This window comes from Staurois parvus, unplaced genomic scaffold (genome assembly GCF_062004578.1).
Source record: "Staurois parvus isolate SC_StPar_1 unplaced genomic scaffold, SC_StPar_1.0 ptg000704l, whole genome shotgun sequence".
Lineage (NCBI taxonomy): Eukaryota > Metazoa > Chordata > Amphibia > Anura > Ranidae > Staurois > Staurois parvus.
The window spans coordinates 7,162,164-7,234,252 of NW_028318500.1; the positions used below are offsets into that span (position 1 = coordinate 7,162,164).

General features: G+C 45.0%; 1 protein-coding gene and 1 pseudogene across 1 annotated transcript; one reads left to right on the forward strand and one right to left on the reverse strand.

The window, feature by feature from the left end:
• Positions 1-5,950: 5,950 nt before the first annotated feature.
• UNC119B (unc-119 lipid binding chaperone B) lies at positions 5,951-31,000 on the reverse strand. The gene is made up of 5 exons (XM_089653284.1): positions 30,748-31,000; positions 30,565-30,675; positions 21,741-21,849; positions 14,044-14,216; positions 5,951-9,541 (listed from the first exon to the last, which is right to left on the reverse strand). The coding sequence occupies exons 1-5, from the start codon at positions 30,953-30,955 to the stop codon at positions 9,429-9,431; spliced, it is 714 nt and encodes a 237-aa protein (XP_089509410.1). The 5' UTR covers positions 30,956-31,000; the 3' UTR covers positions 5,951-9,428.
• A 36,604-nt stretch (positions 31,001-67,604) lies between these two features.
• On the forward strand, positions 67,605-71,337 carry LOC149445969 (uncharacterized; annotated as a pseudogene).
• The last annotated feature ends 752 nt before the right edge of the window (positions 71,338-72,089 follow it).

Below are 72,089 nucleotides of genomic sequence, written 5' to 3' on the forward strand. Positions count from 1 at the left end.
TATTCCAGGTCACATTCCTGCGCAATGTCCTTTTGTCTCTTTCAGTCAGTTGGCCATGTCGACCGCGCTTATGCTTATCAGATGATATTTTCCTGGAAACTGTATATGCCGCCATAACCTTTGATACTGTACCTCCAGACACGGAAAATAAATTTGCAACGTCAGTCACAGAGGCACCAGTTAGGCGGCACCAACAATTTGCCCTCTTTAAAGCTCAGTAAGCTCTGACTTGACTCCATATTATTCAGTGAATGGCAAAAGTGAGGCTTCCCACCTGTTAGCTAGGTGTCTCATCACACAGTGGAAGCAAAAGAATGTTACATCACTTCCACTTTCAATGCAAAACTTGTCATCCCTTTCACACCTGCAAATCATGTGGTGTTTCCATGTTTTGTCTAGCCCCTGTAATTCTACATTGACATTACCCGTTTTGCTGCTAGAGACGTTTTTGCATTTTTTGCACACATCATTTCAGTTGTGAAGATTACACACCAAACATATTGTTTTCTGAAAGCAGACACCCTAGACAATAAACTAGTTGTGGTTCCAATTTCTTATGTTACACAATATTAGTGCAACAGTTTACGAAACACAAATTTCAGTAAAAAAAAAAAAAAACACTACAGTTAATTTTAGTGCAAACACAAACAATTACCCAATTTGTGGTGAAATATACAAGATGAGGTTGCAGCAAATAGACACCAAACATACACTATATTGCCAAAAGTATTGGGCCAGCCCTCCAAATTATTATTATACAGGATTTATATAGCGCCAACAGTTTGCGCAGCGCTTTACAAGATGAAGGTAGACATTCCAGTTACAATACAGTTTGGTACAAGAGGAAACAGAGGGCCCGGCTCGTTAGAGCTTACAATCTAGGAGGAAGGATTGAGTGATACAAAAGGTAATAGCTGTGGGGGGATGAGCTGATGGAGGAAATGAATGGTGGTTTACTAGGTAGAAGTAGGATAGGATTCTTTAAAGAGAAAGGTTTTCAGGGATCGTCTAAAGGTGGATAGATTAGCAGACAGCCGGACAGATTGGGGTATGGAGTTCCATAGGATGGGAGAAGCTCGGGAGAAGTCCTGGAGGTGAGCATGGGAGGAGGTGACACGGGAACTAGAGAGCAGAAGGTCTTGGGAGGATCCAAGAGAGTGGTAAATCACTGGATTCAGGTGTTCCAGTCACCTCCATGGGCACAGATGTATAAAATCAAGCACCTAGACATGCAGACTGCTTCTACAAACATTTGTGAAAGAATGGGTCGCTCTCAGGAGCTCAGAAAATTCAAGAGTGGTACTGTGATAGGTTGCCACCTGTGCAATAAGTCCATCTGTGAAACTTTCTTGCTAATAAATATTCCACAGTCAACTGTAAGGGCTGGTTCACAAATATGCAGTTTGGATGCGTTTTGAACCGAATCTACTTCGCATGACATGTGAAATAACATTGCTTCCTATGGTGCTTGTTCACATACAGTTGCAAGAAAAAGTATGTGAACCTCTTGGGATTACGTGGAGTTTTGCATGAATTGGGCATAAAATGTGCTCTGAACGTCATCTAAGTCACAACAATAGAAGAACACAGTCTGCTGAACATAATACTACACAAACATTAGATGTTGCCATGGTTTCATTGCACATAACATGTAAACATTCCCAGCGCAGGGAGGAAATAGTATGTGAACCTTTGGACTTAATAACTGGTTGACCCTCCTTTGGCAGCAATAACCTCAACCAAACGTTTCCTGTAGTTGCAGATCAGACCTGCACAATGATCTGGAGTCATTTTGGACCACTCCTCTTCACAAAACTGTTTCAGTGTAGCAATATTCTTGGGATGTCTGGTGTGAATCGATCTCTTAAGGTCATGCCACAGCATTTCAATCGGGTTGAGGTCAGGACTCTGACTGGGCCACTCCAGAAGGCGTATTCTGTGCTGTTGCAGCCATTGTTTTGTTGAATTACTTGTATGCTTTGGGTCATTGTCCTGTTGCATCACCCATCCTCTGCGGAGGTTCAGTTGGCGGACAGATGGTCGTAAGTTTTCCTGCAAAATGACTTGATAAACTCTGGAATTCATTTTTCCATCAATGAGAACAATCCATCCAGGCCCTGAGGCAGCAAAGCAGCCCCAAACCATGATGCTCCCTCCGCCATGTTTTACAGTGGGGATGAGGTTTTGATGTTGGTGTGCTGTGCCTTTTTTTCTCCACACATAGTGTTGTGTGTTCTTCCCAAACAACTCAATCTTGGTTTCATCTGTCCGCAGTATATTTTGCCAGTAGTGCTGTGGAACATCCAGGTGCTCTTTTGCAAACTTCAAACGTGCTGCAATATTCTTTTTGGACAGCAATGGCTTCCTCCGTGGTGTCCTCCCATGTACTCCATTCTTGTTTAATGTTTTCCTTATTGTAGATGCGTCAACAAAAATGTTAGCATGTGCCAGAGATTTCTGTAGGTCTTTAGCTGACACTCTGAGATTCTTCTTTACCTCATGCAGCATTCTGCGCTGTGCTCTTGCAGTCATTTTTACAGGACGACCATGCCTAGGGAGAGTAGCAACAGTGCTAAACTTTCTCCATTTGTAGACAGTCTGTCTTACCGTGGACGCATGAACATCAAGGCTCAAGGAGATACTTTTGTAACCCTTTCCAGCTTCATGCAAGTCAACAATTCTTGATGGTAGGTCTTCTGAGAGCTCTTTTCTGTGAGGCATGGTTCACATCAGACAGTGCTTCTTGAAATCAGTAAACCCAAAACAGATGTGTGTTTTTTAAGGGCAGGACAGCTGTCAGCAACACATCCAATATCATCACACTGATTGGAGTCAAGGTTGGCTCACTCCTGGCTCCAATTAGCTCTGGGAGAATTCATTAAGCTAGGGCCTCACATACTTTTTCCTCCCTGCACTGTGAATGTTTACATGTTATGTGCAATTAAACCATGGCAACATCTAATGTTTGTGTAGTATTATGTTCAGCAGACTGTGTTCTTCTATTGTTGTGACTTAGATGACGTTCAGAGTACATTTTATGCCCAATTTATGCAAAACTCCACGTAATCCCAAGGGGTTCACATACTTGTTCTTGCAACTGTATGTGCAGTGCGGATTGAGTGTGGTTTGAAATAGAGTCCTGTCCGATTTCTGAGCAGTGTGGTTCAGTGCAGGTGCAGATTACAGGCTATTGACGTCTATGGGAACTGTTCCTAAACCGCATATGTCATGACTTGTGAACAGGATTTCACTTCAGGATCAGATTTCAGCACTGTTTGCTCTCCCCTCTCCCTCCTCTTCAGCACCTCCCCTCCTTGCACAGAATCCTGTACCAGCCTTGCAAAACCGCATCCAAACCTGACATAAACCTGTGAACAGTACAATCCACAGCTGTGTCACAAAAAACCTGTCCTGAACCGGCCCTAAACCTGCCCTGAACCACTGAACAAGCTGACTGCAATCCACACTGAAACCGGACCTTCAAATCTGCACTGCGCAAGTGTGAATCAACTCTTAGTGGTATTATAACAAAGTGGAAGCAACTGGGAACAATAGCAACTCAGCCATGAAGTGGTAGGCCACGTAAAATGACAGAGCGGGGTCAGCACATTCTGAAGCGTACAGTGCGCAGAAGTCTCCGTCTGTAGAATCAATAGCTAAAGACCTCCAAACTTCATGTGGCCTTCAGATTAGTACAACAGTGCATAGAGAGCTTCATGGAATGGGTTTCCATGGCCGAGCAGCTTCATCCAAGCCTTACATCACCAAGTACAATGCAAAGCATTAGATGCAGTGGTGTAAAGCACGCTGCCACTGGACTATAGAGCAATGGAGATGTGTTCTCTAGAGTGACCAATCACTCATCTCTGGCAATCCGATGGACATATCTGGGTTTAGCGGTTGCCCAGAAAATGGTACATGCCTGACTGCATTGTGCCAAGTGTAAAGTTTGGTGGAGGGGGGATTATGGTGTGGGGTTGGTTTTCAGGGTTGGGCTTGGCCCTTTATTTCCAGTGAAGGGAACTCGTAAGGAGTCAACATACCAAGACATTTTGGATAATTTCATGCTCCCAGCTTTGTGGGAACAGTTTGGGGATGGCCCCTTCCTGCTCTAACATGACTGCACACCAGTGCACAAAGCAAGGTCCATAAAGACATGGATGAGCGAGTTTGGGGTGGAGGAACTTGACTGGCCTGCACAGAGTCCTGACCTAAACCCGATAGAACACCTTTGGGATGAATTAGAGCAGAGATTGTGAGCTAGGCCTTCTCATCCTACATCAGTGCCTGGCCTCACAAATGTGCTGGAAAATGTTCTGGAAGAATGGTCAAACATTCCCATAGACACACTCCTAAACCTTGTGGAGAGCCAGAAGAGTATAAGCTGTTCTAGCTGCAAAGGGTGGGCCAACTCAATATTGAACCCTGCAGACTAAGACTGGGATGCCATTAATGTTCACGTTCGTGTAAAGGCAGGCGTCCCAATACTTTTGGCAATATAGTGCATCAAACCATAAAACTGCATGCACCTGTAAACTGGCAACAAACTTTAGTACCTTACAGTTGTGCTCTAAAGTTTACATACCCTGTGCAGAAATTGTGAAATTTTGGCATTTATATTGAAAATATGACTAATCACGCCAAAAAATGCTCTTTTATTGAAGGATGATGATCATATGAAGCCATTTATTAAAACACAGTTGTTTGGCTCCTTTTTAAATCATAACAACAGAAATCACTCAAATGGCCATGATCAAAAGTTTACATACCCTGGAATGTTTGGCCTTGGTAGAGACACACAAGGTGACACACACACAGGTTAAAATGCCAGTGATGCCTGCTCTACATCATGAGCCTGTTTGATGTTGCCCCTGCATGGCCAAACCTTGGCTTGTTATAACCTCTAAAAAAACATTGAAACAGAAAAGGAGGAGCAGACAAAAGGAGGAGCAGACAACACTGGTGGGGGACCCGAGAAGAGGAAGTTCAGGGCCACTCTGCAATACCATTGCTCACAGCAGGTAAATAACATGTTTGTTATTTTAATTTTAAAAATAGACTTTAGTAATGCTTTAAAAAGAGGCAGTTAACTCTCATTTTTAACTTGTAGCTACAGTTACGCTTATATTAAGACGTAACTGTAGGTACAGTGATTATCTCCTAAACGTGCACCTTTTAGGAGATATTCACAGCAACACCAAGTGTGGCATCAATGCAGAGTGGAGCGTGCTGTACCACAATCAGGACTCCCTTGCGCATGCATAGGAGAGATGTAATCGCAGCCTGGCCATTCAACAATCGGAGAGCACAAACCCATAAGGAAGACTGGGCACAGATGGAAGCGCCTACAGAAGCAGCAGTTACTTGCTGCAGGTCTCCGTTTGAAAGGTATGTCTGTCATAATGTACTAGTATTTAGTGCATACTAGCACATTATGGAATTAACCTGCAGATACAGTTGTTTGGATGAGGGTGCAAGTTTCTAAAACTGAAAACAAAATGTAATTAGATTGTAAGCTCCAAGGAGCAGGGCCCTCCTAACCCTCTTGTATTGTCTCCCATTATATTGTAAGCACTGAGCAAACTGTTGGCGCTATATAAATCCTGTATAATAATAATATATTACAGTTTACCAGTCCTTATATGTGATGGCTCCATTAGTTTTTTTTTTTTCATCCAGTGATCCTGCCAGTACCACACTTCCTGTCTTCTGATAACATATGCCCTAAGGCACCCTATACAAATTGGCTTGAGGGTATTTTGATCATCCCTGCATGTCCAAATGCTATCCCATGTCCACTGGCTCCCATAAAGCCAGGATTGAGGCTCTGGTAGCTAAAGAAAAAAGTAGTCATAAAGCCTGCTGTGTAAAAGAATCAAGTAACTTCCTTGGAATGGTTGATTGTTGTACCTCTTCTTACAAATATACACTAAAAATAGATAAGCACAAACCACTTATTATAAAGTTTATTATTACAGAAAAATACAAGATCTTATAAACAGCCCATTGTCTATGGGTAAACAAAGACAAAACATTACACGATTGCAAATGCTGTACAGTCTGCTTAGTTGTACCATTCAGTTGAACTAACTTTTCAGTCAGTATGTCAACAGTTAAAAATCAATAGTTCCAAAATTATAATTAAAAGAAAAAAAAAAAATCTACACATTTACACCCTATAAATGAAATCCAGTAGATCCCAGGATAAGCAGCAGATTTTCCTGCATCTACCAAAGTCCCTTTACCAACATTTTTTTTTTTTTTTTAAGAATGTCAACACGTCAGTTTTCATTAGTGAAAACATGGCACATTACAAAGTACACTTGCACGTGGAGGATATGTTTCCAGACGTAAACCTGTCCTCTGTGGACCGTAAATGGAAAGCAAAAGTTTACTTTAAAAATGTACTTGGCAGGCTGCTTTTTAATGTTAGCAGCAAAAACAAACTAGGCAGCATATTATTATAATACAGTTTTAACTTGTATGACCACTATTTGAATTATTTATTTTGCTACAAAGTAACTTACCAAAAACTCGGGTATGTACTGATCTTAACGTGACTCTGTCACTAAGTGTGTGTAGGGGGATGGGACGGGGAGTTTATTTCCTCCTGCAACCCCAAAATCACCACAGGGCCCAAACATGACCTGATGTACTCAGAAGTGACAGCAGCAGTGCACACAGCTCTTGAAGACCATGAGGATTTAACATGCTGCTTGCCAAAAAAAGGCAAGCATAAGGGCAGCTTCACACTACTCTCCTGCACTTTGGCTGAAGAACGGCTAACCCACGGCTGCGCTTTCCCATAGACTTCAATTATGTCCTGCTGTTTCAGTAAGCTTTCAGATACACAAGTCTATGGGAAAGCACAACACACACAAAACCCGTAGGTTACCTGTGCTTAAGCCAAAGTGCAGCAGGGCAGTGTGAAGCCACCCTAAAGCTTCTCTTTGTGCAGCCTGGCTTGCTTTCACACCCTCCCCCTATGACAGGGTCACTTTAAGCAATCCCAACAAATCTTTGGAAGTGGAAGACATTTAAGTGATCTGGCCTTAACCCATTCTCCAGTCTACGGTTGGACACCACAGCTGGCATTTGAGTAGCAAAGTTATTGCTTGTAACTTTAATGGAAGTTAAAAGGAGGTTAATTTAAAGCTTTATGACGACTTTAGGTTAAATTCTTAAAGCTAAAACTCCAGGATAAAGTGTTTTTTTTTAATAAAAAAAAAAAAAAAAAAGTGACAATTATTTTCAACTCTGAAAAGATTTCCGAGTCAGATACATTTTTAATGATCATTATCCTTGTTTAAAGCTTGATGAATTAAACCATATTACGCTAAGATGATATATTACCACTGGAAGATGACTTTTTTTGGAAAAAATAGGCACACTTTATCCAACAGTAGGTAACAAATGGTAACAATAAGCCATTGTGACACAAAGTACAACCTTAATAACAAAACTAATTGTTACAAAAATAGTATACAGAAACTCTATTAGAAATTGTTAAAAGAACCTGCTGTTAATTCAGACTGAGTGTAACTTCACCTTACCTTGCTCCATACATTCCTGTCATTCTATGCCCCACCAGGGGCGGACTGATCATTTGGAAACTCGGGCACTGCCCAAGGGCCCGGGGTCAGTAGGGGGCCCCATGAGATGCCCCTGGTACCTTTTCATAGGCTTTTTTGAGTTTGGGCAAGGACACAGGGGCCCCATGATCCCCTATTGCCCGGGGGCCCCATGAGTTGTCAGTCCGCCTCTGTGCCCCACTGTATCTGAACATCTCTACTATCATATAGGGGGGGGTCAATTTACCTCATGATGGAGTTTCAGAAATGTGTGCATTTCAATTTAGCACAACTTACAAAATATTTTCCAATAAAACAATATTTTCCACTATAAATAGTGGAAACTGCTGTGATTTCCTTGCACACATAGTTTTGACCCCTTTTACATTCTATGGAAGTGAATAATAGGACCATACAAGCATCATCTTGCAGAACAGGTCAAATTACAGATCATATTGCAAAGAGACCTGTAACATGCCTAACTACATAGATCAAATCTAAATGAAATCTCTCAAAAATATTATACATCACTGTATGTTCAAGGGATACTATACTTTACAGCTCATGTGTTCCCAAGCCATCTCCGCATTTTCAGTGCACCTCTTTTAGGTCCCTTGGACACGGGCATCATAAGTTACTAATATTTACTCAGGAACTTGACGCCCATGTGCAAGGGGCCAAAAACTGTGTGTAAAGACCCGAGTAATGTCAAGTACAGGCGAGTAAAGGTGTGTAAGTGTACGGATGAGTATAGACGAGTAAAAATTCTTCTTCCTTGCCAGTATGTCTCAGACAACAAAGCATCTCATTTCAGATCTGTAAAAGACTCTGTAAATCTGTAAAAGAGCATTTTTTACTCGTGTGCAACAGGCCTTACTGTTATTTCAAACTGTTAAGGTTTTATTTACCATGGCTGATCAGGCATAAAATATTTCAGTAGGTGTCAAACCCCATGTGACATCAGAACAACTACCTGCCACAGTTTGAAGGTTTAAAAAAAAAAATTGCAGGAAGCCAAAAGCAGATTGGTGGAGAATAGGATCTGATTATTTTAGTGAAACTCCCTTGTAAAGGCAATTTGCATTATTAAAAGTAAGGCCTCATTATGCACATGGGCGGTCTGGCCTGTACAACTGAAAAACAAAACATGTTTTTGGGTGCCCAGTGACTGTATGCTGTTCTGAGGGGTAGTTGTGTAGAGGGCCTTATGCCCCCAACCCACACTTGCAGCCCGGTACATAACTATCACTCAGATCAGTGTCCAGGCACTGTTTTTCAGCCTCTCATAGATTTTAACAGGCTGATGACGGGGCTGTACACTGCACATTGCCGCTACCCAAAAATGCCTGGTTTTCACACTGTACGGGCCAAACAGCCTGTGTGCATGAGGCCAAACAATGTATTTTTATAAGGGACAAGGGACATTTTATGTATTTTTGGGGTTAACTCAATACCATACAGTAAACATATAGCAATTGGTGCTGTGCAATGTCTATGGAAAGGACAAAAGTTAAATTATATTGCACAGAACATGTCAAGTTACCATTTATGCCAAGTATAGCTGGATGCTTTCATGATATAAAATATAATTTACTGTAACAGCAAATCAGCAATTCTAGCTTTCTTCAAAGCTCCGAAGGCTGTTTAACTGCTATAGCAGGACCAAAAGATCAGTGTATATTACAAAAAAATAAATATTTTTTCCTTTGTACAAAGTCTTCATATGTAATTACAGCGTTTTTATAAAAAGACGCTGCTTCTTGATCTGTCGAGTAAAGGACTGGCCACCACAAAGAGATGCAACAACCCTCAGCTCCTGTCAGGGAACGTCAGTTTTCAGTCTGAGGAAACTGATCCTCATTGTCCTCCATTGTAGGCATAGTCTGCTTTATTATGCATGATAAGCTTGTTGTCCACAAAGTAAAAGCTATCAGATCTTGTTTCATATGGGTTATCAATCATCATCCGGACTGTAGAAACAAAAAAATGTATACATACAAAATATTAAGAGGTACAAGATATAAAAAAGTAGTTATATTGTACAAACATAACCATATAGAGCACAGTATTAAATAAAGAGATTTGCAGACTAGCCATTCTAGAGAGCTTTCTGTTCATAGGGGAAACTATTCAAACACTCTCAAAGTGCAAGTAAACCTAATTTGGTCTCTTTTAATTTGTTAAACATCCAATTGAGTTTTGTTATATCTGTTCAATGAGTGCAATACCTGTTGATTTTACACAATACTTGTTCTTTACTGCTCCTCCTCTCTAAAAGTTAAGAATGTTGTCAGCTTAAAAACTTGCTGACCTCGCTATAGCCAAAATGACAGCTACAGCGTGATCGTCCAGTTCTGGGAGAGCGGCATATCACATCCTCCCCGAACCGTGCCCCTGACGCTCTCTGTGATTGCTGTATCCTATGGACACAGCTGATCACATGTCACGGTAAAGGGCTAATCACAGCGGCCCTTTACCACGTGATCAATCACAGCTGATCACGATGTGGACACACTTGCCTGTTATTGGCAGTACTTTCCTCGTTGTCCCAGCATGAGGAAAGTACTGCCGATAACCAGCAAATGTGAAAGGAGACATCTACACTGATAATCAGGGCACAGATTATCAGTGCAGCCCCAACAGTGCTGCCAATTAATGCCAATCAGGGTCCATCAGCGCTGCCAATCAGGACCACCTATCAGTGCCCTTCAGTACTGGCTATAACTGCCCTTCAGTGCCGAATATGAGTGCAGCCTTATCAGTGCCTCCTCATCAATGCTTGTCAGTGCAGCCTCATCAACGCACATCAGTGAAAGAGAAAAATTACCTGTTTGCAAATTTGTATAATAGAAACGAAGAAAAACTTTTTTCCCCCCAAATTTTCAGTCTTTTTTAATTTGTTTAGCAAAAAATAAAAGCACCCAGTAGTGATTAAATACCACCAAAATAAGCTCTATTTGTGTGAAAAAGATAAAACTTTTTTATGGGTACAGTGCTGAATGCTGAAAATTGGCCTGGGCAGGAAGGGGGTAAAAGTGCAAGGTAGGCAGCTGGTTAGGGGCTTGTTCACACCATGGCACAGTAGTAACACGCCACATTACATGTGTTGGTGTGGTGCCATTTATCTGTACACCTAACATGAGTTGCCACTGCCAAAAAATGAAGTATTGGCAGTAGTGGCATGATGTTATCACAATCCAAACAGCAGGTGCTGATGGTAAATGAACCCTAAATCAAGCTGGTCATAAACCCAGACAAATTATGCATATGATGACAATATGCAAAAAGGAGGTTTTGCCTTCAGAGAAAACCACAAGTAAAAAAAAAAAAAAAAAACACATGCAGATTCAATGATATTAAGACAGCTGTGGTTGAAAGCAAATGTTGACATTTCCTGTAAAAGACTTATCATTCTGACATTTGGTTTTGCACTGAAATTAACTTCTGCTCAAGCATTTTTCCTCTTATGTTTAAAGGTTATGTCCATCCTTTAAAAAAATAAATAAATAAATAAAAAAAAAAATCAAATTTTTGCAGGTAAAGAAAACGTGCATTTATTTATTTTTTCACTAGGAGCCTGGAAAGCATTACACCCACCATCAGCAGATTGCAGGGGCCATGCAGGACTCCTGCAGATTTGTCAGGGTATCTGTCTGCTCATACCTTATAGGGGCAAGAAGATACACACTGACAGGAAGAGACAATGAACGAAGACAATGAGATGCAAAGGATGTCGGGACATTTATTTTCCCATTCACGAAACTCTGAAGGAATGATGCGGCTGGACGGGCGGAGCCCCACACGGCCACGTATTTTAACAAATAGTGACAGCTAGTGAGGGAAGAAGATCGCCTGCTAACTGTCACTAGATGCTCAGAGGAAGAAACTGCAGGAGTGGGAACAATTTACATGTTCCCAAAGGTGAACTTTTCCCTTCATTTGAATCTACCAGGTTGTACGGGTTGTACTTTTATGTTATACAAACCCTTTATTATTAAAAAATGTAAATATGGACAGCCATACTTGACAATTAAATATATTTGCTCTGTATTTTGATTATTACACACTACATCTATGCAATACATGCACATTTCCTCATGTTTTTCCTCTTTAAAAAGATGCAAGTACAGCAAAATACCAGAATCCAGATGTCAACCATACCCAGTTTTTCACTAGAGATGAGGGGGGATGTTCTGTAGTCCATCAGTGCAGAACTCAGGGCTGACAACAATTTTTGGGATTTCAGTGTAGCACAGGCAAGTTGCAACTTCAAACAGATTACAGGAAAGCTCTATATGTGCTTTTTGTACGTGCAGCCTTTTTAAAGGTTGTAAAGCATGGGGAAAGTACATATATTGCAAAAGTTCCATATATATTTTTTAAATTTTGCCCAGATATACACTTCCTTCAGTGAATCCAAACTGAACAAATTAAAAACCAAGTCACTTATCCTTCAACCTAGCAACTGTGCAGCACAGTGGCTAAATGGTTAGCACTTCCGCTTGGCAGTACTAGGGTCGTTGGTTCAAATCCCAACCATGGCACCACCTGCCTGGAGTTTGCATGTTCTCCCTGTGCTTTCGTGGGTTTCCTCCGGGTACTCCGGTTTCCTCCCACACTCCAAAGACATACTGGTAGGTTAATTGGCTCCTGTCTAAATTGTGCCTAGTATGTGTATGTATGAATGAATGCAAGTTAGGGACCTTAGATTCTACGAGGGCTAGGGACTGATGTGAATGTACAATAAATATGTAAATTGATGGCGCTATATAAGTACCTATAATAAATAAATAAAATAAATAAATGCATGCTTGAGGGAGAAATAATGGTGCCAAACAAATGACCCATGAGCTCCAAGCACCTAGGCAGCTCTCAGAATGTATCCTGCTGTGCCCCAGACCTGTATGAAGCACAACAGGCTGCACTCAGATTGACAATAGCTCTGGTGGGACTTAGCTCAGTTAGCACTAGCTGTTTGTGGCACTAAGCCCAGGAGCGGAACTATCAGCTCCTGGGTTTCTGCTTCAGCTACAAAGAACTCCGCAGGATCACACTGTAAACACAATGCTGAACAATCCATCAGCATTTGGTTTACAAAGGAAGAGATCAGGTTTGTGAGGGGTGCCCAATTCTGGTTGTCACTGTGGCAGAAGCTCTAGATGTGGGCGAGCTGTGATTTGATCTGTGCAGCATTTGGGGAATCTGAGCACTGGGAGGCAGTGTGCAGCTGTACTTCTTGCCTCTGAAACTCTTCTCTCTCACTGGCTGGAACAGTGCTATGCAGCAACACCTATTCCTTTATTGTGATATGTGCTCTGCTTGATGGTGGCTCCTGACTGACAATAGTATTATCCAATCAGAAGCAATCATCATGCAGATCTCAACCCACAATGGAAGAAGAGTTATTATTGAATTCCACTGACTCCGGGTTGTGAGAGAGAGGACTTCATACCAGAAAGATTAAAAATTCAAAGACAAAGAATGCTTATCCCTGCCCAACAGGCAATGTGGTCCCTACATCCCACAAGTAACATGCATTACTATGTTAAGCACACTGGAACACATGACAGTGTGTTGCATTGCCATAATGAAGTACAGTGCCCTTTGAAATTTTCCACATTTTGTCATGTTACAACTGAAAACGTAAATGTATTTTATCGGGATTTTATGTGATAGACCAACACAAAGTGGCACATAATTGTGAAGTGGAAGGAAAATGATAAATGGTTTTCCAAATTTTTTTACAAATAAAAGTTATGAAAAGTGTTCTACTCTGTAGAACCTGTAATAGCTCAAGCTCTGTCAGATTGGATGCAGAGCGTCTGTGAACAGCAATTTTCAAGTCATATATCCCTGAAGGCACGCAAAATGGCATTGAGAGAGGTGCATTACCAGAGGTCGTGCTGCCATTCCTTATTGGTCTGGTGGCCCCCTGTGTAAGTTCTGTACAGCGGCATTTATAGTCACACATTTTATACCGTTTTTCTATTGAGATGTACTCATCTTTTTATATTAAAATCATTACACTATGAGGAACATTTTTGTCTAAATCGGTGAATCCTTGCTGGTGTAAGTGCAATTGATCTCTGGAAGCTGGAGAGATGTATTGATGCCCCATTCCTGGCTGCAGAGAGGATTTCATTTGCAACCTTGGAAAAGTGAGAGAGCTACTATGTACGTTTCTGGTTGTAACATGACAAATTGTGGAAAATTTCAAGGGTTTTTTTTTTTTTTTTTTTTTTTTTTATAAAAACACAGCACAAGGCACAGTATGTTCACTGTGGTGCTTTGCAGTATGGGTCTGACTGCTACTGTTACAAATCATTTGGATATCATTCAAAATTAATAGCACCACAACATCCATAGCAGGGGCTGAACATCTATATTCACCATTTTGAGCATCACTGGTTTAGACGCAGATATACACAACATACTGGCAACATTTAGTTTTCCCCACATATATATTACTTACTTATATCCTCTGACAGTTGTGGGAATTCGTACATGTGTTCACAGGTATTGCAGCTGTTTGGAATGCAAAATCCAAAGTCAAAGTCAAAAGTTTTAAGGATCCGATCACGGAAGAAGTGTCTCTCAATCATTCGGAAACTATTCACGGGCTTATCACCCACTGTGAACTCTACCCTAAAAACAATTTAAAATAAAAAAAATATTAAATGAAATAAAAGGGTTAAGTCATATCCCATGTTCTTCCACAATTCTATTTTTTTCTAGAAATTTTCTTATAAATGTCAATCTTTAATGTCAATATAGACTGGTAGTACAAACTACTCACAAGGCCATTGATTGCATCATTCTTTCTCAAGAATATGTATTCCAGTTAGTGCTGGGCTTTAAATAGAAGGGTTCGTCGGTTTCTCACTCTTAATCAGTTACTTAAAACCCAGCACATAATTTAGTAAAAAAATGGCACTCCTACTATAATAAAAGTTTTACATAAATTACCTGTAATTTATGTATGGTTGTAAAGGCTCAAGGATTTTTACCTTCATGCATTCCATGCATGAAGGGAAAAAAAAAAAAAAACCCATTCTGTGTGCAGCAGTGCCCCCAGTCCCCTCAATACTTACCTGAGCCCCATCACGATCCAGCGATGTAAACAACAACTTCGGCTGTCGTGTGTGTGTGTGTGTGTGTACGTATGTGTACATGGAGCAGCAGCTCGGGAACATGCCTGCTCAGGTGCCCCCATGGCAAGCTGTTTGATATGGAGGCACCCGACAGAGAGGAACCAGGTGCGCTGGTGAGGGACCTGAGAAGAGGAGGATCCAGGCTGCTCTGTGCAAAACCACTGCATAGAGCAAGTACGTATAACATGTTTGTTATTTTACAAAAAAAAAAAAAAAATTAACCTTTAAAATCGCTTTAATAAAGATTTCTAAGTGATAATTCTTAAGTTCAGGAACCGGTTAGTAACAGCATTCATACCGTACTGGTCTGACCTAAACATAATAAATTGTAGTAAAGAACAAAAAACAGAGCGCACCAACCTTGTGCATTTTATATATCTAATGGTTGTACTCCTTTTTTACATTTATTTTTACTAAATTCAGGATTAAGGGTTGTCCATACTCTAAATATCCCCAATATCTGCTTCATATCTGTCTCATAATTTGTTTTAATTTATTCCTCTTTTGTATAAAATTATGTGCAGCGCAAATTAACAAATTAAAATAAAGTATATGTGAGAAATGTCCCCAATATTAAGAACATAAATCAGTGACAGTCTCTACGATGAACATAGCGTGATATACAGCTTCAATCCAGTGGTGGTGCTCCCAGTGGTAAGTTAAGAATTACGTTCTCACCAGAAGCGTAATTTAATTACGCAGTATGTAAATCAACAGGGATCCACTTCACAGGTATTCTCCGCCTCTGAAGTGCGTGCACACGAAACGAGTTAGTAGGAGCCTAGGACGTTGTGACGTCACGCCGCCGGTTCCACGTGGAGGCCCAGCGGCCATCTTAGTTCCTGGATGGTCAGTCGTCTTTGCATACCCGACGCTGCTGTAATTGTTTTACTTGCTTATATTGAATCCTTTTGCTACTGAATAAATGTTGACAATAATTACTACACTATGGGCACACTCCTTGGTCTCCCTTGAGGAGCTATATTATTTATAGAGCCCTGCTGTGATTCAGTTACCAGTCCACCAGACCCAGAGAGGGAAGCACCTGTAAGCAGGCATCTCTACCCACCTATCCCTTAAAGGGACCTTTGGCCAGCTGGATCTACCTACATCCACTGAGGGCTCATACCCATATCATCTTGAAGGAGAACCTACCCCGAGTTCCAGTCCGGACCTATACCTGTGAAGTGGATCCCTGTTGATTTACATACTGCGTAATTAAATTACGCTTCTGGTGAGTGCGTAATTCTTACCTTACCACTGGGAGCACCACCACTGGATTGAAGCTGTATATCACGCTATGTTCATCACAGAGACTGTCACTGATTTATGTTCTTAATATTGGGAGACATTTCTCACATATACTTTATTTTAACTTGTTGATTAGCGCTGCACATAATTTTATACATTTATGACAAGGTTTTGTTTGGTTTCCTTGAGTGTTCAGCTGCTTACCTTAAAGAGCGCTCACTTTTATTGCTATTTTATTCTATTCCTCTTTTGCGTTGGACCTAGAAGGGCACTGATGACTTTTACGGAGCGTTCGATCCAATCGTTCATACATCAATATACACATATCACTGATTCAACTTAATAATATCATGATTAATCTGGTAGTATTACAGATCAATCTCAACCATTATCATTTTATGACCTTTTTTCTCTTTGTAATTTGCTTATTATAGATTCACAGGGTCAATGTTGTGCCCCTCTCCCCTTTCAGGGTTTTCTTTATTTACATCTCTATTTTGATGTCCCCTCTTCTTTTGAAAATTTAACAGAGACATGATCTCGGTGGTCTCCAGCCCCATAAATGTCAGCTCGTTCTGAATAATATGAGACTGTGCGCAGCTACAGCTTTCCCTCTCCTCTTGGATCCACCTAGGAGCGGTACTGAACGGCATTCAGAGCGCAGTGCGCAGGCGCGGTACTTGGCCATTTCCCCTGCGATGTTTACTTCACCATAATGGCGGCTGGAATGCATCGTGCATGGCCGATAGTTGCCGGCAATTCCACAGCCACCTGAACAAGCTCGGTAGTTCAAGTTCCTTCTTCCACTGCCATTTTGCAAATCTGACATACTGATTAGCACATACCACTAGAACGGCTCCTAAAAAAGTGGACTAATTTAAAATAAAGTGAATAGAGAAAAGTCATTGCGGAGACCATCCTAAGACCATTTTACCAGAACATATACCACTATACAAGAGATTCTGCGATTTTATTCAAATTTTCAAAAAGGTAATGCTGTATTTTGGTCATTTATCTACTTAATTTCTTATGATCCACTTTTAATTGTGATGATAATCTTTGACTGGGCACTACTGTTCCATTTATGTCTCTGGGTGTACGTACACTTTTTTATATTGAATAATGGTTATGTTTTCACTAATCAATGAATCTACTAGCTACTGTTCAAGTATACAAACAGAATGTCATCTTCTTTATAGCATGTTTTTATCTGTATGCACATATCTACAGTGAATTTCTTTATATACGTGTTTATTGCGACACGCTGGCCCCACCTCCTATGGGCAGTGTGTTCCGCCCATGTGGGAAGGCTCACACATAGATGTGGACTATTTATTGAGGTGGGTTCTCTCAGTCTAGTTGGCTCTGATAAAGAAGGGACCCCCCCCTTGAAACACGTCAGCTTCATCCTGAGAGTCTCCCCTCCTGATGGGATTCACACGTGTCTCCTTACCCTGGGACTCCGTTTTGGGTTTTGTTTTATTGCTACTCTTGTGAGTATATTTCCTATATCAATAAATCTACTAATTGCTTATGGAGGTAATGCACAAGGTTGGTGCGCTGTTTTTTGTTCTTTACTACAGTTTATATCAAGTTTCCCCAGCTTCGTACAACCTTTGATCGGTCCTGGAGGAACTTCTATATATCATACTTTACATTGGTCCATCGGTCCTCTACTGATCTGGGTCCCCCAGCACAGGAGGTGTTGTATCTCGGTCTACTGATCTAAACATGATACACATTCTGGTTAGTTGCAACAGATTACTCACTGTACTGCAACTATGGAGGAGCAGTGGTATCACCCTAGGTCAGTGATGGCGAACCTTTTTGAGCCCGAGTGCCCAAACTGCAACCCAAAACCAACTTATTTCTTTCAAAGTGCCAACACTGCAATGAAACCTGAATATCGAGCTTTTGGTTTAGAAAAAACAACTCGTACACTAGTGCAAACTAATTAACAGTACAGGGATGACCAGAGACTGCGGACACAGTACAGGGATGACCAGAGACTGCGGACACAGTACAGGGATGACCAGAGACTGCGGACACAGTACAGGGATGACCAGAGACTGCGGACACAGTACAGGGATGACCAGAGACTGCGGACACAGTACAGGGATGACCAGAGACTGCGGACACAGTACAGGGATGACCAGAGACTGCGGACACAGTACAGGGATGACCAGAGACTGCGGACACAGTACAGGGATGACCAGAGACTGCGGACACAGTACAGGGATGCCCAGAGACTGCGGACACAGTACAGGGATGCCCAGAGACTGCGGACACAGTACAGGGATGCCCAGAGACTGCGGACACATTACAGGGATGCCCAGAGACTGCGGACACAGTACAGGGATGCCCAGAGACTGCGGACACAGTACAGGGATGCCCAGAGACTGCGGACACAGTACAGGGATGCCCAGAGACTGCGGACACAGTACAGGGATGACCAGAGACTGCGGACAGCACAGGGATGACCAGAGACTGCGGACAGCACAGGGATGACCAGAGACTGCGGACAGCACAGGGATGACCAGAGACTGCGGACAGCACAGGGATGACCAGAGACTGCGGACAGCACAGGGATGACCAGAGACTGCGGACAGCACAGGGATGACCAGAGACTGCGGACAGCACAGGGATGACCAGAGACTGCGGACAGCACAGGGATGACCAGAGACTGCGGACAGCACAGGGATGACCAGAGACTGCGGACAGCACAGGGATGACCAGAGACTGCGGACAGCACAGGGATGACCAGAGACTGCGGACAGCACAGGGATGACCAGAGACTGCGGACAGCACAGGGATGACCAGAGACTGCGGACAGCACAGGGATGACCAGAGACTGCGGACAGCACAGGGATGACTGCTGACCTTTGGGGAGGGAGGGGGAGCGGGTACCTGAATTTGACAGGTACCCGCTCTTACTTCCGCAGAGTTTTTTTTTTTATCTTACCTGTTCCTTTATCCAGCCGCGCATTGTCTTCCCGGCTTCTGTAGTGTGGGCGCTCGTCGGACAGCCGGATGCCCAGTGCGCATGCGCGAGAAGCGCTGCGCTTTGTGATTGGTCCGGCGGCTTCTGGGATCTGTCATGTGTCCCAGGTACCGCCTTACCATTCACAAAGAGCACTGCTTCTTGTGCATGCGCACTGGGGACCCGGCTGTCACGCACACTACAGCCGGGAAGACAGCGCGCCGCTGGATTCTCCTGGCGTGCCCACAGATAAGGCTCGGCGTGCCGGCTGTGGCACGCGTGCCACGGGTTCGCCATCACTGCCCTAGGTCAAAAAGTGTTAGGACTAAAGAACACCTCCGCATTTCTGTAAGATAGGGGGGTAATATTCTGTTGTTTACAGAGAGAACATTGTTTGAGATTTTAGTTTAACACTTTCAAATCACTACAAGTCATAAAAGCTCACCTCATTTTTGGCAGGACCAACAAATATTTCTTCATTTATCAAGCAGATAAGATCAAAATTATTGCAGTGATATATATTTAACAAATCAAAATGGAGCAAATAAGAGAAGATAGTTGTTAGGGTTTACTTTACACTTTAAGAATCACCACTATATATTAAGTTTATTTTATTTTTTTTAAATACTACCCTCATCACATAATTAATATCAACTAAATGATAAGAAATACCTCACTATGTGATGCAGGTTATACAGTAAGTGATGAGCTGAACCAGTAATGCGCATGAGAAAGCTGATAAAAGAGAAATCTTTGAGCAATGGCTTAAGGAAGCAAAAACATTGACGAGTGAAGGTTTTAGGACCTGTCCACACCAGCAGCTGCTTTATGACACAGTCGATGGTGTATTCTGTGAAGTAGACAGTGCTGAACCACTGATTACAATGCATTTTTAACTTTAATAAAATGTCGAAATTATATTTCATTCATTAGCTTTTATACTCAGCAAAAGAAAGAAAGGAGAGTATCTTATGGTAGGATTTTAACATAATGCTAAATAATGCACACCAATATACCACAGCTCACCAGTTTAACCTCTTGACGCCGACGTCACACAAATATGCGGCCTCACGGAACTGGGCTTTTTTTCCGTGGGGCCGCATATTTGCGTACTTGTCTTTGTGCTGGGAGCGCGCCGCTCCCAGCACAAAGACCGCCGTGCCACAGAGCCCTGGGTCCCGTTCTAACGATCAGGACCCGGGACTCCCAATTCCAGGTCACATGATCGCTGTGATAGCCTCTGATTGGCTAATCACAGTGATCAGTCACTGTACAGCCCGGCCCCCTTGCTTTTTTTTCCCTCTCTCTATGAATGGAGAAAAGAGATACATTGTATCTCCCTAACTCCTGGCATAGAGAGAAAAAAAAAAAAAAAAGAAGAAAAAGATAAATATTAAAATATAAAAGAAAAAAATAAATAAAAATACCTAGATCTAGTTCAGTGCCAGGGTTAGTGTTTGGGTCAAAGGTCAGGATTTATAAATAAAAAAAAAAAAAAAAAAAAGGGACAAAAAACAAAATGCGCACTATTGTTTCTGGGCTGTACTACGGGTACAAACAACAAATAACATACACATATATGGTATCGCTGTGATTGTCAAGAGCTGAAGAATTTATTTTGGGTTGTTCTTTGGTGGTAGGTTATGGCAGTAACAAGAAACACACAGCTAAATAAATAAATAAAAAAATTTTTACTATTTTGGGCCAGTTTTCCTTTGATAATAACAAAAAATCAGGAGCTATCCATTACCATTTACCACCAAATGAAAGCCCAATTTGTCCTGAAAAACGCAGTATAATTCACCTGGATGTACAAAGTAGTTGTGGTGATATGTACAGATTTACTAACATGTCAACGTTGCAGAATAGTGCTTAGACATTTAGATTTGTTTTACCCTTAGGTGTGAAGGGGTTAAACTAAAAGTGATATTAAACCAAAAATGTATTATATTGTAGCTTACCAATGTGGTGGCTGTATTTGTTTTCTTTTCTTAAGTCTTTTTTCCCCTGTGTTCTGGTCAGTAACACACCTCCTGTATTAGAGGACCCCTACTCTAGATGAATGAGCACAGGGAACGTTTGGACAGCAGCACTGTCATGGAAGTGTTAGATGTATTAGCAGATTTAAATACACTAACAAACTGAAGCCAAACTCCAGGTAAGACTTTATAAGCAGTTACAACAGTTTTTTTTTTCCTTTTGGGATAAAGGTTTTACATGAATAAATAAAAGCTGATCATTGTAAGCTCCCCTGCCAGTGTTAAATAGTTTGTCTTATCTCTGTAACTGATATATTATGCTGGAGAGCATGTTCTTCTGAAAAACAACAGGCTTACTAGCTGGATCACCAGGTGAATATAGAAGAAAGTCTTAAAAAAAAAAAAAGAAAATTAATGCATCCATCACATCTAAGCTGAAATAAATTAAAATATTTGCTTTTGGATATACCACTTAAATCTAGCACAAATGCTTCCATCTGTGCTAGACATACTCCAGCCTAAGCAATAAATCTATAGGCCCATTCCACTGGGAGGACGAATGCTTATGGTAAACGTAGAGCTACCTCACAAAGTTTAGGCACCACTTTTAATTTCCTCTTATGTGTCTTCTGCATGGCCCACGTTATTCAATATACATAAGAAACACTGCCATTATTAACAGCTATTCAATTTCATTATCTCTTAGCCAGTGCTACCTGTTATTTGCTGAGCATTCTGCACAGGCGTCACTAACCAGCAGATCATACAATACAGTGATACCTGCAGTGAATCTATTTCAAGTACTTACGTGGCACCAACCTTGCGAAGCCTTAGAAATGCTGGTGTGAATTGATAACGTACAAATCGTCCAGCACTGCTATCTAGCTGCCCAGAATCTGGTTCTTCCTCATCAGGTTCTGTTGAAAAAAAAAAAAAATAGAAAACAGTGCTAGACATTGGACTGACTAAGGATCGCTGTACATCATTGACCTTTCTGCTATGTTATTAAATGCCTATGTGTATTCATAGCAGGGGCGGACTGACAACTCATGGGGCCCCCGGGCAATAGGGGATCATGGGGCCCCTGTGTCCTTGTCCAAACTCACAAAAGCCTATGAAAAAGGTACCAGGGGCATATCATGGGGCCCCCTACTGACCTTGGGCCCTCGGGCAGTGCCCAAGTTTCCAAATGGTCAGTCCGCCCCCGATTCGTAGGGATGGTAACGTACATGACCAGGATTAGGGCATTATATTCGTATGTTTGAAGTACACGTCAAATGCAAATTTCCAGATGCCCATTTACTTTAATGGTATAGTGTGTTTTATCTGCTTCAAGTGTCCTTAGACACAGCAGGACCTATTGAAATGCATTTGCATTGCAGGTTAAATCTAGCATTTACAGCAATCTGTGATTAACCACATGCATTTGAGCAGTGCGGACTTCAACATTAGTGACATGAACATGAGCACCATACAAGCCCATCTGTGCACGTAGCAGCACAGAATTGCTCTTAGCATTTTTATTTCTGGGAAAAAATGAATTGCAATCAACGAAAGACGTGTGTCGTGAATAATTCCTTTGAAGTTTGTTGTCAAAAATATAAAAATTTAAAACGGAAAATTTGGATTTTTTTTTTATTTTATAAAACTGACCAATGTGGTATCTAAACGTCTGTTGGAAAAGATGAGGCCAGAAAGGCAAAGGACATCACTGGAGAAGCAGCTTCAAAGGGGTTTTAGAACGCAAAAACTTTTATAATTAAAATAAAAAAGATGTTAAATTGCACAGCGTGCTTGTATTTAAATGATGTGAGATGACTGAGGACAAACTGACCACACTAGCACAGTTTGGCTGCCGTGCTTAGCGTGGTCAGTTTATTATCAGGAGGAGATGCACAGGTAGGATCAACCAGGTAATTAAGAACATCAGCCGCGATTATATTAGGATTATGAACAAGCCCATAGAAATACATTAAAGAGCCAGTGCAATGATTTTTTTATTTTTAGGTGTACAAACACTAAGTATACAGGGCTGTGTTCTGCCTGTACGAGATGCACAGGTGTACAGTACATCTGCAGGCAGGCAGTCCAATTCATATCAATTGTGAAGCACCTGCAGCATGGACACAGCCCCTGATATCTGTTTGGATGCAGGTGCATTCCCCCAAACAACGACAGACTGTGTACGTTAGGGGACATGCACCAGCACGGATGTCAAATTGGGAGCAGCAGCTGTGTCCATGCAGCACCGTTGCATGCCTAATGATGTGAATAGGACTGCCTGCCCATGGATGCACAGCAGGCAAAACACAGCCCTTGCATGGATGTACACTTAGAGCCAGTTCACATCTGTGGGGTACGTTTTTAGCATACCGCGTTGTTCATTTGTTTTTAAGTACACTACTACCTAGTGCAGGCCATAGATGGGTCGAAAATCGGCCGATTTTTCGGCCGAAAATAAAATCGGCCGATTTTTGGATCGTTAGTGGGCGATTTGGTCGGCCGATTTTCGGTATTTTGGCCGGTTTTTTTTTGGTAAAGTTGGAAAAAAATCGGCCGATTTTGCCAATCGGCCGATTTTCGCGGCAATTAGTGGGCGAATCGGCCGATTTTTTACCGATAAAAAAACTGCGCATGAGCAGTGACCTGCAAGAGGAAGACAAAAAGAAGAAAAAGAAGAAGAGGAAGAGGATGAAGAAGAGGATGAAGAAGAAGAAGAGGATGAAGAAGAAGAGGATGAGGATGAAGAAGAAGAAGAAGAGGATGAGGATGAAGAAGAAGAAGAAGAGGATGAGGATGAAGAAGAAGAAGAAGAGGATGAAGAAGAAGAAGAGGATGAGGATGATGATGAAGAAGAGGATGAGGATGAAGAAGAGGATGAGGATGAAGAAGAGGATGAGGATGAAGAAGAAGAAGAAGAAGAAGGAGGAGGAGGAGGAGGAGGATGAAGAAGAAGAGGATGATGATGAAGAAGAAGAAGAGGATGAGGAGGAAGAAGATGAGGATGAGGATGAAGAAGAAGAGGAAGAAGAAGAGGATGAAGAAGAAGAGGACGAGGATGAGGATGAAGAAGAAGAGGATGATGAAGAAGAAGAGGATGATGATGATGAAGAAGAAGAGGGTGAGGATGAAGAAGAGGATGAGGATGAAAAAGAAGAAGAAGAGGATGAGGATGAAGAAGAAGAGGATGAGGATGAAGAAGATGAGGATGAGGATGAAGAAGATGAGGATGAGGATGAAGAAGAGGATGAGGATGAAGAAGAAGAAGAGGATGAGGATGAAGAAGAAGAAGAGGATGAGGATGAAGAAGAAGTAGGATGAAAATAAGAAGAATTCGAGTCCAGCAAAAAGTATCTCTGCAGAGAGCTCTGCTATTTCTGACAGTTCTTTGACATTTACAGCGGTTGAAACATTGTATCTATTTGTTTCCGAATAAAAACATCTGTATCCTAAATGGAAATAAATAGATACAATGTTTCAACCGCTGTAAATGTCAAGGAACTGTCAGAAATAGCAGAGCTCTCTTCAGGGACACTTTTTGCTGGCTGTAGAAGGGATGAAAATCGGCCGATTTTTTTTACCATTGATGGCAACGTCGGCCGCTTGAACGACCGAATTTTCGTTTTTTAAAAGAAAAATCTGCCGTTTTTCTGCCCATCTATGGCCTGCATAAGAGAACGCGTGTTTTGAGGACTGTACAGCATGCAGGACCTCGGTGTTTTCATCAAACTGCACGTTCTAAGAGTTCATTGGTAGCGCAATGTACCACAAACACACAGCACAGCGAATTGGCCCTTAACCACTTGATGTTTGCATGCAACCATGGGGGGACAGGGGCGTTTTACATTTTTATTTATTTTTACACTGTCACTTTGAAGAAAAGAAAAAAAAAACTTTTTTTGCTCAATTTTATTGCTGTCAAAATGAATGTAAACATCCCATGTGACAGGTACTGTGTATACAGAGATGTGGGGTCAATAGGACCCCAAATCCCTCCTCTGCCCTTAAAGTGGTTCTAAAGGTTCAAGGGTTTTTACCGTCATATATTCTACGCATGAAGGTAAAAAAACCTTCTGTGTGCAGAGGCCCCCTCCAATCCTTACCTGAGCTCCTCCGATCCAGCGACATTCTCGACAGCCTCTGCTGTCTGGGGACTCTTCCTCCTCAGTGGAAAAGACAGCAGCAGGATTCCATTGGGCGCAGGGCTGAGCTGCAGCTCTGTGTCTTACGGACGCATAGAGCAGTGGCTCGGGGACAAGCAAGCAGCAGTGCCCCCAAGGCAAGCAACTTGCCCTGGGGGTGCTGTTCAAGTGGGAGGAGTCAAGAGCGCAGGCAGGGACCCAAAAAGAAGAAGATTGGGGCTGCTCTGTGCATAACCACTGCACAGAGCAGGTAAGTATAGACATGTTTGTTATTTTAAAAGAATAAAAAAAAACAAAAAAAACAAAGCTTTAGTGTCACTTTAAAAGCATTTAATCACACCAAGATCAGTAAGGTTAAATGCTTTTCTTTTTTAAAAATGGCGCTGTTTATATCTGAGTAAACCCGGAAGCGATGTAAGGTCATTGCTTCCGGGTTACTATATCATAGAGCCAAACAAAGCTGATCTGGTCTTAGTTCAGCTCTGTGATCAGCCACCGCCTGGTTGATTGGGAATCCTGACAGGACAAGAGATCCCAGTAAAGCCGTGGAAGGTGGCGGAATGGGGGATGGTGTAACCTCCCCTGCTGCTGCTTGTAATAGCAATCGAGCGGCTGGTTAGCCGCTACAATTGCTATTACAAGATCGCCAACCGTCTGCTCTAAAAACTGGTATTGGGATGCCTGCAGCAGCAGGCATCATCCCAGTAGAACTACTCAAACTAAAATAGAGGGAGCGAATCTCCATAAAAGCAGCACAGACATCAATAAAAACATGACAGGGGGTTTAATCAATTTCTACTCTAAAACGAAAAAAGTTTTGTCTTTAGTTACACTGGAGCTCCAGCGACATCACTGGAGCTCAAGTGTAACTAAAAGAAAAACTTTTTTTTTTTAGTTTTAGATACAGTAGAAAGGTATTAGACCCCCTGTCGTGTTTTTATTGACGTCTGAGCCTCTTTTAGGGAGATTCATCTTCTCGATTTGTCCTGTTTACCATTATCACTTAAAAGTGAAAGAAAATCACAAATTTTGGTTTCTCCCCACATAAGTAATGGAGAGGACACCAGTTCTGGTGACCTGGGGGGCCCCAGTGGATTTCCTTAAGGTGTTACCAAACTCACAATAGTAAAATCAATCTGCATATGCAGTAAAACATGCTTGTAATACTCTGTGGAACCTAAGAGGTTAATCCTCTGCATTGTGTAAAAAGGCTGTCTGATCCTGATTTCTCTGATCCTCCCCTTCTTCCAGTGCCCCCCTCTTATCTCCTGATAAGTCATATCCTGTGCAGTCACTCTGCACATGCCCAGTTTGGTGTGTATTGCTAGAGAAGCTTTTTTTCTTGGGAGAGTGCATGTGATCAGCACAGAGCCAATCAGCACTGTCTAGGCAGAGGTCAGGGGTTCTGCATCCTCCTAGAGCAGAAAAAACTCCTCCTACAAGTTCTAACCAGTGCTCTGTAGGACACTGATAGAAGTCACAAGACTGCTCTAACTGCAAAATGTATATAGCGGTTTATATTTACTAAAATAATTGCATTTCCATGTTCTGTGTACTGTGGGAGACCAGATAGAGTGAAAGCAGGGTCCTAGGTTTAGTAACACTTTAACCACTTGCCGTCCACAGGATTTACCCCCCTTCCTGACCAGGCCTTTTTTTGCGATACGGCGCTGCGTTACTTTGACTTGAAAATTGCTCGAACATACAACGCTGTACATAAATGAAATTTATGTCCATTTTTCCCCACAAATAGAGCTTTGCTTTGTGGTATTACACTTCTGCGGTTTTTATTTTTTGCGCTGTAAACAAAAAAAGGCTGACAATTTTGAAAAAAAACAAACAATATTTTTGACTTTTTGCTATAAAACATACCCAGTAAAAAAAAATATGTTAAAAATAAAATGTTGGTCAAAATGTATTCTACTACATGTGTCTGCTTGAAAAAAAATCCCAATACGTGTAAATTAATTGATTTATTTGAAATTTTTTTTTTTTTTTTTTTTTTTTATTTACTAGTAATGGTGGTAATCAGCAACTTTTAGCGGGACTGCGGCACACATTCTGACACTGGGAGGAACTAACAGCCACTGACATCCCCAGTGACACTAATACAGTGATCAGTGCTAATAAAAAGCACTGAAACTGTACTAATGACACTGGGCAGGAAGGGGTTAACATCTGGGGCAATCAAAGGGATAGCTGTGTATTGTGTGTTTTTTACTAGGGAAACATGCTGCTTTGTACTGCTCTCAGGGTGGATAAAAAAAAAAAAAAAAAAATCAATGATTTTTTTATTTTTATTGAAATTGGATTTCTTTATTTTTATCAAATTTACAAAATGCTTTTGGAGTAATAATCTACCTAAAGATAGTTTTCTATTTAAGATACATTAATAATTGAGTTTATTCAGCATGAAAAGGAGCTTAGTTATGTAGCATGAGGCTGTATATTCTGTAATATTTACATTTTTGGTAAGCTCATTCAATGAATGAATGAAGCTCTGCAAGCTCAGATAACATGCACTGCATTGATGCATTCACACAATTTGACAGTAACCATGAGAAAAAAAAACATGACATAAAAAAAGTTGAGTAGTTCTCAAACTATGTGTTATTAACCTAAAAATCGGTTCTGATGTCACTGTTTTACTAACCTAACAGCTTATTATTCTAAAAAGGAAACCTTCAGTTGATTTGCAAAAATTAAAAATTCTAACTACCAGTAAGAATGAGTTGGATTCCTTACATTTAAAGAGCACCTGTCATTTTACATCCATCATAGCAGCGCCTGTTAGCGGGCATCCACTCACCTGCTGCCGACATGTCCCTCACCTTGTTGTGCCACTGCCGCATCACCATTAAAGTGAATGGGACTGTCGGTGAGTCAACAGCGGGTCAGAAGAGGAACCACTGCGGGACAGAGATGACAGTTGCTCTTTAAAAATTATGAAATTATTAAATCTAGCCTTTTCACTAGTGATTTATACTGCTACAGGGCGGCAAGGGTGCTCAAAATTATATATATATATATATATATATATATATATATATATATATACACACACACACACACATACATACATACATACATACATGCACACACAATTTTGCATTTCCAGGTAGGGGGTGTGCATGCCCTACCTGCTCCGCCATTCATGGCCGCGGCTGTCTATCACCGGGTCCCAGCTGGTGATTACTCGCCTGCGCCCGGTGATTTCCGAGGATCTCCTACGGAGAGGAAAACTGTTTTGTTTCCTAACAGTCTTCCTCCGTCAGCTCGGGCACACTGCTTTGGATGGCTGTGCACAGTGTGATTACAGTGAAGCACACTGACACAGCCCCCTAGTAAAACACTCCCAGCACACAGATAACCATCTGATTGACCCTCATGTTAACCCCTTCCTACTCAGTGCCATTAGTACAGTGTCAGTGCTTTTTTTTTTGGTGTCACTAGGGATGTCAGTGACACCAAGTCAGTTCCCCCCCAGTGTCAAAATGTCTGCCGCAGTCCCGCAATAAGTCACTGATTGCCACCATTACTAGTAAAAGAAATATATATATATATATATATTTTTTTTTAAAATCCCAGTATAACTTTCACGTAAACCAATTAAATTACATGTATTGGGATTTTTTCTTTTACTAGACATGTTTAACTAGTTGCCGACCGCAGATAGCCGAATGGCGGCTACACTGCAGCCGGCCAGTTCTGGGAGGGCGTCATATGACGTCCTCCCAGAATGCTCTCTCCTGCGCGTCCCCCGGAGGCACGCACCCGGCGATCTCCATGTTCACTTTGTCCTACGGACACAGCTGATCACGTGATGTGGTAAAAGGCCAATCACAGGGGCTTTTTACCACATGATCAGCCGTGTCCAATGACATGCTGATCACAGGGAAATGCAATTGCCGGTTCTCGGCTGCACTTTCCTCACGCTGTCAGAACGTGGGGAAAGTACTGCCGAGAACCGGCAGTTGTCAGAGCAGGGGTCGGCACCGATCATCAGGGCCCTGATGATCAGTGCCCAGCAGTGCCACCCACCAGTGCCACCCACCTGTGCCCATCAGTGTCACCCACCTGTGCCGCCTATCAGTACCCATCATCAGTGCCGCCTATCAGTGCCGCCTATCAGTGCCGCCTATCAGTGCCGCCTCATTAGTGCCGCCTCATTAGTGCCGCCTCATCAGTGCACATCAGTGAAGGAGAAAAATTACCTGTTTTGCAAAATTTTATAATAGAAACAAAGAAACTTTTTTTTCCAATTTTTTGTTTATAGCGCAAAAAGTAAAACACCCAGTGGCAATTCAATATCACCAAAAGAAAGCTCTATTTGTGAGAAACAATTTTTAAAAATTTCATATGGGTACAGTGTTGTATGACTGCGCAATTGTTATTCAAAGTGCAACAGCGCTGAAAGCTGAAAATTGGCCTGGTAAGGAAGGGGGTATAAGTGCCCGGTAGGCAAGCGGTTAACAGCAAAAAGTAAAAAAAATTGTTTTTTTTTCTCAAAATTGTCAGTCCTTTTTTTGTCATAGTGCAAAAAATAAAAAACGCACAGGCGATCAAATACCACTGAAAGAAAGTTCAATTTCTGTGAAAACATAAAAGGACATAAATTTAATTTGGGTGCAGCGCTGCATGACTGCGCAATTGTCAATTAAAGTAACGCTGCATTGTAACGCAAAAAATGGCCTGGTCAGGTAGGGGGCCAAATCCTCTGGAGGGCAAGTGGTTAAAGTTCCAAATCCTGGTAGAGGTGACTTTGGAGGACGCCTGAGCTCATCTCTATGTTCACACCTAAGCATTTTGCAGAAATGTACAGCAGTCCATTTAACATGATTTCCTATGGGACAGACTCACAGCTTTTCATTTTCACCCGGCGCAGGACTAATCGTCAGTTAAAGTAACACAGCACCGTAACGCACAAAATGGCCTGGTCAGAAAAGGGGGGTATATCCTGAGGAGGGCAAGTGGTTAAATCCATTTGATTTAAATCAAATCCACCCTGCTGTGCAGAGTGCCTGTTCATGCTGACAGGGGAGAGATCTGCATTGTTTACATACAGACCTCTCCCCTGTCAGCTCCACTGATGATCACCAAGTCAGGGCTGAGAATCGGCAGCCAGGACCCGGTGATTAACATGCCGAAGAGCCAAAAGCAGTGCAGGTAGGGAGCAGGCCCGCCCCCAACCCGGAAATGCAAAACATGTATAAATACACACACATGTGATTTTGCGCATCCCTGTAGCAGTACTTCTCCTATAGGGAAGCAGTTAATTTGCAGGGATTTCCTCTCACGTTTGGCTATGGGACAGGAAGTGAAGGGAAATCTCCACAATAGGACACAGATGGCAATAAAAATAAAACAAATCTGACAGAGCTTCTAACTGCCCCTTGCTCTATCCAAAACTAAAAAAACAAACAAAAAAAAAAGCTTTGCCTCTAGATCTTCTGTACCCTGGCCCAACAAAGGAGCCCATTGTACAGGTACCTGAGCAAGGCTTGGAGATCTCGAAGAGCACAGTGCCAGTCTCCAGGTCCCGGATCTTGAAGCGGGTGAAGTCAATGCCGAATACATTATCCTCAGGTCTGCACAGATAATCTGATGACACAAAGAAAGGTCAGTGACAGAGCCTGGGCCAGGCCGGTGACAGGTCTACTGGCAGCAACTCACTCTCTGTGACCCGGCTCAGGCCTAGGACATGCTCCGGTCTCAGCTCCTTCAGGCCTACCAACTCCTGCTCGGTGACCGCGACCACTCCCCGGAGCTCCCCGTCGCCGTCCTCCCTCCCGTGCACGCGCCGAGCCTTCAGCCGGTTGATCACCCCGCCCCCTGCCTTCTTACGCTCTTCTTTCGCTGCTTCTCGGTTCGACCCGCTCATTTCTCCAACAAGATGGCGGCTGCCACCTCCGCTAATACCGTAACTATGGAGAGTGGGAGGAGGCTCGCCGCTGCCTAGTAACATAATGAGCGTAGAGTAGGCAGAGCGGGGCGTGTCTAGTCAAGGCATTTGGCCAATCAGAGTACAGAGCTAGCTTCCACACGGGAGCAGCCACTCACAAGCGATTTAGAAGCGTTTCTGTGCGTTTTTCTTTCGGCCAGTAGACAGCAGGAGCATGTTTAACGTCATATTGCCTCGTCTTTGCAGCTGCTTCCTGGGGTTGTGGTGCCTTGTGCTCTCTGAGCTTGGAAGCCATGTATGCCATGGCATGTTTCTTGGCAGTTGTTGCAGAAATAGAATAAATGAGAGGAGAAAGATGATGATGGTGAGGTTCATCCAGTGATTGGTATCAGGGCCTCATGCACACTGGACATTTTTACAGCTGCTGTTTTTGACTTTTGATGTTTTTTTCTACAGCCAGTAAACCCCCCAGCATGTTATCCTATGTGCGCATTCACACAGACTGTAATCAGCGTTTTTTGGCTGGAAAAAACCCCAGGACTAATGAGTTTCTAGAGCTGTAAAAACGCTCTAACGCTGAAAAACGCAGAACAACGTGGCAAAACACAGCAAGCTGGCGTTTATCAACAATTTTGTGACCAAAAAAATGTTTTTTTTGGTCAAAAAAAGTTAAAAACTCTTAAAAAACAACATGGAAAATTACGTTAATTGCGTCAAAACGCCTCAATTCTAATGCAAAAACGCTAAAAAAAAGCTGAAAAACTCAAGTTTGTAACGTGACTTTACACAGCTAACGGTACCAGCGTTATCAAAACGTCCCGTGTACATGAGGGCTCAAAATGCTCTAATGCTGAAAAACGCAGCAAATTGCGGTAAATCACAGCTCACCGCCACTTTTGGCACTTTTTTTTTACCCCGCCCAATTTTTTTTTGTTTAAAAAAAAAAAGCAAGTGCAAAAACACGGTAAAATGTTGAAAAGAGGCGTTTCTGGACAATTTTTTTTTACCCCCCAAAAAAGTTTTGGGGTCAAATGCTAAAAAACCCCTAAAAACAAACACGCCACTAATTGCAGCAAAATGCCGCTAAATTCGAATGCAAGAATGCTAAAAAAAAAAGCTGAAAAAGTTTTTAACGTGACTTTACACAGCTAACGTTACCAGCGTTATCAAAACGTCCTGTGTACATGAGGGCTCAAAACGCTCTAATGCTGAAAAACGTAGTAAATCACAGGCCACCGGCATTTTTGAACTTTTTTGAACCCCCCAAAAATTTGTTTTTCATAAAAAAAATACAAATGCAAAAAAAGCAGTAAAACGCCACAAGCCAGTGTTTTTGGTCTTTTTTTAACTGAAAAATTTTTTTCATGGTCAAAAAAATGCTAAAACACTACAAAATGTAGGAAAACACTACTAATTGCGGCAAACGCAGCTAAATGCTAATGCAAAAATGCTACAAAACGCTGAAAAACACGTTTTTAACGTGACTTTACACAGCTAACGTAACGTTCTCAAAACATCCCGTGTACATGAGGGCTCAAAACGCTCTAATGCTGAAAAACGTAGTAAATCACAGCTCACCGGCATTTTTGAACTTTTTTTGAACCCCCCAAAAATTTGTTTTTCATAAAAAAATACAAATGCAAAAAAAGCAGTAAAACGCCACAAGCCAGCGTTTTTGGTCTTTTTTTAACTGAAAAATTTTTTTCATGGTCAAAAAAATGCTAAAACACTACAAAATGTAGGAAAACACTACTAATTGCGGCAAAACGCAGCTAAATGCTAATGCTAAAATGCTACAAAACGCTGAAAAACACGTTTTTAACGTGACTTTACACAGCTAACGTAACGTTCTCAAAACATCCCGTGTACATGAGGGCTCAAAACGCTCTAATGCTGAAAAACGCAGTAAATCACACCTCACCGGCATTTTTGAACTTTTTTTGACCCCCCAAAAATTTGTTTTTCATAAAAAAAATACAAATGCAAAAAAAGCGGTAAAACGCCTCAAGCCAGCGTTTTTGGTCTTTTTTGACTGAAACATTTTTTTCATGGTCAAAAAACCGCTAAAAAACTCCTAAACAATTTAGAAGAACACTGCTAATTGCGGCAAAACGCAGCTGAACGCTAATGCAAGAATGCTACAAAACACTGAAAAACACACGTTTTTAATGTGACTTTACACAGCTAACGTTACCAGCATTATCAAAACATCCCGTGTACATGAAGCCTCTGGTCCATATACAATGACCTCCGTACTAGAAGGAGTTCTTCAAATACATGTGGATGTCAGTGAAAAGATGAGTTCTGCTGCTCATCCCCATAATTAGGCCGCACTCACGCCTGTGCGTTTTTTCCCCACAACAGCATGGGGCGGATGACCAATGTGCTTCAGTAGTTCCGGCACCTTTTCTGGGCAAAAGTATAGGCACCTCAATCACGATATGCGTTGTGGCTCGCTTTTGGGAATGTTCACCATTGCTGGAGCCCGCTGGTGCAAATGGGGCCTAAGGCCAGGAGTACGCCTGTGCATTTTCTTTTATGCGTTGTGCAGGAACGCAGTGCATGCCAGTTATCATGATTTCCTATGGATCACGTTCACATTTATGTGGGCGCATTTTTTGGAAAGGGTCAGGGCCGGTTCACACTATAGAAACGCATGCGTGTTTTTGGTGCATTCCAGTACTTTTTTATGTGTTTTTGACACGTTCCAGTGCGTTTTTGATGCATTCTGGTTCATTTCCCTCCCCCCTTTCCCCCCCCCTTTTTGGAAAGGGTCAGGGCCGGTTCACACTATAGAAACGCATGCGTGTTTTTTGTGCATTCCAATACCTTTTTGATGTGTTTTTGACACGTTCCAGTGCGTTTTTGATGCATTCTGGTTCATTTCCCCCCCCTTTTTCCCCCCCTTTTTGGAAAGGGTCAGGGCCGGTTCACATTATAGAAATGCATGCACGTTTTTGGTGCGTTCCAGTATGTTTTTTATGTGTTTTTGACACGTTCTAGTGCCTTTTGATGCATTCTGGTAAATTTTTTTCCCCCCTCTTTTTCTTCAGTTTAAATAAGGACATGTGCGTTCCATTACAATTTTAATGCGTTTTACTGCGTTCCAGTACAGTTCTGTGCAGGACAAATGCGGCCTATTCTACTTTTTTTTTCTGCAACCGGAACGCACTGGAACTGCAAGCACTGATGTGAACTATGACATTGACAACTGTATAACCTACTTTCTGTGCGTTTTCCATGCAGAAGAAAAGCAACTGAAACACATGTAGTGTGAAGTGGCCCTCAGGGACTTCTTTTCCCGCAGCGGTTTGCATTTTAGTCTAATAGACTTCAATGCAACCCCAGTAAACCACAAGTGCTATGTTTTGCATGCGTTTTTGATGCATTTTACATTTTGAATCTGCCCAGCAACAAGTTGGCCAAAAAAAAAATAAAAATGCATCAAAAACGCATTGCAAAAAGAACAGAAACATATCAAGTGCACACTGCATAGGTGTGAACCTAGCCTTATACAGTGTGCGTTTGATCTGTTTTTGCAGTGCTTTTTTCAGTGCATTTTGCATTTTTGCACATACGTTTTTGGCGCATTTTTTTTCCCAACTTGTTGCTGGGCAGATTAAAACACATCAAAAGCGTCAAAAACGCACTACATGCTTTTCTGCAGCGTCTCCATTGAAGTCTATAGAACCATAAACGCAACATTTTCATTTAAAAAAGTCCCTGACCCTTTCCAAAACCCGCACCGGGTGAAAATGCAGAGATGTGAACCTGTCCCATAGGAAATCATGTTAAATGGACTGCTGTACATTTCTGCAAAATGCTTAGGTGTGAACCTGGACTAGAGATGAGCTCAGGCGTCCTCCAAAGTCACCTCTACCAGGATTTGGAACTTTAACCACTTGCCCTCCAGAGGATTTACCCCCCATCCCGACCAGGCCATTTTTTGCGTTACTTTAACTGACAATTGCGAGGTCGTGCAACGCTGCACCCAAATTAAATTTACGCCCTTTTTTTCACACAAATTGAACTTTCTTTCCGTGATATTTGATCGCCTGTGCGTTTTTTATTTTTTGTTCTATCAAAAAAAGACCCACAATTTTGAGAAAAAAACATTTTTGACTTTTTGCTATTAAACATGTCCAGTAAAAAACATTTTAAAATCCCAATACGTTGAAATTAATTGGTTTACTTAAAAGTTATAGCATTTACAAATAGCAATATATATATTGGATTTTTTTTTTACTAGTAATGACAGCAATCAGTGACTTACAGCGGGACTGTGGAGAGCATTCTGACACTGGGGGGAACTGACTTGGTGTCACTGACATCCCCAGTGACACCAATACAGTGATCAGTGCTAATAAAAAGCACTGACACTGTACTAATGGCACTGGGCAGGAAGGGGTTAACATGTGTGATCAAAGGGTTAACCGTGTGCTGTTTTACTGTGGGCTGTGTTAGTGCTTTCAACTGTAAGCACACTGCTTTGTATAGCTCTGTTATGCAGAGCCGTACAAGGCAGTGTGCAGCAGCTGACAGGGGAGAGAACTGTACTCTTTACATACAGTTCTCTCCCCTCGGTGATCACCAGGTGTCGGAGAGTAATCACCGGCCGGGACCCGGTGATTGACAGCCGAGGCCACGAATAGTGGCGTGGTTAGGGAGCACGTCCCCTACCCGGAAATGCAAAATCACGTATATATATATGTGATTTTGTGCACCTCTGCTGCCCTGTAGCAGTATATCTGCTATAGGGCGGCGGGGAAGCAGTTAAAGAAGAGTTCCAGCCCCTGCAAAAAAAAAATAAAATGAAAAGTCAGCAGCTACAAATACTGTAGTGGCTGAGTTTTTAAAATTAGGGCATTTGCCTGACCAGGCATCCAGCGCCTCCATCTTGACTAAGGGAAATCGGCAGTGAAACCTTGCAGCTTCACAGCCAGTTTCCTACTGCGCATGTGTAAATCATTCTGCACTTTGTAAATGGGATGCAGTCTCCTGGGACCTGTGAACTGTCCCAGAAGGCTGCAGGGGAAGAAGGGGGAGAGTCAAACTTCTGGGCCAAAACCAGGTACCGTTCCCCCCTCCCCTCCCCCAAAAGGTGCCAAATGTGGCAGCGGAGGGGGGGAGGAGGCACCCTTTTGGGTGGAGCTCCGCTTTAAGCTTTGAAAATTAAAGATAGAATACAATTGGTTGCCATGAACAGGTGCTTCAGAGACAGGCATCTACAATTTTGATAAATTCCCCTCTGAGGATTAGTTCCCGATCAAGTCCTCTTATCTTGCAATTGGGTGTGTGCAGATTCTGTAGCCATTAGCCCAGTGGTGGCTACGGAATCTGCCCACTGCCCTCCACTGTTAATCACAAGGCAGGCAGACATGATGTGGAACTAGTCTCTCAGCATCCCTGTGAGGCTCTGTCCACTGTCCAAGCTAAGCCACACATCATTGGTTGATAGGACACTGGCAGCCTGCATCCTAGCAACCAGCGAATCAAATACAAAACACATATAGAGTGCCAACTTCTGATGTCAGTCTCAAAGAAAGTGGCGACTGATGGGTAACTCCACCCACTATCCGTATACTTCTACGTCATTGGTTGCTAGGATGTTGGCGGCTTGTGCCCTAACAACCAGTGGAGAAAATACAAAGTAATAATTAATTTAACCACTTGGACTCTGGAAGGTTTTACCCTCTTCATGACCAGGCCAGTTTTTGCTATTAAACACTGAGCTACTTTAACTGGCAATTGCCTTGTCGTGCAACACTGTATGCAAATTCAATTTATATAATTTCTTTCACACAAATAGAACTTTCCTTATGGTGGTGTTTGATCACCACTGGGTTTTTCATCTTTTGCTATGTAAACGAAAAAAGACCCAAATGTTTGGAAAGAAAAACAATATTTTCTTTGTTCTGTTATAAAACATATCCAATATAATTAAATTTCCTCATAAATGTAGACCAAAATGCTACATGTGATTGGTAAAAAAAAAATCTCAATAAGTGTATGTTAATTGGTTTGCGTGAACATTATAGCTAGAGATGAGCGAATCGAAGTATCCGAAGTGGAGTTCGAGTCGAATATCGGAAAAATTTCGATTCGTGCCGAATCCGAAAAATAGCCTAATTCGGACGCGCGAATCGAAATTTTTCAGAAAATGGCGGCTGACATGTGCGGCGACGGAGCGGGGATGTCTGGGAAGGCGCGCAGACAAGGCGCGCTGACCCATAATGCATTCCTCAACTACATGTGATCGCATCAGCCAATCAGCAGCCAGCCAGCCAGCACTGTGTAATGGTCGAGCTATAAATAGCGGCCATTTTGGAATTCTTCATTTGCCTGCAGTTATTGAACAGAGGCAGACCGCTCTGTACTAGGGACAGGGACAGAGTTAGGGCCACAGAAACGATAATTGGGGACAGAGAAAAGTTACTTAGGGACAGAGAACCATTACTCAGGGACACAGACTTGTTAATGAGGGCCACAGAATCGTTATTTAGGGACAAAGAAACGCTAGTTAGGGCCACAGAATTCATACTCAGGGACAGACAGAATTGTTACTCAGTGCCAGAGAATTGTTACTTAGGGCCACAGAAACGTTATTAGGGCCACAGAATTTTTACTCAGGGACAGACAGAATTGTTACTGAGTGCCAGAGAATTGTTACTCAGGGACAGACAGAATTGTTACTGAGTGCCAGAGAATTGTTACTTAGGGCCACAGAAACTTTACTTAGGGCCACAGAATTTTTACTCAGGGACAGACAGAATTGTTACTGAGTGCCAGAGAATTGTTACTCAGGGACAGACAGAATTGTTACTGAGTGCCAGAGAATTGTTACTCAGGGCCCCAGAAACTTTACTTAGGGCCACAGAATTTTTACTCAGGGACAGACAGAATTGTTACTGAGTGCCAGAGAATTGTTACTCAGGGACAGACAGAATTGTTACTGAGTGCCAGAGAATTGTTACTTAGGGCCACAGAAACTTTACTTAGGGCCACAGAATTGTTACTCGCACAGACACAGAATTGTTACTCGCACAGACACAGAATTGTTACTGAAGGCCACAGAACTGTTACTTAGGGCCACAGAATTGTTACTCGCACAGACACAGAATTGTTACTCGCACAGACACAGAACTGTTACTGAGGGCCACAGAACTGTTACTTAGGGCCACAGAATTGTTACTCGCACAGACACAGAATTGTTACTCAGGGCCACCGAACTGTTACTTAGGGACAAAGAAACGCTAGTTAGGGCCACAGAATTCATACTCAGGGACAGACAGAATTGTTACGGAGTGCCAGAGAATTGTTACTCAGGGCCACAGAAACTTTACTTAGGGCCACAGAATTTTTACTCAGGGACAGACAGAATTGTTACTGAGTGCCAGAGAATTGTTACTCAGGGACAGACAGAATTGTTACGGAGTGCCAGAGAATTGTTACTCAGGGCCACAGAAACTTTACTTAGGGCCACAGAATTTTTACTCAGGGACAGACAGAATTGTTACTGAGTGCCAGAGAATTGTTACTCAGGGACAGACAGAATTGTTACTGAGTGCCAGAGAATTGTTACTTAGGGCCACAGAAACTTTACTTAGGGCCACAGAATTGTTACTCGCACAGACACAGAATTGTTACTCGCACAGACACAGAACTGTTACTGAGGGCCACAGAAACTTTACTTAGGGCCACAGAATTGTTACTCGCACAGACACAGAATTGTTACTCGCACAGACACAGAATTGTTACTGAGGGCCACAGAACTGTTACTTAGGGCCACAGAATTGTTACTCGCACAGACACAGAATTGTTACACAGGGACACAGAACTGTTACGCCACAGAACCGTTACTTAGGGCCACAGAATTGTTACTCGCACAGACACAGAATTGTTACTCGCACAGACACAGAATTGTTACACAGGGACATAGAATTGTTACTGAGGGCCACAGAACCGTTACTTAGGGCCACAGAATTGTTACTGAGGGCAACAGAACTGTTACTTAGGGCCACAGAATTGTTACTCGCACAGACACAGAATTGTTACTCAGGGACACAGAACTGTTACTGAGGGCCACAGAACTGTTACTTAGGGCCACAGAATTGTTACTCGCACAGACACAGAATTGTTACTCAGGGACACAGAACTGTTACTGAGGGCCACAGAACTGTTACTTAGGGCCACAGAATTGTTACTCGCACAGACACAGAATTGTTACTCAGGGACACAGAACTGTTACTGAGGGCCACAGAACTGTTACTTAGGGCCACAGAATTGTTACTCGCACAGACACAGAATTGTTACACAGGGACACAGAATTGTTACTGAGGGCCACAGAACCGTTACTTAGGGACACATAATTGTTACTGAGGGCCACAGAACTGTTACTTAGGGCCACAGAATTGTTACTCGCACAGACACAGAATTGTTACTCAGGGACACAGAACTGTTACTGAGGGCCACAGAACCGTTACTTAGGGCCACAGAATTGTTACTCAGGGACACAGAATCGTTTAATTAAAGAGTATGTCAGACAACATGCAGAGGAGTGGCAGAGGAGGCAATGTTTTAGGAGCGAGCAGACGTGGCAGCAGAGGAAGGGGTCGAGGCAGCACTATTCGCAGCCAGAGGCTAGTGCTCCCGGTGTCATCCAGTACAGTGAGGAAGAGCTAACAGAGGGCGGTCAGGAACGGGGGGAGACATGGCGAGGAGAGTGGCTCGGTAGTGGCGAGGAGAGTGGCTCGGTAGCCGGTGTAGAGACAGGTCTGTCTCCTGACCCACACGCAGCCGAGGGGGCTAGTAGTGAGGCGGAGACCCTAATTGATGATGATGAGGCTGATCGCACTTGGCAGCCTCGTCGTCATCAGGCTATTGCTTCCGCATCATCAGGAGAAGAGGGTGGCAGCTTGGCAGCGAGCAAAACAGTCGGTGGGTTGTCTCCATCGCCACACTCTGCCATGTGCCACTTTCAGGTCTCCTCACACACTGCTGGTGTGTTGAATTTTTTGACATAGGGTGCTGGCAGATTACGGGCCTCCCATAGCTGCTGCCAGGCCCCTAATCTGCCATGGGCCCCTATACCGCCTCCTCATGCTGCTGCCAGGTCCACAGTCTCTCATGCCATGTGCCACTTTCAGGTCTCCTCACACTGCTGGTGTGTTGAATTTTTTGACATAGGGTGCTGGCAGATTACGGGCCTCCCATAGCTGCTGCCAGGCCCCTAATCTGCCATGGGCCCCTATATACCGCCTCCTCATGCTGCTGCCAAGTCCAAAGTCTCTCATGGGTCCCTGTACGGCCTCCCATTGCTGCTGTCTCCATCGCCACACTCTGCCATGTGCCACTTTCAGGTCTCCTCACACACTGCTGGTGTGTTGAATTTTTTGACATAGGGTGCTGGCAGATTACGGGCCTCCCATAGCTGCTGCCAGGCCCCTAATCTGCCATGGGCCCCTATACCGCCTCCTCATGCTGCTGCCAGGTCCACAGTCTCTCATGCCATGTGCCACTTTCAGGTCTCCTCACACTGCTGGTGTGTTGAATTTTTTGACATAGGGTGCTGGCAGATTACGGGCCTCCCATAGCTGCTGCCAGGCCCCTAATCTGCCATGGGCCCCTATATACCGCCTCCTCATGCTGCTGCCAGGTCCAGAGTCTGTCATGGGTCCCTGTTCGGCCTCCCATTGCTGCTGTCTCCATCGCCACACTCTGCCATGTGCCACTTTCAGGTCTCCTCACACACTGCTGGTGTGTAGAATTTTTTGACATAGGGTGCTGGCAGATTACGGGTCTCCCATTGCTGCTGCCAGGCCCCTAATCTGCCATGGGCCCCTATACCGCCTCCTCATGCTGCTGCCAAGTCCAGAGTCTCTCATGGGTCCCTGTACGGCCTCCCATTGCTGCTGTCTCCATCGCCACACTCTGCCATGTGCCACTTTCAGGTCTCCTCACACTGCTGGTGTGTAGAATTTTTTGACATAGGGTGCTGGCAGATTACGGGCCTTCCATTGCTGCTGCCAGGCACGTAATCTGCCATGGGCCCCCGTACCGACTCCTCATGCTGTGACGTTGCAACAAGGTGGAATTCAACCCTACATATGTTAGACCGCCTTTACGAGCAGCGAAAGGCCATCACCGATTTCCTGATGTTACAAGCGGATAAAGGTACTCCCCTGTGTAACTTCGATGTCAGCCATTGGCAGCTCATGTGTGACACCTGCCGCTTGCTCAGGCCCTTTGAGGAGGCCACGCTATTCGTGAGTCGGCAGGACTATGGGATGAACGACGTCATTCCTCTGTTGCACGTCCTTGAACAAATGCTGTTAACAATGGCTGGTCAGGGTGCGGTAGATGTGGTGCACAGATCTCAACGCCACATGACCCCTGTGGGGGCAGGACAGGAAGAAGAGGAGGAGGTAGAGGAGGACATTTGTGCTCAGGAATTATTGAGTGAAATGGGTGGTTTTTCCACTCAGCGGACAGGAGTGGAGGAGCAGGAGCATCTGGTAGAGGAGGAGGAGGAGGAGACAGAGGACCCAGACGCACCGTGGCAGTATGCTGTGGAGATGGAGGCAGGGAGTCCCTCGCATTCCTTGGCACAAATGGCCCATAGCATGCTCGGTTGCTTGCGTAGCGACAGCCGAATAATAACCATCAGACAGAGGGATGACTTTTGGCTGTCCACCTTGTTGGACCCTCGCTACCGTTCCAAAATGGTGGCCTTTTTCACACCTGCTGAGAGGGAGGCCAAAATAACGTACTATAAAAACCACCTATGTAGTCAGTTGGTCTCTGCCTTTGTGCGCCAACGTCCATCCTCAGACACTGTGGGCCCTGTGCGCTCGCGTTCCGCTGCCATGGCAGCAGGGGAGGGGTGGGGTGGTAGGAGCAGTGGCAGCTCCACCAGCAGCGGCTGCCTCAGTCTGCAGTCGATGATGAGTAGCTTTCTTCACCAGCGCAGTGAGGAAACTACTAACCAGCCGCAGCAGCAGCAGCAGCAGCATCAGGTGGACCTGGAGCAGGACCTCAAACAACAGGCTTGGGCCTACTTGGACAGCACCCTGCCAACCGAGGTAGACAATCCCCTTGACTACTGGTCAACGAAACTTGACCTTTGGCCCCAACTAGCTGAATTTGCCCTTGAAAGGCTGTCATGCCCGGCCAGTAGCGTGGCATCGGAGCGCGTGTTTAGTGCGGCAGGAGGTATTGTAACTCCGCGGAGGACACGACTGTCCACCCAAAGTGTGGAGAGACTCACGTTTGTGAAAATGAATCAGGCGTGGATTAGTCTGGATTTCAAACCACCAGTTCCTGACACAACTGACTAAATCCGCCATGAATCATGCCTCAAACATGTGCCACTTTCAGGTCTCCTCACACACTGCTGGTGTGTAGAATTTTTTGACATAGGGTGCTGGCAGATTACGGGCCTCCCATAGCTGCTGCCAGGACCCTAATCTGCCATAGGCCCCTATATACCGCCTCCTCATGCTGCTGCCAGGTCCAGAGTCTCTCATGGGTCCCTGTACGGCCTCCCATTGCTGCTGTCTCCATCGCCACACTCTGCCATGTGCCACTTTCAGGTCTCCTCACACACTGCTGGTGTGTAGAATTTTTAGACATAGGGTGCTGGCAGATTATGGGCCTCCTATAGCTGCTGCCAGGCCCCTAATCTGCCATGGGCCCCTATACCGCCTCCTCATGCTGCTGCCAAGTCCAGAGTCTCTCATGGGTCCCTGTACGGCCTCCTATTGCTGCTGTCTCCATCGCCACACTCTGCCATGTGCCACTTTCAGGTCTCCTCACACACTGCTGGTGTGTAGAATTTTTTGACATAGGGTGCTGGCAGATTACGGGCCTCCCATAGCTGCTGCCAGGCCCCTAATCTGCCATAGGCCCCTATATACCGCCTCCTCATGCTGCTGCCAGGTCCAGAGTCTCTCATGGGTCCCTGTACGGCCTCCCATTGCTGCTGTCTCCATCGCCACACTCTGCCATGTGCCACTTTCAGGTCTCCTCACACTGCTGGTGTGTAGAATTTTTTGACATAGGGTGCTGGCAGATTACGGGCCTCCCATAGCTGCTGCCAGGCCCCTAATCTGCCATAGGCCCCTATATACCGCCTCCTCATGCTGCTGCCAGGTCCAGAGTCTCTCATGGGTCCCTGTACGGCCTCCCATTGCTGCTGTCTCCATCGCCACACTCTGCCATGTGCCACTTTCAGGTCTCCTCACACTGCTGGTGTGTAGAATTTTTTGACATAGGGTGCTGGCAGATTACGGGCCTCCCATAGCTGCTGCCAGGCCCCTAATCTGCCATAGGCCCCTATATACCGCCTCCTCATGCTGCTGCCAGGTCCAGAGTCTCTCATGGGTCCCTGTACGGCCTCCCATTGCTGCTGTCTCCATCGCCACACTCTGCCATGTGCCACTTTCAGGTCTCCTCACACTGCTGGTGTGTTCAATTTTTTGACATAGGGTGCTGGCAGATTACGGGCCTCCCATAGCTGCTGCCAGGCCCCTAATCTGCCATGGGCCCCTATACCGCCTCTTCATGCTGCTGCCAGGTCCACAGTCTCTCATGCCATGTGCCACTTTCAGGTCTCCTCACACTGCTGGTGTGTTCAATTTTTTGACATAGGGTGCTGGCAGATTACGGGCCTCCCATAGCTGCTGCCAGGCCCCTAATCTGCCATGGGCCCCTATACCGCCTCTTCATGCTGCTGCCAGGTCCACAGTCTCTCATGCCATGTGCCACTTTCAGGTCTCCTCACACTGCTGGTGTGTTGAATTTTTTGACATAGGGTGCTGGCAGATTATGGGCCTCCCATTGCTGCTGCCAGGCCCCTAATCTGCCATAGGCCCCTATATACCGCCTCCTCATGCTGCTGCCAGGTCCAGAGTGTGTCATGGGTCCCTGTACGGCCTCCCATTGCTGCTGTCTCCATCGCCACACTCTGCCATGTGCCACTTTCAGGTCTCCTCACACTGCTGGTGTGTAGAATTTTTTGACATAGGGTGCTGGCAGATTACGGGCCTCCCATAGCTGCTGCCAGGCCCCTAATCTGCCATAGGCCCCTATATACCGCCTCCTCATGCTGCTGCCAGGTCCAGAGTCTGTCATGGGTCCCTGTACGGCCTCCCATTGCTGCTGTCTCCATCGCCACACTCTGCCATGTGCCACTTTCAGGTCTCCTCACACTGCTGGTGTGTAGAATTTTTTGACATAGGGTGCTGGCAGATTACGGGCCTCCTATAGCTGCTGCCAGGCCCCTAATCTGCCATAGGCCCCTATATACCGCCTCCTCATGCTGCTGCCAGGTCCAGAGTCTCTCATGGGTCCCTGTACGGCCTCCCATTGCTGCTGTCTCCATCGCCACACTCTGCCATGTGCCACTTTCAGGTCTCCTCACACTGCTGGTGTGTAGAATTTTTTGACATAGGGTGCTGGCAGATTACGGGCCTCCTATAGCTGCTGCCAGGCCCCTAATCTGCCATAGGCCCCTATATACCGCCTCCTCATGCTGCTGCCAGGTCCAGAGTCTCTCATGGGTCCCTGTACGGCCTCCCATTGCTGCTGTCTCCATCGCCACACTCTGCCATGTGCCACTTTCAGGTCTCCTCACACTGCTGGTGTGTAGAATTTTTTGACATAGGGTGCTGGCAGATTACGGGCCTCCCATAGCTGCTGCCAGGCCCCTAATCTGCCATAGGCCCCTATATACCGCCTCCTCATGCTGCTGCCAGGTCCAGAGTCTCTCATGGGTCCCTGTACGGCCTCCCATTGCTGCTGTCTCCATCGCCACACTCTGCCATGTGCCACTTTCAGGTCTCCTCACACTGCTGGTGTGTAGAATTTTTTGACATAGGGTGCTGGCAGATTACGGGCCTCCCATAGCTGCTGCCAGGCCCCTAATCTGCCATAGGCCCCTATATACCGCCTCCTCATGCTGCTGCCAGGTCCAGAGTCTCTCATGGGTCCCTGTACGGCCTCCCATTGCTGCTGTCTCCATCGCCACACTCTGCCATGTGCCACTTTCAGGTCTCCTCACACTGCTGGTGTGTTCAATTTTTTGACATAGGGTGCTGGCAGATTACGGGCCTCCCATAGCTGCTGCCAGGCCCCTAATCTGCCATGGGCCCCTATACCGCCTCTTCATGCTGCTGCCAGGTCCACAGTCTCTCATTCCATGTGCCACTTTCAGGTCTCCTCACACTGCTGGTGTGTTGAATTTTTTGACATAGGGTGCTGGCAGATTACGGGCCTCCCATAGCTGCTGCCAGGCCCCTAATCTGCCATGGGCCCCTATACCGCCTCCTCATGCTGCTGCCAAGTCCAGAGTGTGTCATGGGTCCCTGTACGGCCTCCCATTGCTGCTGTCTCCATAGCCACACTCTGCCATGTGCCACTTTCAGGTCTCCTCACACTGCTGGTGTGTTGAATTTTTTGACATAGGGTGCTGGCAGATTACGGGCCTCCCATTGCTGCTGCCAGGCACGTAATCTGCCATGGGCCCCCGTACCGACTCCTCATGCTGTGACGTTGCAACAAGGTGGAATTCAACCCTACATATGTTAGACCGCCTTTACGAACAGCGAAAGGCCATCACCGATTTCCTGATGTTAAAAGCGGATAAAGGTACTCCCTGTGTAACTTAGATGTCAGCCATTGGCAGCTCATGCGTGACACCTGCGCTTGCTCAGGCCCTTTGAGGAGGCCACGCTATTCGTGAGTCGGCAGGACTATGGGATGAACGACGTCATTCCTCTGTTGCACGTCCTGGAACAAATGCTGTTAACAATGGCTGGTCAGGGTGCGGTAGACGTTGCGCACAGATCTCAACGCCACATGACCCCTGTGGGGGCAGGACAGGAAGAAGAGGAGGAGGTAGAGGAGGACATTGGTGCTCAGGAATTATTGAGTGAAATGGGTGGTTTTTCCACTCAGCGGACAGGAGTGGAGGAGAAGGAGCATCTGGTAGAGGAGGAGGAGGAGGAGACAGAGGACCCAGACGCACCGTGGCAGTATGCTGTGGAGATGGAGGCAGGGAGTCCCTCGCATTCCTTGGCACAAATGGCCCATAGCATGCTCGGTTGCTTGCGTAGCGACAGCCGAATAATAACCATCAGACAGAGGGATGACTTTTGGCTGTCCACCTTGTTGGACCCTCGCTACCGTTCAAAAATGGTGGCCTTTTTCACACCTGCTGAGAGGGAGGCCAAAATAACGTACTATAAAAACCACCTATGTAGTCAGCTGGTCTCTGCCTGTCTGCGCCAACGTCCATCCTCAGACACTGTGGGCCCTGTGCGCTCGCGTTCCGCTGCCATGGCAGCAGGGGAGGGGTGGGGTGGTAGGAGCAGTGGCAGCTCCACCAGCAGCGGCTGCCTCAGTCTGCAGTCGATGATGAGTAGCTTTCTTCACCAGCGCAGTGAGGAAACTACTAACCAGCCGCAGCAGCAGCAGCAGCAGCAGCAGCAGCATCAGGTGGACCTGGAGCAGGACCTCAAACAACAGGCTTAGGCCTACTTGGACAGCACCCTGCCAACCGAGGTAGACAATCCCCTTGACTACTGGGCAACGAAACTTGACCTTTGGCCCCAACTAGCTGAATTTGCCCTTGAAAGGCTGTCATGCCCGGCCAGTAGCGTGGCATCGGAGCGCGTGTTTAGTGCGGCAGGAGGTATTGCAACTCCGCGGAGGACACGACTGTCCACCCAAAGTGTGGAGAGACTGACGTTTGTGAAAATGAATCAGGCGTGGATTAGTCTGGATTTCAAACCACCAGTTCCTGACACAACTGACTAAATCCGCCATGAATCATGCCCCAAACATGTGCCACTTTCAGGTCTCCTCACACTGCTGGTGTGTTCCATTTTTTGTCATAGGGTGCTGGCAGATTACGGGCCTCCCATAGCTGCTGCCAGGCCCCTAATCTGCCATGGGCCCCTATACCGCCTCCTCATGCTGCTGCCAAGTCCAGAGTCTCTCATGGGTCCCTGTACGGCCTCCCATTGCTGCTGTCTCCATCGCCACACTCTGCCATGTGCCACTTTCAGGTCTCCTCACACTGCTGGTGTATTCCATTTTTTGTCATAGGGTGCTGGCAGATTACGGGCCTCCCATAGCTGCTGCCAGGCCCCTAATCTGCCATGGGCCCCTATACCGCCTCCTCATGCTGCGCCAGGTCCAGAGTCTCTCATGGGTCCCTGTACGGCCTCCCATTGCTGCTGTCTCCATCGCCACACTCTGCCATGTGCCACTTTCAGGTCTCCTCACACTGCTGGTGGGTTCCATTTTTTGTCATAGGGTGCTGGCAGATTACGGGCCTCCCATAGCTGCTGCCAGGCCCCTAATCTGCCATGGGCCCCCGTACCGACTCCTCATGCTGCTGCCAGGCCCGTAATCTGTCATGGGCCCCTGTTGTCGCTTGTTGGCATATTCCGCTCGTTCAGATGCTCCTTCTCCTGCTACTCCTCTTCACGGATTCCGTCAGCAGTCTTTCTTGGAATCCGTTTCCAAGAGACAACAGTTTGCGAGCACGCACCAGACGGTGCAGAAACTGAACGTCCTCCTGTCCAAGTTGCTGCTGCCAGGCTCGTAATCTGTCATGCGCCCCTGTACCGCCTCCTCATGCTGCTGCCAGGTCCAGAGTGTGTCATGGGCCCCCGTACCGACTCCAAATGCTGCTGCCAGGCCCGTAATCTGTCATGGGCCCCTGTACCGCCTCCCCATGCTGCTGCCAGGTCCAGATTGTGTCATGGGTCCCTGTACGGCCTCCCATTGCTGCTGCCAGGCCCGTAATCTGCCATGGGCCCCCGTACCGACTCCTCATGCTGCTGCCAGGCCCGTAATCTGCCATGGGCCCCTGTACCGCCTCCTCATGCTGCTGCCAGGTCCAGAGTGTGTCATGGGTCCCTGTACGGCCTCCCATTGCTGCTGTCTCTATCGCCACACTCTGCCATGTGCCACTTTCAGGTCTCCTCACACTGCTGGTGGTTTCCATTTTTGTCATAGGGTGCTGTATGGCCTCCCATTGCTGCTGCCTCCACCGCCACACTGTGGCTCCACACTCTGGTTTTGGCCCCGTGACTGCCCAAATGAGTGAAGTGTGCGGTGATTCTAAGATCGACGGCACTCATCTGCATGTCATACTGACTGACAGTATTATTTCTCTTCCCCAGCAGACTCCAAGGGCATTTAAATTAAAGGTACAGTGTTCAGCACTAATATTAAGTCTCTCTGAAGCCTAGAAACACCCTTTTTTAAGTTAAATTCACAGCGAATATATTCGACTCGAATCGAAATTTTTCCACGAATTCGCCGAATCAGTCGAATCGAATTTTTGAATACTTCGCTCATCTCTAATTATAGCGTCTACAAACTATGGTACATATATTTGAAAATTGATCAGTTCTGCAGTACTGACGGATCTCATTTCCTGAGGCCCGTAAAATGTCACATTATTTTTTTACAAACTATCACCAGTGCAGTATAGATTTTTTTTCTACACTTTGATTTTGATTGATGATTGATGATCACTGTAAGAGCAATGTTTTGAACTGTCATAAATGGGTTACATTCATAACAGCTGTGATTATTAGTGATCTGTGCATGGCTACAGCTAATCACAAGGTACAGCGGTCAGTGATTGGCCCAGGTACCATGTGATAGCTCTGGGCCAATCACAGCATCACTCAGCTGTTATGAATGAAATTTATTCCTAACAGCTGTGATAACATTGTGATCATGTGATCGCATAGGAATCACATGATCCCCCTGCTGCTGAAAGCAGCCACCTACCAGGATCCACAATCCCCTGTGTCTGGTGGACACAGTGCTCGCGGGAGCAACGTGCTGCATGTCCCTAACCCAAAACAGGCTTGATTACATACATGTACATGATCCAGCCTGCCCTTGCCGGCCGCCCTCAGTAAACAAAGTGTGTGCGGTCAGCAAATAGTTAGCAACACAAACACCTTTACTCAGTGGCGTCCCGAGGCATGTGCGGGGGGTACGCGCCGCACCGGGTGACACCTACCGCACGGGGTGACACCGAACCCGCTCCACAAAAAGGTAAGTTGTAAAGCAAGCCGACAATCCATGCAGGATGGATCCGATCCATCCTGTGGGGATTGTTGGCTTTCTTTACAACTTACCTTTTCTTGGAGCGGGTCCGGTGTCACCCCGTATAGGTTGCATGCCAACGATCCCCTGCAGAATGGATCGGATCTGCGGATTGGGGAGCATAATGGATAGGACTCCAAACCATTATGCTCAATTTGCAGATCTGAACCATCCTGCGGGGATCGTCGGCATTCAACCTATACAGGGTGACACCGGACCCACTCCATGAAAAGGTAAGATGTAAAAAAAGCCGACAATCCCCACAGGATGGTTCGGATCTGCGGATTGGGGAGCATAATGGATTGGAGTCTGATCCAATATGGTTAATCCGCAGATCCAATCCATTCTGGGGGGATCGTCGGAGGGGTTGTCACCAAGTGTTATCGCACCGGGTGACACCAACCCTAGGGACGCCCCTGCCATTACTCTCTCAATAACTCTAACCTGTCTGTATGCCAGCTTTCAGTTGTTCTTAACTACCTCCAGTTTTGTTCTTTGTAATTCTTTCTGAATTTGTCGCTGCCATACTGACACATTGTAAAAATGACACAAATAAGAACTACACAAATCTGTCATACATGTTGCTACTGTTTCCAAATCTGTCACAAGGCTGTCATGAATTTGGTGCAGGATGTTTTAAGGGGACCATAACACCAGAAAATTGTTGCAAATATTTTTTTTTATTACCCACAATATTAACTAGTTTGGCATTGGAGCAATATTTACCTGTTTTGCACACATGTAAATATCTTCAGTTTTGGCCCCCAGAACATGATATATTTTCTGAAATCAGGGGCCCTGTAGCACAAAAAGTTGATGGATGCGATTTATTTACATTGCATTATATTTGTGCAACAGTTTATCAAACTCAAACTTTCAGGAAAAAATATAATAAAATGATGTTTAGTGCAGACACGCACAATATAATACCAATTTTTTGGAAAATATAAACGATAAATAGATGCCAGACATGTCAAGTTTGGTTTACACACATTTGCGCACCCTGGGCGTGCATTTGCGGGTGTGTGTGGGGCAACAGAAATGTTTTTAAAAATAGATTTTTTTAATCATTTTATTGTTTTTTTAACTATTTCTTTTATTTATGTTTATTTTATTGCTATCACCAAGGGTTAAAAAAAACCTATGCAATAGCATTGGGCAGGTGACAGATACTCTTTATGGAGACATCAAATAGACTCCAGTGTCTCCCCTGCCCTGCACAGCATCTAACTGAGCCCAGATCTGCTGGGTTAGATGCTCCCCTGGCTGTACTGGCCAGGAAATGGAGGACCTGAAAAAGGAAGTGACAGAATCATTGTTGCTTCTAGTTTCTTTCAGTACAGGTGAGATCAAGGCATGGATGTGCCTCCGTCTCTCCCTGCTCTCCATCCTGAAGTCAGAGGTTGTGTTTCTGGACTTCTAGTAATAGGAGAGCCCTGGAAACACGAGGGGTGCAAAGCCGGGCCACCCACTCTGTGAAAGTGATCTGCGGCAATGCAGCTGCCACGTCATTTTTACTTTCAAGCTGACTGAACAGAACAGTCACAGACTGATGGCTGCTACTGCAGCCGTCAGTTTGTGCTTAAGGGTTCACTCTTTGGACGTTTGTAGTATGTCCAGTGAACTGAACTAGTTAAAGAGTGACTCCACTGTTGTTGAGCAAAAAACCATTCCCCTCTGAATCTGTATGCACTGGATTTTACAGTTATCAATCAGCTGCTGCACCTGCAGAGGGCTCTAATGAGGAATTTGGCAAGGTCTAAATCCCTTCAAATGTGATTTCCCTTTGGGAATATCTAACCAAAATTGATGTTTTTGTTGCAGGGGATGCCCAAAATCTGACTTGTATCTTAGTGCAGTGTATCTCAGTAAGCCTATCACACAAGCAGCAAATGACATTTCTGGGCTGGCATTCTATACACCATCTGTGTACAGAACACCTCCAGGTTGTCGTATTGCATTGCATTTTACAGAAAATTACAGAGCTGCAGATTGATTTTGCTATTTTACTGCCACAAAAGTTACCCTTTAAAGTTACAGACACCCTAATCATTCTGGCCTGTCTCTGTATGCCAGTTTAGAGTTGGTCTTAATTAATTCCAGTTTCATTGAACTGGTGATAATCCTTTTAGAATTTGTTGCAGCAATAGCTACACAATGTGAAAGTAGAGCAAATAAGAACTACCTGAAACTGTCATATGTGTTGGAACTGTTAGCAAACCTGTCACAAGGCTTTCATGAATTAGGCACAGGGCTTTTTATTGGGCCCATACTGTATGCTTGATATCCCCAATTGTCTCTTATAGTTTTCAACCACTAAACACACTTTTTCTTTCCTCACAGTTTTGATCAGTTGCTGGGCTTACTCTCTGGCCATTTGCAGCAACAGAACAAAGTCTTCAGAAAATGTGTTTAGCCTGTGGTAAGGCTAATAATTACATTGTGGTAAGTTTGTTTCACTATTATGCACTGGTAACATGTGTCTAATTCTGTCATTTTAGCACCCTAAGCATGTTCTGCAACTCCATAACAAGATATCCATACAGACCTATAGTACATAAAGTAATTTGTATTTTTAATAAATAAAATGTTATATATATATATATATATATATATATATATAAATGCCTCTGTACTACATCACAGGACTCAGGATTGGTTATTCTTTGATCAATGGGCTATGCTCCACCTCCAGGTGATTGGACACTGGCAATAGCCCTGCAAAACATTTCACATATTTCAAATGGAAAGTGTTTGATCTACTAGCAAGTTTTTTTGGTGTCCAGGCTGCTTATCCTAAGGGCCTTTTTAAAGCAGCACTTACAGTATATGGTCGGTTGCCTCTCAGCTTTGCTGTAAGTTTTCTGACTAGCATTAGGTCCTATGGGAAGTGCTCACCTTGGCACATTGCTGCAGCACATGAGAATGCTTGTGGAGTGCTGTACAGTTCCAAGACTGTGGTCCACTGCAATGGAGCCCAGACCATAAAGACCCCTGTGGGGTAAGCCTGACAAGGATGGAATTGAATATTTATCTGGGTCCCTGAGACCCAAAGCTTTGCGTTGGGAAAGTGAAATGGTACATTCCACTGCAGCATAGGTCCCAGAGTGCTGTGCTGCTGCCCTTTGGGCAGTAAGGAGCAGCAACTGCAGAATAGGGTTAGCTGGCCATTGGCTTCCTTCTGTGGTTGAAGGAGGCAAGCAGCTGGGAACGTGCTCTTTTTGTTTGAATTTTGGTGCCGTCTTGTTGATGGGACTTTTTTCCTTTCATGGGCACCCCCTTTGCAGTGTCTGTCTTCGGACAATACTGCATATACCATATGGAAAGACAGCCATCCCTCTCATGCACTCTTTGATCAGGGAACCATTTTGGGAAGCTCCCTCCATAGACAGGCAGTTCTTCTGCTTCTGGGCTCAGCAGCCTCCAGATGGTTGGACACCAACTGGCCTTCCTCTGCAGTTTTGCTCAACTAACAGTAATAGACAAAAGAGGGTGGGGCTTGGCCAGCACTCTTGTGGCTACTGGAAAACAGGATGGGTTGGCAATTTCCCTAGTGAGCTCTGCCAGCATTATTCCTCTGCCTGGTTCTCATTCAGACTCATTGGCAGTATCGAGGATCTCCTATATTCCATCAGGGGCACCTTCCTCTGCTAATGTTGCTTCTATCAAGGAAAATTCATCTGCCATGTCCACCATCATGGAACAGTTGATAGATGCATGGGGTGCAAGGGCCATAAACAGGCTCAGTAACTTTCATCACAGGATTTTTTGTGACCAGCAATTCAGTCCTTGGAGGAGGAAGAAAAAAATAGAGTCAGGAGAGGCAGCACTCTCATTCATTTAATCCTTACAGAAGGGTGTCTAAGGCTCTGGCATATTTCTGGAACTAAAAATGACTGTTGGGTGGTGGTGCACATAAATTTAAAATAGGTGCAATCAGAAGCCTCTGGGCCTAAGGTCACCAGTTTAGGGTCTTGAAAGGCTCCAAAACTAAGAACTTCCCGTTGCATTTTTATACATAGGAGGTCCTTTATGAAGATTGAGCACAACCATACAAGATCTTCATTGCCCTATGTGGTTTGCTCAGCAATACCCCACAGATGAGGACTTTAGCAAGAAGTCTGGTATTTGAGGACCCTTCAGATAAGAGGTTTGAATCTCTCTTTAAGGCGTCTATTTCCCTTATTTGTGTGACCATGGAGCATTCTCTCACTATGTTGGGGATCTTCTGGGCTCTCTTGGTCTGGCCAATTGCATGGTCAACAACCCCAGTGCCCTTGGGGGGTTTATTTGAGCTTCTCGGCCTTTTGGCTAAGATCAAGTGTAGTATCGACCAAATCCTTGTGATTTGTGAGTACGTATCTTGACTGAGTGGTAAAAAAAAAAAAAAAAATCGACCTTGCCTTTAGGGGTGTCCCTGCTTCCAGCTAGGACGTTGAGAACCACTTGCATCTATCCCAGCCATTTGGTCTGTGTGGGGTACCCTCTTCTCGGCCTTGTAGGATCGTCGATTAAATTCGGCTTCACCTGCTTGCTGCTATTGGGTTTGAGGCTTAGCCCCCACGCAGAATGAGTTTGTGATCTTCCCCCCCTTGTTCACTCTGCGTTACTACCTCCGGGCAGTAGACGCTCAATAGCCTTTTCAAAGGCTAAGCAAGCGAGAGTGAAGCCGCCGAGGAAGAAGAAGGAGAAGGAATCCGATCAAGATCTCTGGGAAGCCCTCCTGAGAACTCCTCTGCGCCAAGATGGGGAAGAATAAGCAAACTGCGAAGAAGCCACAGAACGCCACCACCGCCCCCGCCAAGATCCCGGGAGAAGCCCCCTCCGCCTCCACCTCCACCTCAGATCGCTCCGGCCCTGCAGACGGTCTCCCTCCACTGGAGCCCTGGATGAAGCAGACAGTCGTGCTGCAGCTGAAAGAAGTGGAAGGCAGAGTCCCGGACATGACCCTGGAAGTCTTTGGGAAGAAAATGATCCTTGAACAAGGATTTAGCAAGGCAGAGACCCTGTCGGTGCAATCCTTCATGAAAGGTATTTTCTTCGTGACTTTTGTTTCTCTACAGGTATGCAGAAGGTACTGGGAGGCAGTGAAGACCTCTGGACCCGACTCCCTCTTCCGAAAGTTCACCGCGAACTCTCCCATTCAAAGGGACGAAAGGCGGATCACGGTGTCCATGAGGAACCCTCACGTCCCTGGTAGAGACATCGCCACCTACCTCCAAAGGTTTTGCGTCGTGTTGAAGGACCCAGTCCGGATACTAGATGCCAACGGCTTCTGGACAGGTAAGTGGTCTGTGTTTTGCAGATTGCTGAGAGATCGTCCCGCTGGAGATCTCCAACACCTGCAGCAGTGCTTTTCCCTGGGAGCGTCAGCAGGACTCCTACACTACCCGGATCAACCCCAGTCATGCCGCAGGTGCAGACAGCCGGGGCACAAGGGTAAGGATTGCCATGTGCTTTCATGTAGGTTCTGCCGGTCTGCAGGTCACGAGACCAAGGATTGCCCGAGGTCCAAAACCTGCAACCTCTGTGGACGGTCAGAGCACGTCTACAGGGACTGCCCAGAGAGAAGCAGGACGTATGCTGGGGCCCTGAGCAAGGGCTCTGCCGCCAAACCAGCAACACAGAAACCCCCAAAGGACCCAGGTAAGAGGAACCCCCCTCCCCCCACCCCAGCCCCCCCGGACCCTGGTCCCCCCGCCCCTGGCCCTCCGGAGGGGAGGGAACTCAGGAGGCTGCAGCGTCAGCTGCAGTCCCTGCAGGACCTTCATCTCTGTGGCTGGGACGTGAGGCAAGACCTGGAGGACACCAAGAAGAGCTTGAAAAAGCACTTTGAGGAAGAATCCAGGCACATTGTCTTCCGTGCCAAGGTGGAGCATCTAGAGAAAGGTGAGAAGTGTAACTCTTTCTTTTTCAGGAAACTCCACTCAGGACACACTCCCCTGTCTGAGCTGCGCGACAAGACTGGAACACTCCAGAAGGGGAAGGAGGCCGTGATGGAAGTGGTCAGCGACTACTACTCCGACCTCTACTCCCCCAAAGCAACAGACACGGCAGCGGCCGACAGGTTCTTGTCAGGTATCTCTAATGCTATTGATCCTGCAGGTTTGTCGGCCACCAATGCCCCCTTGACGTTGGAGGAACTGCACTCTGCCACTAAATCCTTTAGGCAAGGCAGGACCCCGGGCTGCGACGGTCTCCCAGCGGAGCTCTATGTAGCGCTGTGGGATCTCGTGGGCCCGGACCTGCTCGAGCTGTACGAGGAGATGGTGGTGGAGGGCAAGATGCCTCCTTCGTTGAGGGAGGGGATGATCACGATCCTGTACAAGCGTAAGGGGGAGAGATGTGACTTGAAAAATTGGCGTCCCATCTCTCTCCTGAACGTGGACTACAAGATCCTCGCCAAAGTTATGGCGAACAGGTTGAAGGCTGTCATCGGACAGATAATCCACCCGGATCAGACTTGTGGCATTCCTGGCCGCAGGATTGCGGACAGCCTAGCGCTTGTCCGGGACACGGTCCAGTACATCAAAGACCGCCGTGTGCACGCGGCCCTGGTCAGTCTTGACCAGGAAAAGGCCTTTGACCGTGTCTCCCATGGGTTTATGTGCAGAGCCCTGCGCAGGTTTGGTCTTGGGGAAATGTTCTGTTCGGTTGTGGATATGATGTACAACGGCATTTGTAGTTCCGTGCAGGTGAACGGCTGGAAGACTGACCCCTTCCCGGTCCTCTCCGGAGTCAGACAAGGCTGTCCTCTCTCACCTCTGCTTTTTGTTTGCTGTATAGAGCTCTTCGCCGAATGCATCAGACGGAATCCAGAGATCGGGGGAATCACCGCACCGGGACCAGACAGACGGGAAGTGAAGTGCTCGCTCTACATGGACGACGTGACGGTGTTCTGTGCCAACCAGAGCTCCATCGACCTGCTCGTCCAGACCTGCGAGGACTTCGGCCAAGCTTCGGGGGCAAAGGTCAACTGCGGGAAGTCGGAAGTCATGCTCTTCGGAAAGTGGTTCCTGCCTTCTTCTGCATCCATGCCCTTTGGCATCAAGACAGACTTCATGAAGATTTTGGGAGTTTGGTTTGGTGCCGAGGGCGCAGCCCTGAAGTCTTGGGAGGAGAGACTGGCCAAGATGCATCAAAAGTTTGGACTCTGGAGCCTCAGAGACCTCACCATCGAAGGGAAGACACTGGTACTCCGCAGCGAGATTCTCCCTGTGTTGCAGTACCTCGCCCAGGCCTGGCCCCCTCGGGTCAACACCTGTAAGGCCATCACCAGGGCGGTGTTTCACTTCATCTGGGGCTCCAAGATGGACAGAGTGAAGCGGGCAGTCATGTTCAAGGAACCCCTCAAGGGCGGTAAGGGCGTGCCTGACATCGCCACCCAGCTGAGGGTGTTCTTTGCTTGCAACTGCGTCCGCAGAACTTTGCCCAGACGGATTATGGACTCTGGCGGGAACGCAATGTCTCGCTTCTTCCTGTTGCCTCTCTGGAGGTCCCTGGGGTGGGACACTTGGGATAGTTCCATCCCCTACAACTGGGACACTACTTGGTACTACTTGGATACCTTCAAGTTCATCAGGGAGCAAAGGCTGCAGGGAGTCAAGCCTGACTTGTGGAAGCCAAAGACTATCTACAAGCTCATCCGAGCCAGCGACATTTTGGAGTCGGTTCCAGGCCTGCCTTCAGACACCTGCAAGGTGGTCTGGAGGAATGTTTCTTCCAACATTCTTACCAACAGGCACAAAGACCTGGCATGGATGGCAATCCAAGGGGGGTTGCCTCTCAGGACATTTATGCATGCCAGGAACCTGAGCAGATACAGACACTGCCCCTTCTGCATCATCCACGAGGAAACGTCTTACCACGTTTTCTGGGAGTGCTCATTTGCTCAGGCCCTGTTGGGGGCCCTGGAACCTGAACTCAAGGACTTTGTACCATAGACAGCCATTACTCACTTTGGGGTGTTGAATGGACTGTTCTGTGGAACCTTTTCTCTGGAGGACATTGACGGCGCCTGGCGGGTGCTGTGTTGTTTTAAGGACGCTTTATGGTGCGCCAGAAAGCGCCTCATCCACCAGCGGGAGAGGATGTCCATTGAGGACTGCCGCAGACTGATCCTCAGTCTGCTCAGAGACTATTCCTTGATGGACTTTAAGGAGGAAGAGGACGTCTGAAGATTTCCCCCTTCCCCCTACTCCCCCTTGCGTGTCTTTGTCTTTCAATAAAGCTTCGGGCCTGTGTTTCTTTCCCCCCCCCCCCCTTTTCTTCCCCTCCCCACACTCACCCGATGCCTATTGTTGATCGTAATATCCGGTTTTTCGTCTTTGCATGCACTAGTATTATTAGGATACGTAATGTGTATTAGAATGTTACAGTTTTTGGGGTAAGCGGCGTTATGCATGACGTGGCGGTCGGGGGATTCATCCTCTGCACATCACGTCAGGCATCATACCGCTGAGCGAATGTATTTATTTCTGAATGTATTTATTGTATGCTTGGAACTATATTGCTATGTGGTGCGCTGCGTCGCAGTATAGGGTGAGATGTACCCCGATTACACGTATCATGTTGTTTTTGATGCTTCTGTAATAAAAGTATCTTTTCAATCAAAAAAATCTGAAGTGCTGTCCAGAAGCTCTACGCTCCTAGGCTGGTATATTCCCTAGCTTTCCAAGCTAGGCCCCATGTCAGCTTACATGAGGCGTATTAGATGGCTAAAATGTTGGTCTGCAGAGTTTACCTGCAAGAAACAGCTGTAACAGATGCCCTTTTTTTGTAAATTCTTTATTTGTCATCAAGGTAGAAGGTTAAAATAACATATCATGTATAGTAAACATATGAGTACTAAAAAAAACAAGGATTTTGAACTAAAGTGACATCAAAACTATAACCGTACAAGTGTATCATATTATTGGCTGGCAGCACTTATTATATCTCCACATATGAAACATAAAAATAATTTTTAACAACTGTGTTGCACTACCACAAACAAGTTAAATTGTATGTGCATAAGCGCAGATTAATAAATTAATTAATAAATATACTGAAAATTAATCAAATTAAAAATAGTACTATAAATAAATCACAAGATTAAATGTGAGTCCCATCAATTTCATATGAATATAATAGAGTTCTAGAAAGAAAAGGCCAAAATAAAAAGAATGGTGTATCCATATATCAGGAAAACAGCCCAAGTGATCCCATAGATGAGCAGACTCTTCACCACTTGTGTACACCAATGTAGAAAGGCTGCTTACCAGACCCTCAGACCTCAAAGCAAAAGGAGGTCTGGCCATGTTATAGGGAGAAATCACAAAATGGATGGATGGATAATCATTTCCTAACACATCAAGTTCTCACTGGGGGGTTGGATAGATGGATAAACAGCAACCCTCCGACTCAGTGGATGGATGGTAATTGTGCTCTCACTGCCTCACCCAGTACACACCGCCAACAATACCGATCCACCACCGATCAAGCCAGCCTGTGATCACATCAGCATATTAAATGCAAGAGGAAGAAGTGCAGTATTACCATAAAGGTTTTTTAAAAATTTGGCATCTACTCATATAAAGATGGTAACACAGAATATCACAAAAACCGCGCTCGACGCCCCATCGGGTAAAATGATGTCATCATTGTAGCTCCATCCTTTACTATATTCATGTGAACTTTATGGGACTCACATTTAATTTTGTGATCTCTTTATAGCACTATTTTTTATTAATTTGATTATTTTTTGGTATATTTATTCATTTATATTCAACTGTGGTTAATCACATGCACTGTAAACTGTTTGTGGTAGTGCAACACGGATGTTAAAAAGTAAACATATCAGTAGTTATATGTATATAAATAAATCAGCTATCCACATACAGTATGTAGTAGTAATAAAAGGTGTTGGAACAATATATGGTATAATCTATGAAAGAGTAAAACTTTTGTATATTATGAACTAATGGGGAGGTTAATAACAGGGGATTTGGTTGGTGGGGGATATTCTCAAGAATAATGTCTTGGAGTAGGAAGGAGGGTGACGAGCTGTTTACAGGAAACCAACTGTGGGATATATGGAAGATATGGGGAAGGGGAAGAAAAAAAAGAGGGGAGCATATAAGGGGGGCCCTAAGAGGGTAGAACAAGAAAGGCATGAAGTAAGATCAGTCTGTTTGCATCAGATATTTATAATTCTCTGTACCCTCGTACTGTACTCAAGCCAATAAAACCAAGTATTGCAGAATTTCTTGGTGGTGCCTTTAAGTTTTCTGAAGAGGTCTTCCATAAGCATGATGTTGTTTACCCTATCAAACCATTGCTTTATTGTAGGAGGTAGAAGGTTGTTTCCATAGGGCTAGTATGCAGCAAGCTGTTTAACATGTGGATTAAAATGGAATTTTTGTAATGTCTAAGTGAAGTCGTGCTATGATGTAGTAGAAAGAAATCAGGAGGTTTAGGCACTGTGCAGTCTGTAAATTGTGCGGTACTTGTATGAACACGATTCCAGAAATTGTCAAGCCTTAAGCAGGACCAAAAGATATGGTGGATGTCCCCCATAAAATTTCCACATCTCTAGCATTTGGCCAGGGTATTAGGGAATTTGGGGTGGAGAGTTTGTGGTATCCGGTACCACCATGTTAGAATCTTGTGTTCATATTCTTCATATTTATTACTAATGGAGGATTTAGTGGATAGGGATAGGATCTGTGATCAGTCTGTGGAGGTGAGCATGATATTGAGATCTCTTTTCCAGCAGTCCAAAAAGAATGGAGAAATGGAAAGATTCTCTTGTTGAAGGATTTTGTAAAAGTGTGATAAAGTATGTCTGACAGGACTATCTGAAGTGCATTCAAAGGACGTTTAAGCACATTGGGAGATGGGAGGGAGGATACGAAATGTAAGATTTGTCTCCACAGACCCATCAAGGAGAGTTGTGGATTGCTGGTAAATGAGTCTGCCCCTTTCTTACACTACCATGAAAAATGGTCTTGGATGCCAGATGGGAGGGTTAGATTGCCAATTAGGGGGAACTTGGGGGAAGGTTTAGGAGACAGATGCCATTTGAAAATGAATGGCTCCTTGGCAGGGTCCTGGATACGTTTATCCACAAAATCACTGGAGGGAAATGCACTCTTTTGCCGCTGAAAAAGACAAAGCCTACAGGGACTAAGTCTTCTGCAGCTGGAGCTAGGAAAAGTTCCTTTTTTTCCTTTCAGGGTTGAGATTCCAAGAAAAAAACTAGCACCCAGTTCTGCCAAAGTAACTGGGTTTTGATGTCCTCTAAGGTGGGAGAGTAATCCTTTTCCCAGTAAAGTGCAGTTGGATGACTGATGGCCTTTGATTCTGAGATGGCTCAGACTTGTGGGTCAAACACATTTTGTCCAGATGCTGCAAACTGGAGTTTTGCACCTCCTCCATGCTTTATACAATCCAATGTGCCTTTTGCTGCCAGCAAAAAAACAGCCCTGTTCATCACCCTGAAATAGCTGCTTTTGCAAGGGGTCATTACCCCTGTTCAAGAGCAGGAGTTATTCTAACCTGTTAACTGTTCCCAAATCATATGGAGGCGTATGTCCCATTCTAGGTCTAAAGCTTCTAAACAAATGCAAACATTCCATTTGAAAACTCTTAGATCAGTAATTTTCTTCCCTTCATAAGGGGGATTTCTTTGTAGCTTTCAAAGACAAGAACATTGTGCCTGCTGTGAAACATGGAGGAGATTGAAAAGAAGAAGGGACTTCAGCAGCAGATGGATATTGTGCTGTTCCCCTCATGTTTGTTATTTAACTGTGCATTGTATCACCAATTCTTATTTCACCATGTTTGTTTCTATGTCTTGATCTGTTGCTGTAATCTGCTGGCCAGAATTTGCATGCTGCATGCCTCTGTTATAGCTAGTAAGTTTTTCCTCTGCTGGGTGTGGTTTTAGGCAAGCCTTGGTTCTGGTCACTTCCTGCAGCCATTTTATCTGCTATATAGCTGTGTGACAGGACATTCAATACCCTGGGCTTGTGAAGGCATCAGTTTTTGACCAGCAGTTAGCCTCAGGAAAGATATAACAGGACAGCATGAATACCTCTACTACATTACAGTATTGTATCACTGTTTGTCGCTGTATTTGGACCAAATAAACCCACGCTGATTTCATTTCCGTGTATACATTTGGATCCGTCTAACCTGAGCATCTGCATCTGGATACGAAGGTAGGAAGTTACACAGCCATTATCCGTTATACCTTTATTCGCCTTCATGTGGGGACAGAACAGTCAAAAACTGCCTTAAAGTCCATACCTCACTACAGATTCCCTCAGAGTCCAGTACCACACTCAGGAATCTCCCTAGCAACAGGCCCATTTGCAGCAAATCTGCCCGGCTACAGTGCACGCTCCACAAGCCTATGCGGAAGCACTGCACATACGCAGTATCTATACTCTCACCTGGAAGTCCTCTACAACTCGCCAAGCCATTCTTTACGTCCTATATTAACCTTTCCTCGCATAATAGAAGTACTGTTTATGCACGCTCCTTACACTGCCATGGCCGCCGCAAAACCCCGCAATTCACTCTGAGCATATTAGAAATTTTATCAAAGTGCCCTATCGGAGCCGTGCTGCGATTTTCAGCGCCCAATTCAAAAGTTCATTTTCTTAAAGAGACAGTGCACCTTCAGTCAAAATGGCCGAAAAGGACTTTGCACAGTTCCCCAGTGATGAACTAAAGCAAATGCAACCTGATGCTGATCATCATGAAGGGCAGGGAACAGAATCCACACTTCCAGCAGAACAAGTCGTGCGACCAAGACGCTCTCTCAAACCGACAGTAAAGGTCATTGAAAATTATCACACCACGAAAGATGAGCTATGTGATAACCTGGAGGAGCAATGGGAACGAGTTTCCTCCCTCATGTCCGGACTTAAATCCTCCTCAGGTGATGCCACAAGCTTACAAGTTGCCATCGGGCGGCTGGACACAGCTCAAGAAAGATACAAGAGACTGTCCACAAGGTATATAACCTTTCTAAAAGACTCTAATATCGATGAAGCCCTATCAGAACTGAGCAAGGCAGAATCAATAGCCAGACAAAGAGACGTCATGGTGCTGGATGTTAAAGGTAAAGCGGAACTCCGTATCTCGCATTTGCAAGAAACTAGATCACACAGATCAAATTCATCTAAACATTCCTCTCGGTCATACAGATCATCGTGCTCAAGAAGCTCAGCCTTGAGCGAGAGATTACTAGAGGCCCGCATAAATGCAGAGCAATCCAAAGCGAGACGCTCCTTCACAGAAAAAGAAGCTCTTGCGAGGGCAGAGGCAGAGGCCAAGAGGGCAGAGGCTCGAATAAAGATTTTCGAATCAGAGATGCAGGAGGAAATTGCATTAGCTAAAGTAAGACTACTTGAGCAAGCATTGAGCCAAGGTCTTGATCCAGTCTGCTCACTACCACCGGAGATAGATGATCCAGTTGATCGCACCAGTGACTATGTACTGAATCAGTTATCTGTGCCACCCCCAGTTTGCAGTACCGTCAAAGCCGACAACACTGAAACCTCCAAGTCAGCTCTACCTGCGGTACCAGTGCTACCCACAGCACCCGAGCAACCTAATAACCATTACCCGGATGTGCCCTCTCAAGGACGGTTGTTACAGAAAGATCGCTATCAGGCGTTTTCTGGCCTACCTCCACAGCTCAAGCAGCAGTCATCACAATATACAGAGGCTAAACGAAAGCTTAACCCCACAGCTACATCATTCTACCCGGAAGCATCTCACCCCTTTACGCCAGGCAGCCCATACGCCCCAGGGGCATCACAAGTCGTCATGGCAACAAGCAGTGAGAAATCAGATATGTCTGAGTTTGCCAGATTTATGGTGAGCAGAGAGCTAATCAACACCAGTCTCTCAAAATTTGATGACCATGCAGAGAGCTACAGAGCTTGGAAGGCAACCTTCAAGGCCGCCATCGCTAACCTCAACCTAACCGCAGAGCAGGAGTTTGACCTCTTGATCAAATGGCTGGGCCCAGGCTCCACAAATCGTGTCAAGAGCCTCAGAACTGTCTACGTGGGACAAGCAGAAGCAGGTCTCGCTGCCACCTGGCAGAGACTCGAAAGTACCTTCGGCAGTGCAGAAGCAATAGAGAAGGCCCTATTCAAGAGACTGCAGAACGTTCCAAGGATCAATCTCAAGGATGTCCAGAAGCTTCAGGATTTAAGTGATCTGCTCATGGAACTGGAGCTTGCCAAGGGTGACCCTCGTCTGTCCGGGCTGTGCTACCTGGATACAGCTCACGGAGTGAACCCAATTGTCGTGAAGCTACCATACAGTCTGCAAGAAAAGTGGGCGGCATCAGTCTCAAGGTACAAAAGAGAGCATGACGTCACCTTTCCCCCATTTATTCACTTCTGTAGGTTTATCGATGAACAGTCCCAGATGAGGAATGACCCCAGCCTCGACTTCCTGGAGTTCAACACTACAGCTTCAGCAACATCATCATCAAGGTATGAAAGCATCATGCATAAACACAGAGACTTCAAGAGAAGCGTGAGTGTTAGAAAGACTAACCTACCATTTCCTGCAGTACCCACGGGTAAACAGTACACTACCTCATCAGGAGATAAGACCTTCAATCGTGAATGTCCCATTCATAAAAAACCACACTCTCTGAACAAATGTAGAGGGTTTAGATCCAAAACCATACAGGAGCGCAAGAAAATCCTCACCGAACTCGGGGTATGTTTCAGATGCTGCGCTTCATTGGAGCACATGGCTAAGGTCTGTAAATCTGTCATTAAGTGTGAGGAGTGTCATAGTGAAAGACATGCCTCAGCTATACACCCAATCCCACTCTCCAGAGATTCACCCACTGCCGTCACCACCAGTCCTGCTCCAAGTCATGGTGGGGAGCCCCAGAATTACGCCAATGCAGCCACCGCTGTTTCCTGCTCATGCTTGCATGTATGTGGGGAGGGCCAGTGCGAGAAATGTTGTGCCCGAATATGCCTGATCAAGGTCTACCCAGAGGGACTACCAGAAAAGGCAGTAAAAATGTATGCCATCATTGATGACCAAAGCAACCGGTCCCTAGCAGGTCCTAAATTCTTTGAAGCCTTTGGAATAAAGGGACCATCCGAACCCTATACCTTAAACACCTGCTCGGGCCGCATAGAGACTAGCGGCAGAAGGGCACAAGGATTCATCGCTTCTCCTGTCAGTGGGGATACGGAAATACCCTTACCGACGCTGATCGAATGTGATCAAATACCCAACCATAGGGATGAGATTCCTACCCCAGAAGCTGCATTTCACCAGCCTCACCTAAGGCACCTAGCCAACGTTATCCCACCTATGGACATCAACGCCGAGATTCTACTCCTGCTCGGCAGAGACAATCTAAGGGTACACAAGGTGCGTCAACAGTGTAATGGTCCTGACTATGCACCATACGCCCAGAGACTGGACTTGGGATGGGTAATCATAGGAAATGTATGCTTAGATCAACCAGGAATCGACTCCTTCAAAACGTACGTGCGTACAGATGGGCGCACAACTTGCATTAAGCCGTGTCCTCATCACTATGAGGTGAAAGAGAAGTCTCCAGGCCACGTACAACTACCTGACGTCATTACTCCTCTCTTTGCCAACAACTTGGGGAGATCAGTCTTTCATACTACCAAGGATGACGATAAAGTAGCCTTGTCAGTAGAGGACAGAGAATTTGTCAAGATAATGGACAGTGAGTTCTTTAAAGACGAAACCAATCACTGGGTTTCTCCATTACCCTTCCGAGCTACCAGGGTAAGACTCCCGAACAACCGGGAACAAGCTCTGTCTAGATTTAACTCTCTTCAGCGTACCATGAACAGCAAGCCTGAAATGAGAGAACACATCGTCGCCTTTATGGATAAAATATTCCGTAACAACCATGCAGAACCAGCTCCATCCTTAAGGAAGAACGACAAGTGCTGGTACTTGCCTTCATTCGGAGTAGATCATGCCACTAGACCTATGTCTGTAAGTACCTTTACTAACTCTACTTGGCTTACAGGTCCGGAGTTTCTGCTAAGACAGGCGGACGAACGTGTACAGGAAGTTTTCAGCATCCAGGATCCAGATAATGATCCAGAAATCCACGCTGAAGTTAGTGTATTGGTCACTGGAACAAAGCAAACCTCCAGCCTCGGTTGCCAGCGCTTTGAACGTTTCTCCAGTTGGATGAGACTCGTCAGGACTATCGCAAGGTTAGTGCACATTGCGAAATGTTATCACAATACTCACAAAGATAAGGATTGTCACGGTTGGTACGTCTGCCATAAACCCTTCTCTGCGAAGAACATCTCTCATAGTGAGTCCCTCATAATACGTCACGTCCAACAAGGGGAATTCAATGTAGAATGGAAGTGCTTGTACAACAAACAGCAGATTCCAATAAAAAGCCCTCTTGCCAACATAAATCCAGTTATTGACAGTTTTGGCTTGCTCAGAGTTGGTGGTCGTTTGAATCAAGCCCACCTAAGAGTTGCAGAACAAAATCCTCTCATCATTCCAGGCAAACACCATATCACCATCTTGCTGATCCGACACTACCACAAAAAGACTGAACACCAGGGCAGGCAAATCACTGAGGGCAAGTTACGGTCTGCTGGCCTTTGGATTATAGGTATGAAAAGACGTGTGGCCCAAGTATTGCATGACTGTGTTCACTGTCGCAAGGCTAGAGGAAAACAACTACACCAACAAATGGCTGATTTGCCTGCGGACAGACTATGTACAGAGCCGCCTTTCACCTACGTTGGCCTAGACGTCTTCGGGCCATGGATGGTGTCCGCACGCAGGACCCGTGGCTGTCACGCAAACAGTAAGCGTTGGGCTGTACTATTTACTTGCATGAGTGTGCGAGCCGTGCATTTAGAGGTCATAGAATCCATGGACACATCCAGCCTTATTAACGCCTTAAGACGGTTCTTCGCAATCAGAGGACCAGTGAAACAGTTGAGGTCTGACCGTGGAAGCAACTTCATTGGAGCCTGTAGAGAACTGAACATAGACAGCAAATCCATTCAAGATCACTTGGCAGAAAAGGGTTGCACCTGGATTTTCAATCCTCCTCATAGTTCCCACATGGGGGGCTCCTGGGAGAGAATGATCGGGATCTCACGCAACATCTTGAATTCTATGTTGATGGATGTAAACTCTTCAAGACTCACACATGAGACTCTAGTCACCCTTCTCGCTGAAGTTTCAGCCATCATCAATTCTAGACCCCTCGTGCCAGTATCTATGGATCCTGAAACACCAGCCGTACTGACTCCAGCTATCCTACTTACACAAAAAACTGAGATTACGCTAATACCTAGTGGAGAATTTACTCATGCGAATATGTACCAAAAACACTGGAAACGTGTACAATACCTAGCTGATTACTTCTGGAACAGGTGGCGAAAGGAGTATCTCAATATTCTTCAAGGAAGAAGAAAGTGGCAACACCACAAACCAAACCTAAAAGAAGGTGACCTCGTGTTAATGAAGGAGCAACATACCGTACGGATTGACTGGCCTATGGGACTAATTACAAAGGTTCTTCCTAGCAAGGATGGCAAGGTCCGTAAAGTGGAGTTGAAGATCTTCAGAAAGGGTGAGCTTAAAATGTTCGCAAGGCCAATTAACGAACTAATTTTGATACTACCCATCGAGAACATTCCTGCTGGGTGAACTCTCCTGAACTTGAACTTTGTGGTTCTTCTCTATTCCAACTCGGAATCTACTATATTGTTATGTTTATTGCATTCTAACATGTTCTTTGTTACAGGTTGTTTTATATTTTATGGACATTCGTCATAGTGAAATCCCTTATGGAATTTCAGACGGGGAGTGTGCTGTTCCCCTCATATTTGTTATTTAACTGTGCATTGTATCACCAATTCTTATTTCACCATGTTTGTTTCTATGTCTTGATCTGTTGCTGCCATCTGCTGGCCAGAATTTGCATGCTGCATGCCTCTGTTATAGCTAGTAAGTTTTTCCTCTGCTGGGTGTGGTTTTAGGCAAGCCTTGGTTCTGGTCACTTCCTGCAGCCATTTTATCTGCTATATAGCTGTGTGACAGGACATTCAATACCCTGGGCTTGTGAAGGCATCAGTTTTTGACCAGCAGTTAGCCTCAGGAAAGATATAACAGGACAGCATGAATACCTCTACTACATTACAGTATTGTATCACTGTTTGTCGCTGTATTTGGACCAAATAAACCCACGCTGATTTCATTTCCGTGTATACATTTGGATCCGTCTAACCTGAGCATCTGCCGGTCCGGTCTGCTCCACTGCTTGGATACGAAGGTAGGAAGTTACACAGCCATTATCAGTTATACCTTTATTCGCCTTCATGTGGGGACAGAACAGATATGGCCTTAGCCAACGCCATTCCAGCCATGCCTTCTGACTCATTTCGCCCTGCCCACTGGGGGCTTGGGCACAGAGGACACACCAGGGGGTATGGCTGGAGTGACATTGGCCACATCCATCTGCTGCCGAAGCACTGCGTTGGTGAGTGGCGTCCCTTCTTCTTTTCGGTACTGTATTTACACCACTGAATGTTGCATAGGTGTCTACTTCCTTCACTGGATGACTGGCAGGGAGATTCTTGTTTTCTGGTTTGAAGTGCTACTATAAGTTGTGTGCAGATCACATGGAGGAGACTGGTTATGCTTTGGGGGTGTTTTGACGTGTCTAGCACAGGGTTCCTTGAATCTGTGTAGGGCACAATAAAATCTCAGGACATTCAAGGAATCCTGGAGTGAAACATACTGCCCGGTGACCAAAAGCTTTGTCAGTCACAGGTCATGGGTTCTCCAACAGGATAATAACCCAAAACACACAGCTATATAAACCTGATGATGGCAAGACACATAAGTGAAATATTCTGAAGTGTCCTTCTATGAGCCCTGGTCTGAATCCTATCCATCATAAATGGAAGGAGCTTTAACATGCAGTCTAGAGAAAGCACCCTTCAAACTTGAAACAGCTAGAACAACTTGATCAAGGATTACCTGTTGACAGGTGCAGATATCACATTGAAAGCCACAGAAATAATTTTTTTTCTCTAAACTGTGACAAAGCAACCAAGCTAGCCAAAAAGAAAAAAAATAAGGCAGTGGTGGGAGAAAGCCAACTGGTTAGGGTCATTCTGTGGCATTGCCTCATTCATTCCCTGGAAGAAAGATGTAATTCTGAATGTAGATAAAAAGACAAAATGTAGAGATATATTGAGACTGTGGGAAGAATACATGGTGGGGGAAGTGATGAGTATTGCTGGATAGTGTCACTTGCAGGAAAGCCTATTGTAGATGATTGGGGGACAGGGATTGTATATGGAGTAAAGATGGCGAAGATAGGGGGAGGGTAAGATATTGGTTAAAGTGATATGGATAGGTGGATGAAAAAGGTTGGGGCGGTGAAAGAGTGCTGTTGCGTTGCTAGGAAAGTAGTTTGCAGAAGAGAGGTGTGCTATGGTGCACATGGACATTAAGGTGGTGCAGAAGTGAATGGAAAAAGTGGAAGGATTTTTTAGATGGAGAAGGAAGAATGATTGGGGTAATGTATTGCATGACCATGGATAGCATTTACACTTCGTATTCACTGAACACCTGTTTATTTATGTCCAGCATGTTGGAGACATTATGACTGGCATCAGGTTGAAATGTTGGTCGGTGGCTCTCCCTCATGTTGGTATTTTGGTTGTCCTGCACTGCAAAGAGGCAGAGCTTTCTAAAGGTGCAGCTTGCCCTTCGAACAAAGGCGTAACTGAGGTGATGCTTGTAGTACCTTATTCTTTTGAACATTGACATTGTGTTAACCTCTTTAAACTGCTCACAGAGGCACCAATATGTGTCTTTGATACTTTTCCACTTGTTTTTTAAGCTGTGCACTGCAAAACAACAATTTTATTTTGTCATTATGGTTTTTTTTAGGTATCTACAATCGCCCAGTCCTTGGCTAGTCTACACTTACATTTTATGTTGGGAAAAAGGATGGCAAGCTACATTATCCGTGACACCTGCGCAGTCATATTGGATGTGCTGAAGGATGTAATCATGAAAAAACCTACAAAGGAAGAATGGTCAAAGATATCCCAGCTTTTCTGGGAGCGCTACAATTTCCCCAATTGTTTGGGAGCAATTGATGGGGAATGCATGGAAATCATCAAGCCAGTATCAAGTGGCAGCAATTACTTTAATTATACAAAAAAAAATTCCTTTTGTTTAATTAGCAGTGGCTGGTGCAGATTGTTGTTTTAGTTATATAGATGTAGGGTCATATGGGACTCAAGTATTTTTGACCACTCTTCATTTGGACAGATGCTGCGGGAAGATGGACTTGACCTGCCTGAGAACTGTCCACTACCTGTTACAGGTCCTACTCTACTTTGTGTCTTTGTAGGAAATGAGGCCTTTGCCCTAGGTGAGCACCTGCTAAGGCGCTATTTAAACTTCTCATGGAATTTACAGGAGAGGGTTTTCAATTATCTCCTTAACAGGGCACAAAAGGTTGTTGAGGAAGTTTTTACCATACTTTCCAATAAGTGGCATATGTTGTGCACTCCCATCTGTCACAATCGTGCACACCAGAGGCAGACACGGCCCTCCATTTTGTTAAGAATTCTGCATATTTCCCCCTCATTCTCCCCCCTTCCTCTCTGTTCATACACATTGACATATGGCCTGTGTGTTAAAAAGTGTCACAGGCCAGAGCCCAGCAGGGAGCCCCGAAGTGCCTGGTTGTCTAAGAGAGCTGTGCAATCTAGCACATTGTAAAAGATAACGCAAGCCTTCCCAGGAGTTCAAAGACATTTCAGAGAATCACGAACCAGATAACACTTTTAAAATCCATTTTTCCCCTATGTCTCATATCTTGGAATATGAGAGACTTGCATAAAAACCAGGCATATCTTCAGATTGGCCACGAGGAGACAAACAGTTTGATAGGTCACTCTCCTTGGCTGGAATACATAGGAAAGCAGAAAAGTAGATCTCTTGAACCATTCAGTGTATAATTTCATATTTCATATCTAATCATTCCTCAGATGTGTCTGCATAATAATCTACCCGCGGGTGGAATGTCACTTGTGCATATGGAAAGTTATGAGCCAAAATATGAACTATAAGAGATTTTGGCTCTAGTTTTGGCCTACGCCCAGACGATCCCTCCCTAAACGGGGTATTGGTCCTTGACTTCAGAGACAACCCTTGCTGGGGAACTACAAAATGGGTTGTCAGGCCTAAGAAAGTTAAGTTGAAGAATTCTCGCTTTTACCATCAGAACCAACCTGGGAGACAATCTGAAACTCAATCTGCAAACCCAAGGCTGATTGGCAAGTACTTTAACCCTTTTACCTCCTTTCTGTTACCTGTTTGCTGTGCTGTTGTTCTCTGTGTATTTATATATATATATTGGCTACATCTTTGTTCTGTAAATATTTTTATTGCACCCATTTGACCTTTTAGTAATAAATCTTTCCTTCTGAAAGTGTTGAACTGTTTCTAAAGCTCTTTATTGCAATTTATGAATTCCTGCCTCTAAAAGAGCGCTACTGTGTTTGTTTAACCCTCTGTATAACCGGCCTGCGGTGACCGTGTTATATAGACGATTATCTCAACCATTATAGTGTATAGCTGATATCGCCGAGTTTCTTCTTTCTTTGTACAAAAAGGAGGTGGTGGCAGTGTGAAGGGGTAATTGCGTAATTAACCTGACCCATTAACAATCACTCCCAGGCTGCCGGTACATAGATTGGTGTCCAATTAGCTGGAAAACCGTTGTGCAGGGTGCAACTGGGCGTGGCATTGTTACGCACGTGACATCGCGGTTTTAGATTTGCTAGTCCTTCGGTCACAAGTTTGGTGAGAAGGCCAGGGGTCTGACGCCGCGTTCGTCACACCATCAAATTAGACATGCAAGATGCTATCACTGCAGTTAAAGCAGCGTGTGCTTTGCACAACTTTGTTCTGCAGTGTGATGATGTAATTTTTGAAGATTCACTCAGCCACAGCATGGAGAGGACCCATTGGACTGGAGCTCGGGACACCATGCATGATGCGAACATCTGGGAATATTTTGCATCCTTCTTTATGTCTCCCACAGGACAGCTCCCATGGCAGTTTAAGGCTAGTGAAAATTATTAAATAAAGAATTTTAAAAGTTTGAGGTCTACTCTCGTGTTCTCTTGCCTGATAAAACACAGTAAACACTGGTAATTGTAGCTATTTCTTGACTATGTGACTTCATGTAAAAATAATCACTAATTTAGGACTAATATTGTTTGAAAATCCCTAATGAATAGTGACCTGCTGTTGACTCTTTATTACTTATAAATCCTTCCTTTTGTGGAATATTTAGATGCATACTTCTTCGTAACAGAAAAAAATGTCACATGCTTGTTTTTCAATGTTTAGTCAATAAAAATTTATTGAAACAGAAAAAAAAATCACTCATTTATAGTATTACTTACATTTTTATTAACTAAAAGACTTAAAGATTAAAAACAATCTCCTGTGGGTGATCTATGCACATTGCAAGGATTTTAACAAACTTTGTTGCAGAGTCCTACCTGTTTCTGCTCTGAAGAAAAAGATATTTGTTGTCTGCAAAGTGAATCTGAATGTGAGTGACTTTTTCATTGATAATCAGTTTATGCACTTGCAGTGTTTTAACCTCCCTAGCGGTATTCCCGAGTGTAGCTCGAGGTAGAGTTTCAGTACCAAAAGCGGTAACCCCGAGCTACACTCTGGCTTACCATGCAGCGTTGCATAGGGATTCCCTGCAGAGCTTACCTTGTCCTGCGCTCCCACGATGTGTCCCCTGCAGCGTCCCCGGCCATCTCCTCTGGCCAGTGCCGGCATCTGGCTTCCGTGTTCTGGTCCCTGTGACGTCGGGACGTAGGGGCGCCGGAACCGGCGGCAAATTTGAAATTTTTTAAAAATG

Coding starts and splice junctions, on each gene's coding strand:
- UNC119B (XM_089653284.1), bottom strand. CDS start 30,955: ATGAGCGGGTCGAACCGAGAAGCAGCGAAAGAAGAGCGTAAGAAGGCA. Junction 21,850..30,564: donor GATCTCCAAGCCTTGCTCAG/GTACCTGTACAA, acceptor TTTTTTCAACAG/AACCTGATGAGGAAGAACCA. Junction 9,542..14,043: donor ACAACTGTCAGAGGATATAA/GTAAGTAATATA, acceptor TTGTTTCTACAG/TCCGGATGATGATTGATAAC.